Source organism: Erinaceus europaeus, chromosome 16, assembly GCF_950295315.1.
Source record: "Erinaceus europaeus chromosome 16, mEriEur2.1, whole genome shotgun sequence".
In the NCBI taxonomy this organism is placed as follows: domain Eukaryota; kingdom Metazoa; phylum Chordata; class Mammalia; order Eulipotyphla; family Erinaceidae; genus Erinaceus; species Erinaceus europaeus.
The window spans coordinates 13,802,804-13,874,892 of NC_080177.1; the positions used below are offsets into that span (position 1 = coordinate 13,802,804).

The 72,089-nt window shown below is 42.3% G+C and overlaps 1 protein-coding gene and 1 long non-coding RNA gene across 3 annotated transcripts; both read right to left on the reverse strand.

Annotated features, from left to right (window-relative positions):
• Positions 1-20,841: 20,841 nt before the first annotated feature.
• LOC132533412 (uncharacterized) lies at positions 20,842-24,202 on the reverse strand. The gene is made up of 2 exons (XR_009545278.1): positions 23,442-24,202; positions 20,842-23,401 (listed from the first exon to the last, which is right to left on the reverse strand). It is a non-coding gene; the product is annotated as an uncharacterized LOC132533412 (long non-coding RNA).
• A 48-nt stretch (positions 24,203-24,250) lies between these two features.
• SLC30A4 (solute carrier family 30 member 4) lies at positions 24,251-44,450 on the reverse strand. Of its 2 annotated transcripts, XM_060174588.1 has the most exons (8): positions 44,237-44,450; positions 43,545-44,025; positions 37,074-37,220; positions 29,832-29,985; positions 28,098-28,299; positions 26,862-26,967; positions 25,299-25,433; positions 24,251-24,787 (listed from the first exon to the last, which is right to left on the reverse strand). In XM_060174588.1, the coding sequence occupies exons 2-8, from the start codon at positions 43,936-43,938 to the stop codon at positions 24,633-24,635; spliced, it is 1,293 nt and encodes a 430-aa protein (XP_060030571.1). In that variant the 5' UTR covers positions 43,939-44,025; positions 44,237-44,450; the 3' UTR covers positions 24,251-24,632. The 2 variants fall into 2 exon arrangements, with proteins under 2 accessions (XP_060030571.1, XP_060030572.1); XM_060174589.1 differs by lacking the exon at positions 44,237-44,450 and having other exon boundaries at positions 28,098-28,236; positions 43,545-44,230.
• Between the last annotated feature and the right edge of the window lie 27,639 nt (positions 44,451-72,089).

Here is a 72,089-nt window from a genome sequence, read left to right on the forward strand (position 1 = left end):
CCTCCCTCCCTCCCTTCCTTCCTTCATCTCCTCTTCCTCCTCCTCTTCCTTCTTCTTCTCACCAGGATTATTAGTGAGGCTTGATGCAAGCATTATGAATCCATCATTCTAGGTGGCCATTTTTTTCTTTTTTCTTTTCTTTTTCAATATCTTATTTATTTATTATTGAGTAATAATAAATTGAGAGAAATTGAGAGGGGAGGGAGATATATGGCAGGAAAGACACCTGCAGCCCTGCGTCACTCATGAAGCTTTCCCCCTACAAGTGGGGACCAGGGGCTTGAACCTGGGTCCTTGAGCACTGTAATATGAGCACTTAACAAGGTGTGTCACTGCCTGACCCGAAACTGAGAGGGAGAGAGAAAAAGAGATGCCTGCAGAAGCTTCACTGCTCTTGAAGTGCTCCTCCTGCAGGTGGGGAGTGGGGCCTTGAATGCAGGTCCTCGTGCATGGTAATGCAGGAGCTCACCCGGGTGCGGCACTGCCTCGTCCCCGAGATTTCTTGTTTTAATGTTGCATTGGGCCTTGCGCATGGACAGAACCATTGGTCCTTGGCGTCATTCTTTGTTAGATATAGAAAGAGGTGGACAACAAGAGAGGAGAGAAAGGAAGAGATCCAGCGCCAACCTTGCTCCACCCTCAGGGAACTCCCCTCAGACACAAGCCCCTGCCTCCCATGGTGCTGGCTCTTGAGTCTGGTGCTTCACCAGCTGAGCTATCTCCTAGGCCCCCACACTTGGTTTCTAAAACGCACTTTTCGGAGCCTGTTGTTTTAGTATTTGTAACACGGTACAGAAGTGAACTAACTTGCATTTCTTTAGTCATCAGTGAGAGCATTCTTAAAACTACAGATTTATTTTTAAAATGCTCAATAATTATTTTTTAAAAATTCTTTTAATATTTATTCTTTTTTGTTGCCCTTGTTTTATTGTTGTAGTCATTGTTGGATAGGACAGAGAGAAATGGAGAGAAGAGGGGAAGACAGAGAGGGGGAGAGAAAGACAGACACCTGCGACCTACTTCACCGCTTGTGAAGTGACTCCCCTGCAGGTGGGGAGCCAGAGGCTCGAACTGGGATTCTTGCGCTAGTCTTCGTGCTTTGCACTATGTGCTCTTAACCCGCTGTGCTACCACCCAACCCCCTGATTTTTTTTTTTTAATTTCCTTACATAAGTTACCTGGTCGACATGCTCTTTGTGTCCAGAGAGATGATTCTTTTAATAGTGTGTACTTGACCTTGATCTGACACAGTTGCCACAATTTCTCCCACTGTAATGTTTACCTTTTTAAATGTTTCCATGTTTTTTTAAATAATTTATTTCTTTATTGGGGGATTAATGTTTTACATTCAACAGTAAATGCAATAGTTTGTACATGCATAACATTCCCCAGATTCCCATTTAACAATACAACCCCCACTATTTCATTCATCATCTTTCATGGACCTGTATTCTCCTCACCCACCCACCCACCCCAGAGTCTTTTACTTTGGTGTAATACTCCAATTCCATTTCAGGTTCAACTTCTGTTTTCTTTTCTAATCTTGTTTTTCAACTTCGGCCTGAGAGTGAGATCATCCCATATTCATCCTTCTGTTTCTGACTTAGTTCACTCAACATGATTTTTTCAAGGTCCATCCAAGATCGGCTGAAAACGGTGAAGTCACCATTTTTTACAGCTGAGTAGTATTCCATTGTGTATATAGACCACAACTTGCTCAGCCACTCATCTGTTGTTGGACACCTGGGTTGCTTCCAGGTTTTGGCTATTACAAATTGTGCTGCCAAGAACATATGTGTACACAGATCTTTTTGGATGGATGTGTTGGGTTCCTTAGGATATATCCCCAGGAGGGAAATTGCAGGGTCATAGGGTAGGTCCATTTCTAGCCTTCTGAGAGTTCTCCAGACTGTTCTCCACAGAGGTTGGACCAATTGACATTCCCACCAGCAGTGCAGGAGGGTTCCTTTGACCCCACACCCTCTCCAGCATTTGCTGCTGTTACCTTTTCTGATGTATGACATTCTCACAGGAGTGAAGTGATATCTCATTGTTGTCTTGATTTGCATTTCTCTGACAATCAGAGACTTGGAGCATTTTTTCATGTATTTCTCGGCCTTTTGGATCTCTTCTGTGGTGAATATTCTGTCCAAGTCCTCCCCCCATTTTTGGATGGGGTTATTTGTTGTCTTGTTGTTCAGTCTGGCAAGCTCTTTATATATGTTGGTTATTAAACTCTTATCTGATGTATGGCATGTAAAGATCTTCTCCCATTCTGTGAGGGGTCTCTTGGTTTGGGTAATGGTTTCTTTTGCTGTGAAGAAGCTTTTTAATTTGATGTAGTCCCATAGGTTTATACTTGCCTTAGTCTTCCTTGTAATTGGATTCGTTTCATTGAAAATGTCTTTAAAATTTATGCGGAAAAGAGTTCTGCCAATATTTTCCTCTAAGTATCTGATAGTTTGTGGTCTAACATCCAAGTCCTTGATCCACTTGGAATTTACTTTTGTATTTGGTGAAATACAGTGATTCAATTTCATTCTTCTGGATGTTTCAACCCATTGTTTCCAACACCATTTGTTGAAGAGACTCTGCTTTCCCCATGTAATAGTCTGGGCCCCTTTGTCAAAGATTAGATGTCCATACGTGTGGGGCCTCATTTCTGGGCTCTCAATTGTATTCCACTGGTCAGTGTGTCTGTTCATGTTCCAGTACCAAGCAGTTTTGATGACAATGGCCCTATAATACAGTTTGAGATCTGGGAGTGTGATGCCTCTGGTTCTGTTCTTTTTTCTCAAGATTGTTTTGGCAATTCTAGGTCTCTTCTGGTTCCAGATAAACATTTGTAGCATTTTTTCTATTCTCCTAAAAAATGTGCTTGGGATCTTGATGGGGATAGCATTAAATTTGTAGATGGCTCTCGGTAATATATTCATTTTGATGATGTTTATTCTTCCAACCCATGAACATGGAATATCTTTCCACTTCTTTGTGTGTTTTTCAATTTCTTTGAGTAGTGACTCATAATTTTCAGTATACAAGTCTTTCACTTCTTTGGTTAGGTTTACTCCTAGATATTTTATTGTTTTTGTTGCTATAGAAAAAGGAACTGATTTCTGGATTTCAATTTCTTCTAACTTAGTGTTTGCATAGAGGAATGCCACTGACTTTTGAATGTTAATTTTATAGCCTGAGACCTTACTGTATTGCCTGATGATTTCCAAAAGCTTCTTGCTGGATTCCTTAGGTTTTTCCATGTATACTATCATGTCATCTGCAAATAAGGAGAGTTTGACTTCTTCTCTTCCAATCTGTATCCCTTTATTTCCTTGCTCCTGCCTGATTGCTATGGCAAGAACTTCCAACACTATGTTGAATAGTAATGGTGATAGTGGGCAGCCCTGTCTAGTACCTGATCTGAGGGGAAATGCTTCCAGTTTTTCACTATTGAGTATGATGTTGGCTGTAGGTTTTCTCTATATAGACTCCACTATCTTCAGGAATTTTCCATCTATTCCCATTTTTTGTAGTGTTTTGATCATAAAGGGATGTTGTATTTTGTCAAAGGCTTTCTCTGCATCTATTGATATGACCATGTGGTTTTTGGTCTTGCTTTTGTTGATGTGGTGGATCACATTGATTGATTTACGTATATTAAACCAACCTTGCATGCCTGGGATAAACCCCACTTGGTCATGATGAACAATATTTTTGATATACTGCTGTATCCGGTTGGCTAGAATTTTGTTCAATATTTTCGCATCTATGTTCATCAGAGATATTGGTCTGTAGTTTTCTTTTTTGGTTGTGTCCCTGTCTGCTTTTGGTATCAGGGTGATGTTGGCTTCATAGAAGCTGGCAGGGAGTATTCCAGTGTCTTCAATCTTCTGGAAGACTTTTAAAAGTAGAGGTATTAGTTCTTCTTTGAAGGTTTTGTAGAATTCATTTGTAAAACCATCTGGTCCAGGACTTTTATTTTTGGGAAGATTTTTGATAACTGTTTCAATTTAATTAGCTGTGATGGGCCTGTTCATGTTATCCACTTCTTCTTTACTTAGTTTTGGAAGTTAGTAGGTATCTAGGAAATCATTCATTTCTTCCAGGTTCTCTAGCTTGGTGGCATATAGTTGTTCATAGAAGCCTCGCATGATATGTTGAATTTCTGCAGTGTCTGTTGTGATTTCTCCTCTTTCATTTACTATCCGATTTATTTGGGTCTTCTCCCTTTTTTGTTTTGTGAGTCTGGCTAAAGGCTTGTCGATTTTGTTTACTCGTTCGAAGAACCAACATTTACTTTCATTGATCTTTTGTATGGTTTTCCTATTCCCAATGTTATTTATTTCTGCCCTAACTTTAGTGATTTCTGTCCTTCTGGTTGCTTTAGGATTCCTTTGTTGTTCTTCTTCTAGGTCTTTAAGATGTGCAATCAGGCTGTTTATTTGTGCCTTTTCTTGTTTCCTAATGTGTGCTTGTATAGCTATGAACTTCCCTCTTAGGACTGCTTTAGCTGTGTCCCAAATATTTTGATAGCTTGTATCTTCATTTTCATTGAAGTCTCGAAACATTTTGATTTCTTCCTTGATTTCCTCTTTGACCCAGAAGTTGTTAAGAAGTGTACTGTTGAGCTTCCACATTTTGGGACTGTTACTAATCTTTTGTTGATTGTTAAGTGTTAGTTTAATTCCACTGTGGTCTGAGAAGATGCTTGGGATGATTTCAGTGCTCTTGAATAGGCTGATGCTGTCTTTGTGGCCTAACATATGGTCTACCCTTGAGAATGATCCATGTGGATTTGAGTAAAATGTGTATTCCAGTTTCTTGGGATGAATGACTCTGAAAATGTCCAATAGTTCTAGTTTATCTATCTCTTCATTTAGCTCCATTATGTCTTTACTGATTTTCTTCCTGGATGATCTGTCAAGTTGAGAGAGTGGGGTGTTGAAGTCCCCTACTATGATTGTGTTACTGTTAATATATTGCTGTATCTCTTTCAGTAGAAGTTTGATGTATTTAGATGGCTTCTCATTGGGTACATAGATATTAATAATTGTTAAGTCCTCTTGATTGACTGATACTCTGAGCATTAAGTAGTGTCCATTCCTATCTTTTTTAATCTTATCTATTTTAAAGTCTATCATGTCAGATATGAGAATAGCTGTTCCTGCCCTTTTTTGTGGGCCATTGGCTTGTATGATAGTTTTCCATCCTTTCACTTTAAGTCTGTGTTTGTCTTGTTGAGTTAGGTGAGTTTCCTGTAGACAGCATATTGTTGGGTTGTGTTTTCTAATCCATCTTCCTACTCTGTGTCTTTTAATAGGTGAATTCAGGCCATTGACATTTATTGACATCAAAGATTGAAGATATTTTAATGCCATTCTTGTAGAGTTTTAGAGTGTTTTGATATATGTCCTATTTGTGATGGTCTGGTTGTTATAGGAGACCTTTCAGAACTTCTTTCAGGGCAGGCTTGGTGATGGTTGCTTCCTTCAACTGTTGCTTGTCTGAGAAGTTTTTGATGCTTCCATCTAGTCTGAATGACAGTCTAGCAGGATATAGTATTCTTGGCTGAAAGCCTTTCTCATTGAGCACTTGATAGATATCTTGCCATTCTCTTCTGGCCTGTAGTGTTTGTATGGAGAAGTCTGCTGCTAATCTTATGGGTTTTCCTTTGTAGGTGACTCTGTTTTTCTCTTGCAGCCTTGAGGATCCTTTCTTTATCCTTATTCCTTTCCATTCTAAGTATGACATGTCTTGGTGTCTTTAGGTCTGGGTTAATTCTGTTTGGGACCCTCTGGGCTTCTTGAATCTTTATGTCTTTGGTGTTGTCTAGACTAGAGAAATTTTCAGCTATTATGGCCTGGAGAATGCTTTCTTCCTCTCCTTCTCTTTCTTCCTCTGGTAAGCCAATAATGCGTATATTGTTTCTTTTGAAGTCATCCCATAGGACTCTGTTGTTGTTTTCAGCATCTCTTAATCTCTTTTTGAGATCTCTTATTTCTTTTTTAGTTGTCTCTAATTCATCCTCGATCTTGCTAATTCTGTCTTCAGCCTCATAGATTCTATTCTCTCTGCCCTCTACTGCTTTCTGGAGTTCATCTATTTTGTTGCCCTGCTCTGATACTGTTTTAGCTTGTTCAGCTAGTTGCCTTCTTAGTTCAGCGATTTCAGCTTTCAGCTCTCTAATAACCATGAGATTATTAGAATTTTCTTCCATATTCTCATTTGTTGTTCCTGCATTTCTGATTACAATTTTTTCAAATTCTTTACTCACTCCTGTTATTATTTCCTTAGCTAATGTTTGGATGTTGAACTCGTTGTTTTGTGCTTCACCCTCTGGAGGACTTTTAGCTGGACTCTTGTCCTGGTTCGAGTCTCCAATATTTTTTCTTGTTGTTTTAACCATTTTATATATTATGTTATGAGTTCCCTTTATCAGTACTTTTCAAATTATTGATCACTATTGCCTGGATTGACTTGTGTCTAAGTCATTTAATTAAAGGTTTTACCGTGGTGGAAGTTAACAGTTTTTTCAATCCCTGAGTTGGAGCTCAGTGGTGTAAAAGCCTCTTTTTTTTTCTTCCCTCTAGGCTATGGGAGCCTGAGGGCTTTTAAACTATCAATAGGCTTCTTAGCTTAATCACTGACTCCTGACCAAGAGATAAAGCAGGGTGTGGCAGAGATAATCCAGTGGTTATGCAAAGAGACTTTCACAGCCCCTCAGCTATGCCACCGAGGTATAGGTCTTCTCCTGAGTTTCCCGGTTAGCTCTCTGTCCCCTGGTGTCCCTCCCTGTTGCTGCTCCAGATTCTGAGGGTAGTAGCAATGGAGACTCAGAGTTGCACTTGGTGAGTCTCTGGGGAGTCCTTTCCTCCCTTCAGCTGTCCCCTTGTTGGTGGAGCAGACTGGAGGTGGTGTCTCCACTGATAAACTGTTGAACTGTTAGCAGTCACTTAATCTCTCCTTAGGCCCCTCTCTCCTGTCTGTCACCAGCCACGCGTGTTTGTACTCATGGGTGATTTACTGGGTTCCTGTGGTCATTCTAGTCCGGTCTTGTTGCGGCCCGGGTGGTCTCCTTTGGTATTCCTAGTTGATCCCTGTTTCCATATTTTTACCTTAAATTCTATAGTATTCTTTGAAATCTAGTCAAATCTTCCTGTGATTATACTTTCCTATTCTTTGTCTTTTTTCTAATACTCTAGTAAGTATATATACTAGTCCATACTTTATAACAGATACATTTCTTTTTTAATTCATTTATTTATTACTGAGCAAGAGGGAGGACCAGAGCATTACTCTGACATATGCCACACTAGGGACTGAACTCATGACCTCATGCTTGGAAGTTGAGCACTTTACCTACTGTGCCATATCCTGAGCCACTAAATATGTTTCTTTCTTAAATTTTAAATTGTAGGGGGTCAGGCAGTAGCACAGCAGGTTAAGCACATGTGGCGTGAAGCTCCAGGACCTGCGTAAGGATATGGGTTTGAGCCTCCGGCTCCCCACCTGCAGGGGAGTCACTTCACAGGCGGTGAAGCAGGTCTGCAGGTGTCTGTCTTTCTTTCCCCCTCTCTGTCTTTCCCTCCTCTCTCCATTTCTCTCTGTCCTATCCAACAACAAACAACAACAACAATAATAACCACAACAAGGGCAACAAAAAGGGAAAAAAATAGCCTCCAGGAGCAGTGGATTTGTGGTGCAGGCACTGAGTCCCAGCAATAACCCTGGAGGCAAAAAAAAAATTAAATTGTTTTATTTTAATGAGAAATATACAGAGTGAAAGAAACAGGCCAGAGCATTGCTCAGCTCTAGCTTATGATGGAGTGGGGAATTGAACATGGGACCTTGAAGTCTCATGTGTGAAGGTCTTTTTTCAGAACCATTATTCTATTTTCCCACCCCTAAATATCAGCTTTATTTATTTATTTGTTTGTTTGTTTATTTCCAGAGCACTGTTCAGCTTTGGTTTATGATGGTGTATGTGTGTGTGTGGGTGGCGGGGCGGGAATTGAATCCGGGACCTTGGCGCCTCAGGCATGAGAGTCTGTTTCACTATGCTACTCCCCCATCAATTTATTTCTTATAAGCACTGTTTCTTAAAACAGCTTTTAAAATATTTCTTTGGATATTCATATATATATTTCTCCTCCAGGTTATTGCTGGGGTTTGGTGCCAGCACTATGAATCCACTGTTCCTGGTGGCCATTTTTTCCCATCTTATTGGATAGGACAGAGAGAAATTGAGAGGGGAGGGAAGATAGTGAGAGAGAGGGACAGGGGTAGCTAGCACAATGATTATGCAAACAGACTCTCATGCCTGAGGCCCCAAAGTCCCAGGTTCAATGCCCTGCACCACTATAAATCAGAGCTGAGCAGTGCTCTGGCAAAACAAACAAACAAAAAAAAACAGCTGTGAGAGAGACAGAGAGATACCTGCAGACCTGCTTCACTACTGGTGAAGTTTTTACCCTGCAGGTGGGGATTCAGAAATTGAATCCAGATCCTTGCACTTCATACTATGTACGTTTAACCCCATGTGCCACCACCTGGCCCCCTATTCATACATTTTCTGGAGGGATTCCATGGCCAGCCAAATCTGGAAATCAATATTAGACAAAAACAAACAGCATTACAGCTTTAGCAGACTGTAGCCACGGGCATTTGTTCATGGGACACAGTATTTATTGAGTGGCAAAAGAGACAAGTGTATGGTGCCTACTTTTCAGGAGGTGGACTTAACTTTTCTCAGTGTGTTTGAGAACAGGCTGCAGGCTCTGTGACTGCAATTATATGAAAGTCTGGAAAAACAAAACTATTGAGAAGGTTGCTTTTTTTTTTTTTTAAGTTGGTGTTTACCCAGGGTGCTGGCAGAGGGAGAGGGAGGGACAAACAAGAGGGACACAGGATTCTAGGGCAGTGAAAATGCCCTGATGTGTTTGCCCTGGGAGAAATCGCTCTATCTCCCTTGAAATTTTGCTGTGACCCTAAAACTGAGAGAGAGAGAGAGAGAAACTGAGTCTTAAAACAACTTGCAGATCCAGTGAGAACTCAGCTAAACAAAAGACCAAGGAAGTGTGCCAAGTACTGGCAGGAAAGATTGAACAGGTCCCCTGTGTGGGCTTTCTGGGGGTGGGGTAGGCTGGGCAGATGCCCAGTGCGGGGTGAAAGGTCATCTTCAGGATGGTGCTCTACCAGCAGCTATTTTACTAAAACCAAATTTGTAAACAAAAGGGCAGCTCTGGGAATCTCATGTGTCTGGTGCCTTTGTTCTTGGGTGGGGATGGTAGTCCACCGGATTAAGAGCAGATGGTATGAAGCAAAGGATGGGTGCAAGGATTCGGGGTTCGAGTCCCAGGCTCCCCACCTGCAGGGGTGACGCTTCACAAATGGTGAAGCAGGTCTGCAGGTGTCTGTCTTTCTCTCCCCCCCAGCTCTGTCTTCCCCTCCTCTCTAGATTTCCCTCTGTCCTATCCAACAACAATGGAAAAAAGATGGCGGACAGGAGCAGTGGATTTGTATTGCAAGCACCGAGCCCCAGTGAGAACCCTGGAGGCAAAAAATAAAAATAAAAATAAAAAAGAAGAAGAAGAACACTGAGGAGCCTGGGAGACTCACGTGGTCAAGTGGAGGCTGTGAAATTGCCATTTGCTGTTGTTTGAGCCTGGGAGAGACGGGCGGTATTTGGAGGGCAGAAAGGGAGGAGGAGGAAAGGTGAAGATGGAGGAGGCTGGTGGGTGCAGCACAGGGGACAGCGCCCAGGAGGCCTGGTCAGCCCTGTGGGTGTGGCTTGAGGTCATGGCAACCTCCAGGACATCAGAGGCAGTTCGTTCTGGTGAGGGGACAGATAGTGGGGGGAAAGCAGCCTTGCCTTTTCTTCTCCATTCCAAAGGGGGGCGTTGTGACAAGAGCAGCTCTGAGAAACTTGGGGTGAGCTGTTTTCAGCACCTTCAGGGGCTTGGTGTGTAGGGAGTTTGGCGACCTGGGGACGGGGTGGGTGGGGCACATTCATTTTGAAAGGGAGGTGACAGGTGGGGACCTGTCTCATGTCCTGGTCTGGGCCTGGCAGGGTCTTCAGTTGGTCTGTTCGCTGGTCAATAAATAAAAACTCATAACCTCCTCCATGCTAGGGAGGAATGGTTTATTAAAATAAGCTTTGTAAGGGGCCGGGTGGTGACACACCTGGTTGAGCACACATGTTACAATGCTCAAGGACCCAGGTTCGAGTCCCCGGTCCCCACCTGTAGGAGGAGAGCTTCACGAGTGGTGAAGCAGTGCTGCAGGTGTCTGTCTGTCTCTCTTCCTCTCTATCTAATCCTTCCCTCTCGATTTCTGGCTGTCTCTATCTAATAAATAAATAAATAAAAAGGGGGCTGGGTGGTAGCGCACCTGATTGAGTGCACATGTCACAATGCGCAAGGACCAGGGTTCAAGCCCCCGGACCCCCACCTGCAGGGGGAAAGCTTTGCAAGTGGTGAAGCGGGGCTGCAGGTGTCTCTCTATCTCTCTCCCTTCCTTCTCAAATTCTGACTGTCTCTAATTAAAAAAATAATAATAAACAAGAGCAATAAAAGGGAATAAATAAATATTTAAAAAATAAAATAAAATAAAATAAAAATAAGCTTTGTGGGGCCGGGCAATGGTGCAGTTGGCTAAATGCACATATCACCACGCACAAGGGCTTGGATTCGAGACCCCTTCTCTACCTGTGGGGGACAGGGGCACTTCACAAGTTGTGAAGCAAGTCTGTGGTGTCTCTTTCCCTCTCTATCTCCCTTCCCCTCTCGATTTCTCTCTGTCTTGTCAAATAAAATAGTAAATTAATTAATTAATTAAAAAATGGCTGCTGGGAGCAGTGGATCCATAGTGCACCACTGCCTGGCCCCACAAAGCTGAACTCTCCCCCATCCCCACCCTGAAGTCTTTTACTTTGGTGCAATACACCAATTAGATTTTCTTAAATTTTCTTTTTTTAATTTGATAGGAGCAAGAGAAATTGAGTGTGTGTGGGGGGGGGGCAGAGACCTGAAGTCCTGTATTACCACTTGTGATGCTTCCCCTACAGGTGAGGACTGGGGATTGAACCCAGGTGCTCGTGCATGGGGGGTATGTGCACTTAACCAGGTGTGCCATCACCTGGCCCCCTCATCTATTCTGTTGACTAGTCTTCACAAGTTGGGGAGGGTGAGGCCAGCAGGGGCGAAGCTGGGCTTATGAACTCCGGGTGCCACCGTTTCGTTTCCAGGTTGGCTCCCTTCACAAAAGACTTCCTATGTGCAGCTCAAGACCTTCCCACACCCCAGGGCCTCATCAGACAACCTGTCCTTCTGGGGTGCACTTTCTGTGGATAGCGCAGGTGTGTTTCGTGAGCAACTAGCATAAGCCAGGTACCCTGCTGCGTTAGTGTACTTAATTCTCATTCCACAGTGGGTCCGCTGTCTTACTCCTCAAGTACAAGTTGAGAAGGAGGCAGGCACAGGCAAGATTTGGCTCAAAGGCGTTCTTATTCTTCATGCTTGAGTATAAAGGAGTTTGGGAGATTTGAGAAGATGCTGAGTGGCTTCCCCTACCCTTAAAGTTGGAGTTTTAGGGATTTAGGGGATAGAGGCAGGAGGAGTCTGGGAAAAGGGGTCCTGTGGTGGTGAGAGTGAAGGGGTTCAGTGGCCACGTCATTTCTCTGGGGCCAGTGATAACTGCCTCCAGGCCGCTGGGCTGTCAACCATAAACTGCCACTGTGTAGGATTTGCATCTGGGGGTCTTCACGCTGGGCACCAGGTCCTTCCCTGAGGCCACCCCCCACCTGCATCTTCCCTGGCTTAGCAGCACTGGGGAAAATATTCCTCTGCTAGTCGAAGAAGCAAAGGGAAATATTTCTTTGCTACTTGGGAAGACTACTGAGAGGGCTGCCAGAGCAAAGTAAAGATAGCAGAGAGGGTGGTTGGGGAGATGGCTCAACAGGCACAACAATGGATTTATATGCTTGGGGTTTCTGGTTCAGTCCCCAGCATCGGACGTGATAGAGTGGTACCATGGCTCCTTGCTCCCACCCCATCCCATGCAAAACACTCACATGTAGAATTTATTATTATTATTATTATTACTATTAAAGTAAGGGAAGCCCAAAGTGAAGGCTCAGCACATGGTGGTGAGGTTAAAACATTTTCTCCAGCCTGCTAATCTTTAGAACCTTGCTTTGTCCACAGAAGATCACTTACTGACTCATGGTCACACTGACCAGACCTGGAGGTGAACTTGAACTTGAACTCAGTCCTGCTCATTGGGAGATGCTGCCATGAGCAAAATGACCCGACACCCACAGCCCATACCAGTTAACTTCTTCCAGCCCCAGGGTTCGTGCCTCTTGAGGAAATCAACCTGAGGGAGATTGGGTTTATCAGACTCAGGAGTTTATCAGGAGGGACACTGGTGGGGGTGGGGTGGAGAAAGAGATGACTGTGTATTGAGCATCAAGCACCTTACAGGTGGTGCTATTCACACTGGCTTAGTTCTTTCCTGCTCAAGCCTTTGAGGTGCAGAGAAGAGGGGCTTTAGAGAGCTCCCTTTCAGCAAGGTCACCCAGCTGCTCAGTTCACAGAGCTGAATCTGAACGAAAGGCTGGGCCCAAACCTTCCCTTCTCCAGTGTGCCATGCTGTCCACCTCGTCAACAAAATGTTTATGAGAAGAGTTGGTAAGAGCACAGCCCCAGGTCTGGGAGACAGCTCACCTAGTAAAGTGCACACTTTGCCATGCGTGAAGCCCTGGGTTGGAGCCCCTGACACCACATGGACTATCTTGAATAGCACCAGGGGAAGCTTCATGATGTCAAGGTGTCTCTTCTCTCTGTCTCTCTCTACCTGTTTTTTTTTTTTTTTTGCCTCCAGGGTTATTGCTGGGACTTGGTACCTGCATCACAAATCCACTGCTCCTGGAGGCTATTTTTTCCCCTTTTTGTTACCCTTGTTGTTATTGCTGTCGTTGTTGGATAGGACAGAGAGAAATCGAGAGAGGAGGGGAGACAGAGAGGAGGAGAGAAAGATAGACACCTGCAGACCTGCTTTACCACTTGCAAAGTGACCCCTCTGTAGGTGGGGAGCTGGGGGCTTGCATCTGGATCCTTACGCTTGGTCCTTGTGCTTTGTGCCACCTACGCTTAACTCGCTTCGCTACCATCTGGCCCCCTCTACCTCTCTTCTGAAGTAAAGGAGGGGGAAAAAAAGAGTGACCCAGGAGGTGGTGCAGTGGAGGTGTTGAATTCTCAAGAGTGAGGTCTCCAGTTTGATTCCTTGCATCACAAGTGGTTCTCTCTCACTATTAAATCAATAAGTCTTAGGGGGAAAAATCTGTAGGAAGTGGTGTTCTCCATATGAGGAAAAAAAGGAGACACACACACACACACAGAAAGAAAGAAAGAAAAGAAAAGAAAAAAAGAAAGAAAGAGAGAGAGAGAGAAAAAAAAATAAAAGAGAAGAAAAAGACATAACCCCTCAGGGTTTTCATTTCCGGAACACATCAGAAAACCTTTGGCAGTTCTATGAGAGATGGGGACAGAGTTAAGGGGATCTGTTTGTCTGTTCATCTTAGTGATTCTTGATGAAGCAGGCACATTCTCTCTCTCTCTCTCTCTCTCTCTCTCTCTCTCTCTCTCGCATGCAGGTTCTTGCTTGGCCTGGACCACACCCAGAGTTCCCAGCCCCCTGAGAAGTACAGCAGCCCCCCCCCCCAACACACACCTCTCTCACACAGCTGCTGGAGCTGTAAGCACTGGACTTGAGTTCTGGTTCTGCCTCTTGGACACCTGCATTAAGCTCTGCCTGCCACAGTCTCTTCATCTGTACAAACTCATAAGCCTGTTTGGTAGGATTCCTGAAGACCTAGAACCCCCTTTTTAAAAAAAAGAATTAATTTTACTTATTTGGATGGTGACACAGAGAAATTAAGAGTGAAGGGGGACAGAAAGAGAGGCACCTGCAGCACTGCTTTATAGCTAGTGAAGCTTCTCCCCCACACAGGTGCAGACTGGGTGCTCTGAGTCCTCGCACACTGTAATGTGTGCGCTCAACCACCCGGCCCCAGACTTGCTTCTTTTTTAGAACAGTTAATACCCCAAATTGAAAATGTGTGTGTGTGTGTGTGTGTGTGTGTGTGAAATGGGATGAGGATAAAGAAAGGCAACCCTTCTAGCAGTGTGCTAGCACTTCTTGCTCCTGCTAGTGTCATCACACTGCAGACAGATACTCCCCTGCTACAGGGCTAAACTTGATTTTTCTACTTGGAGATGGTGCAAAAGCAAAATTTGCTCTGTGGAAACCTTCAAGCTTTGGTATTTGTGGCTCCTGGGCTGGACACGGGATGTATAAGACTCCTTTTCCTGCTGGGACCATGTAGTTTGAAGTCACCAACCTAGACGGTTTCACTTCCTTGTAAGTACAGTGTTCAATACCCACCTAAGTTCTATACAATGATTTGTTAGATGCGGGGCTTTGTGTTTCAGTGATTTGTGCCCAATTATAGGCTAATCGAAGTATCCCAAACTCGGTTATGGTAGACTAGGCCGAGTTAGGGTAATCTGTAGGATAAATATGTCAAATGCATTTCCATCTCATGATGGATTCACTGTGTTGTCTGTAAGCCCATTTCAAGTTAAGGAGGATCTCCGGGAGGCAGATAGGCAGCCTGAGACTTAGCACAAGTGAAGAACTAGTCCAGGGAGGCACACCCAGAGAAGCTGGACTAGAACTAGCTCTGCCTCTTACTCTGCTGCACTTGGCCTGGCCTAGTTCGTTGTTTGTTTTTTCCATTCTGTGCTAGGGATTGAACCCAGGACCTCATAAGTTCGAAGCTACACCCCAGGTTTCGCAGTGACAGGGTTCAAGTGAGATTATTGATTTAACCTCTAGCAATACTTTCAAAGTGTTGTGGGCTCTTCCCACATTTCAAGCTGAAAGTCACATTATTAATTCATCCGTTAAAAAGAGCCTTTTTTTCCTTATCAGTATGGTCACAATTTTCTTTTTTTAATCAGTGTTAGGGAAGTAATGGTTTCCAAAACAGCTGTTGTCACATGGTACAAGTTCTCATCTTTCTGTGATAGGTATCTGCACACCACTCCCACCACCAACTTGGGCCTTTCTCCACCGTAGTGCACTGGGTCCCAAGGCCCACTCACATCCCACCCCACTTAAAAGACTTTGAGAAAGCCAGGCAGTTATCAGCAAGAGGAGAACTGACAGAACGCAGCCTAGTGCTACTACTGGGCTGTAGGAGGGACTCACACTTTGTGACAGTAACAGCTTGTTGACAGCAGCATTACTGCGTGATTGTCTGGGGTATCTGAGAAAAGTATCCAGTGTTTGTTTTAATCTTAAAGCAACCATAAATACATGCACAGTTGCAATATAACTACAGATCCCCTACGTAGAAAAAAAAAAAGACTCATTCTTTGTAATTGGGAGCTAGGTAGTCTGGACTCTTTCCAGAAGAGCAGTTTTTAATGTTATTTGTTTGTTTATTTATTTATTTTGCCACCAGACTTGTTGCTGGTGCTTGGTGTCTACACCACAAATCCATGACTCCCGGTGGCCTTTAAAAAAAAATTGCCTGGTTTTTTTTTTTTTTTTTTTTTTGATAGAGGCAGAAATGGAGGAGGTAGGGGCAGGGAGGGGGGAGAAAGAGACAACTAACTACAGCACTGCAGTACTGCTCCACCTATTGTGAACACCCTCACCTCCACAAGCCCCAGGTCCGTATATGTGGTAACATGTGCATTATACCTTGTGAACCTCTACCTCAAACCCCCCCCCCACACACACACACACGAGCACTGGAGACAGTCAGGATTTCAGTTCCATTGTAGGAACCCCATTAAAGCATTGGGAGTGGGGTTCTTCTCCCACCTTGGTGCTGCAGACCCAGGTCATGGCCAGGAGAGGCTGTGGGTGCAGACAGTAGCTGACATGGGGGGGGGGGAGGGGTAGCTGGGACTTCACGGAAGTAAAGAATAAGTTGGGTGTTTTGGTGTCTACAGAACTTTGTGGTTTCACAGGGCAGATTGAAGCTTCCCCCAGTGCAGTAGTGCTTTCCTGTGGTGTGCTGGGGGCTCGAACCTGGGTCAGGCATGTGGCAAAGCAGGTGCCCTCCTTGGTGAGATAGCTCACTCTTTCCCTCCTTCTCATATATCAGCTTTTGAAGATTTTTTAAAAAATTTCTCATTTTTATGAGAGAGACATAGAACGAAGTTAGAAGACCACTTAGCTCTGACAAGTGGTGGTGGTGGGGACTGAAGCTGGCACCTCTGTGGCCTCAGGCAGGCTGGTTCCACGTGTTAACAAGCCTTCCCACACATTCTGAGGTCTTAGGAGGGAGAGTTTCAACACATGAATGCTTGACCCATGCTCTGTACATCACAATATTGTCAGTGAATATTTTTTTAAATATCAAGTTTTTTTTTATTGGCAGGCTAATTGTTTATAGTATGTCAAGTTCTCATAAAGTTAAATAAAGTCAGGGGAAGATCTTCCAGGTAAAGAAGAGGACAAAGTCACAGAGGGTAAAGAAAATTTGCCTTATTCTGGGAGCAGCAAGATTAGTATACTAATTAGTCAAAGGAGAGACGGGAGAGGGGAAGTGTATGTGAGAGAGAGAGAGAGAGAGAGAGAGTAAAGGACAGTGCCTTTGTGAATCAGTTAATTTGTGGTGATTTGCAGCCATGGTTGCTGAGTTTGGAGTCTTGTCTCCTCAGCACTTTCATTCTGGAGTTTGCTGAATTCTCATGATTCCCATTAGGTAGATACCATCATGATCCCCACCCAGATGGAGAAACTGAGTCAGAGAAGTTCAGTAACTTGCCCTAAATCTTACTGTGTAGGAGAGAGAACCAGGATGGGAAGTTAGCATGCTGAGTTTTTGTCTCTGGGTGAGCTCACAAAATGTCTGTTTGGTTTGAAGCAACCTAGTAACCCCATTACCCACTAGATCTCACCATCTTCAGTTGAGATGAGATCAGCCTTAACGTATAACTTCATGACTTGTGGGAAATGTAATGCCTTCCTTGAAACTTCTCCAAACTGGAGGCTTGTGGTTCTGTTTCCTGTGGGTTCTCAAAGCATTTCTAAACTGCTGGTTGCCCTTCTGTCTTGTGGTGTGGTTCACCCTCTCTTCAATTCTCTATCCCTTCAAATCAGGAATGCACTCAGACTAGGCGGGCTGCTGTGAGCAGTAGCATACCATGGCACAATGACTGTAATATTTAGGGCCCTCTTGTGCTCATACCCAAGACCAGGTGTAGACAGAAAAGGGCACTGTCCTGGCCAGAATTGAAGTCCCTATAGATGGCCCCCGACCCTTCCCAGTTGTGGCTGTGAGGGCTGAGGAGTGAAGATGAAGGTACAGGAAAAAGAAAAAAGAAAAATCCAAACAACAGGGCCTAAAGGACACTTTGAATGTAGTTGATTTTTTCATTGCTTAATCTTGGACCTGGATGTGGTGCACCTCAGCCAACAATCTCCTAATTTGGTGCCAGATGTCCCTGAGCACTGATTTTTAGCCCCAGGAATCACTCCCTCACTCATTTTCCATCAATAAGCCATATGTGTCTGTACTCACCTGAAGCTTAGGTGATTTTTCTTTTTGAAAAAGTTTTTTAATTCAAACCTAGAAGTGGTGAGCCTCAGCTGCCAAACTCCCAGTTTGGTGCCAGCTGATCCTAAGCATGACCTTTTAGTCCTGGGAATCTCTCCCTCATCCCTTTTCTGCCAACGAGCCCCATGTGGCTGAAGAAATCCTGGTTATGTTTTGTTGAGTTTTCAGGTAATTTTCATTGCTTTTCCCAGTTGGCCAGGGAGAGCAAAAACGAGTCTACTGCTATTCCGTAGCCACCTCAGTTATTATTTTGGAGACAACTACCATACAGTTTTTCCTTATTACTGGTATGTTAAAGTGGGAAAAAAAAGTGTTAAGTCCTCCTCTTCCCCCATGCAAAAATGGTGGGAGACAGAGAGAAAAGGTATTTAGAAATCACACCAGAATAAAACTGTGAAAGTCCAGTACTTGACTTAGGAGGTGGCAGAGTGAATGAGGCATTGCACTTAGAAGCCTGAGGTCCTGAGTTCAACACCCAGCATCGCATGTGTTAGAGTGATATTCTGATTCTCTGTTCTTCTTTCTCTGGTGTTAATAAATCTTGAAAGCAAGCCTGCTCATTCAGAACAGGTGACAAGGAAGCTATTTGGTAACTTCTGAAGTTATCATTTTATACTTACTGGGTTATTCCTCTAAGCCAGACTTCAGTTTTTGTTGTATACGTCACAGGAGAGCCCTAAAACAGGATAGGGTGCTGCTTAAAAATGATGAAATGGGACAGAGAAGCAATTACAGAAGCCAGACCTCCGACCTTCTGCACTCCTTAGAGATCTTTGGTCCACACTCCCAGAGGGGTAAAGAATAGGGAAGCTTCCAATGGAGGGGATGGGATACGGCACGCTGGTGCTGGGAATCGTATGAATTGTACCCCTCTTATCCTACAATCCTGTTGGTCATTATTAAATGACCACTAATAAATGATAAGTTAAAAAATAAGAAAACACAAAGCAGAACTTGGCTGGGTTTGGTGTATTGCAAAGTAAAGGACTCTGGGGTATGTGTGTGTGCGGGGGAGGGTTCAGGTCCTGGAACATGATGTCAGAGGACCTAGAAGGGATTAAAAAAAATGATGAAAAAAAAAAAAAAGATGGGGCTGGGTGGTGGCACACTTGGTTCAATGCACATATTACCATGCACAAGGAACTAAGTGCAAGCCCCCAGTCCCCACCTGCAGCAGTGAAACAGCTGTCTCCCTTTCTCCCTCTCTCTCAATTTCTCTGTCCTGTCAAACATTAGAAAAATAAAATAAAGCAAAAAAAAAAAAAGTTAAAAACTAAATGATGAGATCTTTGTTGGTATTTTTCTGAGGCCAGATTTCTAGTCCTAATCTTAAAACACAGTTCCTGTAGTAATACATGTAACCATCAGGCTTCATATTTCCTATTTGTACTCACTTTGATTTTCCAAACATTTATTACGAGACGGGCTGAGTGGGAGAATAAGTGCTAGAATATCACTAGCTTATTCAGTGCACAAAATTAATCCCAGGATCCTATGCCTCCATGTAAGTCTACCCTTCATGCCACCTTCTGGGTCACTATGCTCAGAATACTTTTTAAGCAGAACACTGTTCAGCTCTGGCTTATGGTGGTACTGGGGATTGAACCTGGGACCTCTAAGTCTCAGGCATGAGAGTCTGTTTGCATAACCATTATGCTCTCTTCGCAGCCCTCAAGAGTTCACAACAATTACAAAAGATCATAGTTACAACTGAGTTACAGCCAAAAGTTATTCTTTTAAAATGGACAGCGTAACATAAATAAGAGCTTGCAGACTGCTACTAGAAATTCGAATTTATTTTCACGTCTGACATGGACAAGACGACACATCAAAGTAAAAATATAGATGAAAATAGATAATCAAACAGGTCAGAGCTCAACATTTAGTGTTAATTTATCTAAAACTATGTTTTATTACTCTTCCCCAAAATAGTTGTCTTTTCCTAGTTAACTAGAATTCTGAAAGAATATAAAAATACCTGACAGTTTTCCACTTATTTAGTTCTTAAGAATGTTTTTTTATTTGTGAACTCCCAAATGGCAAAAAGAAAACCCAAATAACCATATAAACAACATGTCTACACTGTTTTAACTTTTTTTTTTTTTTGTCATAACTGAAATATTCAAGTCAGGTGATTGAGTTTTTGTGTCGAAACGTATTCTGAAAAGTATCTGGGTGATCATATTCTGGGTTAAAAAAAACTGCTCTGTTAACGATAAAGCATATATGGTACTTAGATAACATTCTGAATTCTTGACACGTCTATACAGGGAAAAAATAAATAAAAAAAAAGGGAGGGAGAGCAATTTTGACTGAGCCCTTTGAATAGTCATAGAAACTTCCAAAGAGCCCTTGCTGCATCCACATATGCTGTTAGTCTTAAGAGGATGGCAGGACACAGTACACCAGAGGTTGGCAAACTTTTCCTACTTGTGGACAATCAGTAAATGCTTTATATTTGTCAAAACGATTCGAAACAGCCACATAATTGTGGCTGTGGTCTAGAAACACACAATTTTAGGGATGGCATTTAAATAAATTTCACATAATTCTTGTATTATATAATATTTTGATTTTAAAATGCAAGAGCCATATAAAACAGGCCAGATCTGGCCTGTGAAGCATTTGCTGACCCCTGATCTACATGTGTTATTAAGGTTGATAAGTTATCTCACATAAGGCTTCTCACCAATCCTGCAGGGGGCACTTTCCTTTCTGCCATTATTTCTGGGACAATCAGGTCAATAAAGGGACTGACATAAAAGGATAAAGACTTGTACAATATCTTTTAACCTACCTGGAAGATGTTTTTAAGTATTATTAAAGATGTAAGAAGGCATCATAATCTGAGATTATAAAATAAAGGTTATCTATTTTCTAGTGTTTTTCTTAAGATGTCTTAAGGCCTACTACCATTAATTAAAAAAAAAAAATTTAAGAAACTCTACATTTTCATTTTTTAACAAACCACATGACAAAACATTTTATTTAATAATTGTATAAGAAATTACATTTTGAAAATTGCAAATACAGTGTGTGCGCGCGCGCGCACTCACACACACACACACACACACACGCGCTATACTTTGTTATTAAATTACAAGGGCAGACCATAGCTTCAAATCTTTCTAAATTCAGTGATATGCAAAATACCTGGTTTCTGAAGGGGCGTATGGAAAAGTATATGCAACTTTTTTTAAAAAAAAAAATGTGATATGGCTTAGTAACATTTACTTAGAGAAGCATACACTTTTCTGATATACAGTATCTTCCAGGTACACAGCTGACATACTGACACATCTAAGTTTTATGTTGGCAGTTCTTTCAGAATAAATTTAATGGCACTATTTAAGTTCACACTGTCATAAATTTAATTGGGAAAAGTCTTCATGTTTTTTTAAACCTTAACAAACAAACAAACACACAAAAATATCAGGAAATGTTTGTCCTTACAATCTGATTGAAAAAAACAGGTTAAAAGTAAAAAACCTTTTGTAAGAGAGAGCTCAGTGATTGGCTGGCTTAGTAGGTGAGTTCACGGGCTTTCACTGTCTCACTCTCTCTCTCCCCAATACTGAGGAACACAATTTCCTCTCTAATCTGCATGCTCCTATCAGTATCACAAACAGTATCTCTAACTGGTGATCCGTACAACTCTGATACTCTGATGTCCCATCTCTTGTGATTCACATGGCAGACCTGTAGTAAAGGATTGAAAATGGCATTTCCGGTAGAGAGGATATTTTGGAGGTCAAACTTGCTTCTCCTCAACACAGTATATAGTGGGGAGTCACTTTTCATTTGTGACTAATATCAACTGATTCATGAGCAAAGTGTCAGATCAAAGACAAAAGCTGAACCAGGTGAACGAGTCATATATCTAGGAACACACTGTGTACCTTTTTAAGCTTATAATATGTAAGGAAGCAAAACTGTCTAACCTTTACTAAAACAGGAGTCAAATTCTATAAGAGCATCTATTCACAATGGTGAATAATACAAGTACACAAAGCAAATTAATTAATTGTGGTTGTTTCAGAAGTGAATGATAATCTGTTCTCAAGTGGCAGGAGTGGTCTGATGAGAAATACAGCCCAGTGTCTTATTAGCAACGGACTCCAACTGTGATTACATGGGGTCACACTCTAACTTCAATACACACAGAAATCTGCATTGGGAACAATCAGCTGTTCTGGGACTTCAAAGAGTGAGAAACTTGGTTTTAGAAAATGGAAATAAAGTACCTTAAACTGAAAAGAAAGCAGAAAAATAAGAAACCCAATGATTTGGCAAACAATACTGATGAGAACTGTAAGTTGGAAAAATTTATGCTCACAAAATCCTAACTCACGGAAAATGCTTATAGGAATTTCACTCACTGCTAGTTCTGCATTGCAAAGTCCTCTGAAATATACCTTATCCAACTACATTCCTCATTACATTTCTAAGGCATTATGGCAGTTAATGAAAGTATAGTTGCTTTTCTAAAATAAATCCAAGGCTGCAACTGGTCACTAGTGAAACAGAGGTTTATGTACATAATTAACTGACTCTGCAAATAAGACGTTGCAGAAGTGTCCAGTTTTTATGTTGTGATCTCTATTCCATTGTAATTAGCTTTCCCAGTGCTAAATGAATGATGCTGTGTTTATCCAAACCAAGCTATTTTTCACAGGACCATGGAGAATTAGCTTCTAGATAGCAGGTGAAGGAGTCAATACTGACTAAACTTTCAGTGTAAGAAGCTGTTCAGTCCTGGGTCATATATGCTAAATTCACAGCTTTCTCTGTGGATTCTTTCAAGTTACAAAAAGTTAATTCAATTCTGAAATCTTAGAAACCAGCCAAGTAAAGCACAAATACAAAATCTGCAGTTATTGATACAAAAAAAAAAAAAAACAAAGCACAGGAATCTTGATGTGTATGCCACTTTAAGCAGAACATGATAATTAAGATCCACAAAAAATTTCAGTGTTGCTGCATATTACAAAAGGATCCTTTCCAATCCTCAAGTGGATTTTAGAGTGACTCTTGTATCAAATAACTTTTCAAGAAACAGGTTAATATGAAAATTCAGATATATCTAAATAATATTGAAACATTTATAAGAAATAAGTTCAGTATCTATGGGAAAATTCATGAGCATTCCCCCCCCCCCTTTCTCTTGCTAGGTAGAGTCTATGAGTACACGTTCAGATATCCACTGAGATGCCTTTCCTTTTTTATGTTTCAGAATATTTTGATCTAAGCACCTCACATGCAAGTCTTTAAATGGATTCACAATAGTCACAGTCGCATAAAGTGCGCACTCAACTTAGTCTAACAAACACTTCATGGGTTTCACTGAGTACCATTAATCATCATCAATCATCTTATTGGGTACATAAACTTTTAACCATCTTTTAGGTAACTCCAGGCTTTATCTTAAGTTTAGTTGTACTGAGATACCTGCTGGAAAGATGGAATCTGTTCCCCGTTCTTCATTTATATGAAAATCATCTTCATGTCTTTCTAGCATTCCAATTCATGACTTGCATGGTAGGTTGTTACTCAACTGATTTCTCTGAAACAGAACATCCATTCTTGATACAAGCAACTGCCTTTTGTTGAATATGGACTTCTCATATGCATAAAGATAATCCCAAGACCAATAGCTACAACATAAAACATTCACAGCTGTTTCTTTAGCAGATTTGTTACCAGTCAGACTGCCTTTGGTTTGGAAATTTTATAGTCTCCCAATTACAGACTTAATGTCCATCCTTACTCCAGTAAAAAAAAAACAAAAACACACACACATACACACACACACACACACACACACACACACACGCACTCAAAAACTTTTGAAACTTGTTTTCTTAGAGTATTATCTTCCCCTGACCCCTCTGGGTATTTCAACTATATTATTTAGAAAACCTCATAATCACATCTTAGGATCTGTGGGATCTGAGAGCCCCTAACCCATATCATCAAATAAAACCTCTCTGGAACAATGTGAGAAATGGGTATTACAGTGGAATATTTACTTTCTAAGAGTTTTATCTGGAAAGAGCACAGAAGTGAAGGCAGGAAGCAAGGTACCAGACTTTCTGTATAAACTGTAAGGCAGCTCTTGAAAGGACAGATCATTCTTTACATTTTTCAGTCTCTTGCTATTCTTAAGAAAATTCTATGAACAATGAAAATGATTTTAGAAGACTTAAATCTGAAACTCCAAACCCTATTCTCATGCCTGTATTTTGTTTTAAATCATCAAATAATTTGATTTTGATTAACTTCTGCCACTCAGAATACTGAAAATACTTTCTAAATAACTGAATTATAGTGATAAAAATATGTAGAAATTTGATTCTAGTAAGATTACAAATCAAAATTATTCAAAAGGCTATAGGGAACTAGAAAAAGTTGTTTATGAAGTGTAACTATAAGACCAGCATTAAGACTTATTTTGTGGACTAAAACATTTCTGGAGCACTTAGGAATGCATGCTTATTCCACACTCTGGATTGATTCTCATATTTCCTGAAATCTGTTAAGAAATAATTTCTGCAGAAAGGAAATGGGGTGTCAGACTCCAGAAAGCAAGGTGTCAAGATCACATAATAAAAAATGTCATTTTCCAGCACTGGTTTAATACAAAATGGTCTTCAAAAACTACTTTTAAATGCGAGTACTGAATTCTTGATGCTTCCTTTAAGACATGTACTCTGTCATAGTAATGAAATATGGTTTTGGATTGTCTTCTATGAGGTATCTAGTTACATCTCATTCTGTAAACAGTGTTTGGGAAACATCTTCATTTGAAAAGCATGGTGAATTATTGTTTTACCATTAAAGAGAAACTGGCACTGTCAAGGCTGGAGTGACTGTTTTGAGACTGGTGCGTACTTATATGGAGACAGCTGTCAGGGAGTTGCATTTGCTCTCTTACATTTGTATTTATTGCTCTCAAGTCTGATTGCAGGATAATGACGACAGTCTGCAAAATGTAAAATTAGGGACTGGGACTCTGACAGTTTGCACAAGCTCTGGCCACTTCTTGCCTGTAACTCTGAAGCTGGATCGTACATTTATACATGCCAAATGTGTTCAATAGTAAATGCTTTGCTCTGGACTGTACTTCCTCCCATTTAGACGAGCTTCCAGGAACTGCAATGCCAAGAAAAGGTCATTACTATTTCGTGAATAAGAACAAAGGGAAAACAGTCTTAATATAATGTGAACATATTTTTATTAGTCTGATACTAGCCCTCTTAAAGTTATTGTTAGTCTGACAGCTTACAAAGCCAGGATGGCTTGTCGTTAATCCTGTTTTTCTAGTTCACTCAAGCAGAGAAAGAATACTAGACATTACAAGATCTTAATCTTTTGCAAAATAAACCACACACATGTACTATGTAGAAGAAAAAAAGAGCAGCATGGCAAGGAAAACTTAGTTCCTTAATCCAGAGGTAAAAGTGGATTTGTAACATCTCATCTCAAAAAGATTAAAAATTGTTGCTCTGCTCTCAGTATTGACCTGCAGCTCACCCTTTGAAGAGCCTTATCTTTCCTTTAAAAAAAAAATCTTTCCAGCAGTGAAGCCTTCTTAATTATAAACAGGTGTCTGATCTCAACGACAGAAGCCTCCCAAACCCAGTGTCTAGCAGCAGCGCCTTACTTAGCTGTAGGTGTACTATGGCTGTAGGCTTCCCTGAAGTCAGAGACCAGACGTTTAAATCTTCCACTGAATACACATCTTCAATTTTCATCAAGGTTTCTTTAATATAATCTATGTTCAAATGTCCTGGCACACCTATGTTCAGAATATATAATTTAGAAATAAAGTATATCTGGGAAGAAAGTTACATATTATTGATAGAAGTTTCATTAATTTTTTTATTTATCTATTTATTTTTTGCCTCCAGGGTTATTGCTGGGGCTCGGTGCCTGCACCATGAATGCACTGCTCCTGGAGGCTATTTTTCCCATTTTGTTGCCCTTGTTGTAGTTGTTACTGTTGTTATAGCCGTTGTTGTTGGATAGGACAGAGAAACCGAAGAGTGGAAGACAGGAGAGAAAGACAGACAATTGCAGACCTGCTTCACTGCTTGCGAAGCGCCCCCCCCCCCCCGTGGGCAGCCAGGGATTCGAACCAGGATCCTTATATCGGTCCTTGTGCTTTGCACCATGTGCGCTTAGCCTGCCGCACTACTGCCCAGCCCCCTTTTATTTTTATTTGTTTATTATTGGAGACAGCCCTAAATTGAGAGGGGAGTGGGAGATAGGGAGAGAGACAGAGAGACACCTACAGCCCTGCTTCACCACTCATGAAGCTTTCCCCCTGAAGGTGGGGCCCAGGGGATTGAACCTGCGTCCTTGGTGCACTGTAGTGTGTGCGCTTAACCAAGGCACCACTGCCTGGCCCCCAGAAGTTTCTTTTTTAAAGTTAACCAAATAGCTTTACAAAATTATACTTAGACTAACACTTTAGGATAAAGCACGCACATACACAGTAGGACATATATGAGGCTAGTAAAAAAGAAAAAAATGTTCATTCTAAAAAGAAAATATTTCATTTAATAAGATAAGCAAGACAAAAAAAAAATCCACTATGGTAAACCTCCTATTAAGAACTTCTTACATGATATGTACAATACAGGGATTAAAATACAGTTAAAAATAACCCCGTACTTGGAAAAACAACAAAGGAGCAACTTAAATGGGAATCAGTGTCACTAAACTCAGTTTAATTAAGAACCAAGGGTTGGGGGCTAGGTGGTGGCGCATCTGGTTGAGTGTACACATTACAGTGCACAAGGATACAGGTTCAAACCCCCAGCCCCCAACTGCAAGGGGGAAGCTTCACAAGTGTTGAAACAGTACTGGAGGCCTCAGGGTTTCTCTTGCTCTCTCTCTCTCCTCAATTTCTCTGTCTCTATCCAACATAAGTAACAAAAACAAAACAACAACAACAACAAAAACCAGCGTTATATTCTTATTCCAGCTTCACAGTTTATTAGCAGCCTTCAGTCAAGTTATGTGGCCCCTCCTAACCTCACTTTTGTTAGTAAATAGAAACAAGTTTGCCTGACAGTGTTGGTCCTCGTATGTTATACGCACAGGAGGCAGTACTATCAGTAAAAAGGGAAAGACAGGGCTCCTACCTAGTGTCCCCCTGCTGCCACTGCCACTCTGATTTAGGGAAGCAATGAACACAATGGGGAAATTCATCACATTTTACCTTCCATTATGATAACTACTGTGTCCCATATGATGCGAAATGTTGTAAAAGCCACAAGCAATGAAAATACATATGTACAGATGGGATCAGCAATCTTGTATTCTGGCTAGAAGGCAAGAGATCAAAATTGTGTCAATATTAAATAGACATAAATCAGACTGTAAAAGAAAAAGATATATTGTCCCCCCCTTACTTTTTAAAAAAGATTTATTTATTTATTTTATGAAAGAAAGACTAGAGCATTGATCAGCTAAAGCTCATGTGGTGACAGGAATCAAACTCAGCACCCCGTGAACACAAGTCCTGTACTCTACTGCTGAGGTGCTTCCCAGTTCTCTGTTCCTTCTTTAGTAGAGTTGAAGAAGACCTTTAAAATTTGGATATTACAACTGGGAAATATCTTCATTCTTTCCCAGACTGTTTAAACGTTCTCCCTTGTGAGAAACATTTCCAGAGGCTTAATCTACTGTCTTCCTCTGTGCCTTCTCTAAGTCTTCCGCCCAGTTTTTATTAATAACGTGTCAGAGCTGGCAGGTATTTAAGCAGTCTATCTGGCCTGTGTCCCTCATTAAAGAGTGGAGAACTCAAGTTTGGAGTTAAAAAGTCTAGCTTGAAGTCACAGAATTAATGGAAGAGCCAAGGTAGGAGTCCAGATCTCTAGATTTCTAGTCCAGTGTACATTCCAACACCTACCAGTTCAGTGACTTAAAACTGAGTTTTCCAGTGAAAGCACTACCAACACCCACTATAGATGAGTTGCCCCATGAGGTGATACTCTTGTGCTTAGTGCTAACTGAAGAGCTACACTGGTGGTGAAACACAGCTTTAAACTAAAACAAACAGAACCGGAATTGGTTGGTGTCTGGAATATTGATAACAAGGCAATCACCTTTACTTAATGTAGTATATACACATGCTGATTTTTAATAATGCCCACTTGAAACTTGTACGTTAATAATGCAATATTACATCAGCAAGAAAGACAACCAGGCAGGTGTGGTGCATGCCTTGCCCAGGTTCAAGCTTTGGCACCACAGAGAAGAGACCATAACGGCCAGGGGAGCTCTGGTGTTGTGATGTCTGTCTCTCTGAATGAAAAAAAGAGACCTGGGAGTGGTGAAAGTGAACACAGAGGAAGACCTGGCTCCTCTAAAAATAGGCAGCTGCCTTCCACTTTGACTAAGAGCCTGTGAAATTAAGTGTATTTTAAAACAGAAAAGTTAGCAATCATATTACCTTGAATCGTATGATGTATGCGGCTATTAGTACACCAACACTCTGCACCAAATCCCCTAAGGCATGTACAAATGCAGCTCTCACTGCCAGGCTATCCTGCCCATGCTTGTGTTCACATCCAGAACCTATGGTAGGAGAACTTGAAGGCAGGGAATGGGAATGGGCATGATGGTGACCAGACTGGTTCAACAAAAACCCCATTCTGTTAAAAATAAAATTTGTTTTCTTAATGTTATTTATAAAATTATGTTACTAATCAGATACAAACAAGAACTCATTAGTTTGATACATGTTTTAATTCATTCATTTAATACATGTTTAGGCACCTACTATGCACTGGGTACTATTATAGGTGCTGGGGTCAAATTATTGAATAAGAAAGACATGTCCCAAATACTATCGACCTTATGTTCTAGCAAGGAAGGCAAAGAGGTCAACAAACACTACCAGTCGATGTGCAGGGGTACTGTGTGTAGAGACCTAAGTGAAGCCTGGCAGCACTTAGTGCTGAGAAAGTGTTGTAGGCAGAGCAGCAGAGCAAAAATCCTGACGTGAAGTATGCTCTATGTGCTTAATTAAAGGGAGCAAGCCAGTAGCTGTGGCCAGAATGCAGTGAGTGAGAGTGCTAGAATATGAGTTGGAGAGTTGCAAAGGATTTGACTAACAAGGTATACTGCAAATTTTCAATTTCATTCTCAAGTACAAATGAAAGTCACTAGGGGAGGAACCAGCAAGCCACAGTCCGTATACAGGCCGTATCTGGCCACTGCCAGGCTTTACAAATACATTTTTATTAGAACTCAGGCATGCTCTATTGTTTACATACTGAATGTCTCTGCTTTTCTGCAATAGCAAAGTTGACAAGCTGCAAACGAGGCTGTGTGTTTCTCAAACATTTAAAATGTTTATTGTCAGCCCTTTACAGCAAGTTTGTTGATGTCTGCTCCAAATATTACAGTATTTTAGTATATGTGAGCACTCTAACAGCATTTTGTTTACATTCATAAGAAAAAATTAATGTAAAAGACAAATTGTAAAATGCCATGGCACATTAATGAACACATGTAGGTCTCTAAGTTCACAGAACTTGAAAATACTATTGTGAAAATACAGTGTATGTGATAGAGGACCTAGTGGGGGTTGTATTGTTATGTGGAAAACTGAGAAATGTTATGCATGTACAAACTATTATATTTACTGTCGGATTAAAACATTAATCCCCCATAAATAAATTAAAAAATAATAAAATAAAAAGGGACAGATTATTGATATATACAGCTGAAATCTAGTTGACAGTAATGCACTGATATTACATTTTAGGTTTTAGGAAATTGTTTCTAAGACTTTGTGAGAACTGTGGTAGTTACCTTTGGGGAGTAGGAGAGTAGAGACACAGAACTCTGGTAGTGTAGAACTATACCCTCAAATGTAAAATACTGTAAACAGTCATTAATCACAAATAAAAAAAGAAAGAAAATACAGTGTGCGGTATGACCAACATTGGGTGCATGTCAGTATAAACCTGTCCAGAGCCACAGAGTGAACTAGAACATCATCTCCAGGCTCTGCATACGAAGAGCAGAGAATGTCCCCTCTGGTGTGCAGTGCTGAGAACAGGGGAAGCTCTGCATGTGTGAGGGCAGGGATAGATGGGTAATCTCTTCCCCCTGCTCAACTCTGCCATGAACCCGAAACTTCTCTAAGAAAAGGTTATTAAAAATTACTAGAACTTACATTATGTTAACTGCAACTCCAACAGCTGCAGTAATGAGCATTATATCTCCATTTATTTCATATTTCATATGAATAGTTCTTTGGACAGCTTCATACAGGAGGAATCCCATAAGTATATACACCAACAGTACACTGACCATAGCCGACAGAACCTCTGAAGGAAAAAAACGCAACAAACATTTGTGACATTATTATACTTCATGCAAACTAAATAGTAAATAATCATTTATGTGTATCTTCTTCCCTCTGAGAAAATAAAATACATGATCATTTATTTTAGATTTATTTACTTAGAGAAAGAATCGGAGCACCACTCTGGCATGAATCATGCTGGGGATTGAACTCAGGATCTCATGCTTGTGAGTGCCAGGCTTTATCTACTGCACTTCCTCCTGGGTTGTGACACATGAGTAATTTTGTCAATTGACAAGTGTTTAAGAGCTTGACTGATGTGTGTTCTCTGCTTATTTATGGTCACCACTTTCCCTTACCCCTCATGTCTTGAGAGTTCTATATTTATTCTTCCCCTTTGGCAGTGGGAGTGATGTAGAATTATACTCCTATTATCTTAGAATCTTGTAAATCACTAGTGAAATATTATAATAAAAGTTAATGTCTGGGAAGTGGACCTAGGATCTGGGTTATCTTTTTATTTGTTTTGGCATATTTTATGTGTTCATTTGTGATTAATAGTGGTTTATAAGACTACAGCATTCCAGGGCATAGTTCCACAATGCACCCATCACTAAGTTCCTTGAGATATGACTTCTAAAGGATTTGTTTCAAGGTTGTTTTGTACTTGAGGTTTCATCAAATGCCATCGTATTAGTACAAGTGTCAGAATTAGAGCGGGGCTAGTCCTCAGTGGTCATCTAGGTTTGCAATTCTCAAATTTTAATGTACATTGGAATCATCTGGAGGGTTGACTTTTTATTTATTAAGATTTGTTATTTATTAGGGAGAGAAAGGTAGAGTTTAGAGACTGAACTTCAAGCCTCATGTTTGACAGTCCAATGCTTTATCCACTGTACTGCCTACCACATGGGCCACTGAAGGTCTTATTGAAGCAGGGTTTCAGTGGGATAAGAGTAAGTCCTGAGAATTTGCAGTCTTTTTTTAAGTGATTTAGTACTGTTGTAAAAAAAAAAAAAAGATAACGGGTGTAATTCTACACCATTCCCACCAACAGAATTCTGTGTCCCCATTCCCTCCATTAGAAACTGCAGTAGTTCTTCCAAAGTCACAGATAGGGGTTGACTATTATTTCTATAACTATCTCTATTTAATTGCTTCTCTGCTGTGGGTAACCATTTTAAAGGTATGCAAGCATTCGTAAACACACTTTGAACTAGGAATTCTTCTAGAGATGTCAGGGAAGCTGGGAAACGGCACACCTGGTTGAGAATATGCACTGCCATGTGTAAGGACCAAATGGTCCCATTTGCAGGGGAAATAGTGAAACAGTGCTGCAAGTGTCTCTCTAGACTCTCCCTATCTCCCCTCCCCTCTCAGTTTCTGTCCTACCAAAATAAAATATGTGTATACATACACACACATATATGAAGTATTGTACACATTAACACTAAGACGTGTAAGATGAACTATGTTATAAAGTTATTTGTCAAGCATTATATAAATAGTAGGAAACAACTATTTATTATCATTATTGTTTGTTTTTTAAATTAGATACAAAAAGAGAAAGAACACCAATCAACTCTGGCTTTTGGTGGTACTGAGGATTAAAACTGAGATCTCAGAACCTCAGGCATCAATGTCTTTGGCCTAACCATTATGTTGTCTCCCCAGCTCACAATAGCAAACAATTATAAACAACAACAAAAAGTGATAAGTAGACGTTATGTGAAAAAAAGCAAAGTACATAGTAGTGTATGACATTATTACCATTTTTATATAAAGAAAAAACAAAACAAAATTATGTGTATAAGCAATCTCTGGAAGGATATACAACAATGATAAAAAGAGGATATAAGGAGAATGGGTGATTAATCAGGGATTGAGTTGTATAATATATATTCTTATATAGTTTTATGTAAGTGGATTTTATGAGTAAAGAGTAGATATATTGTTCAAATTAATAAAAGTAGGGTAATGCATATTTTTAAATAATTAACATTTTCATATAAAATGTTGACACTCAAAACAATAAAATATATTTTTTTTCCTTTACCAGAGCACTACTCAGCTCTGGCTTATGGTGGTGTAGGGGACTGAACCTGGGACTTTGAAGCCTCAGGCATGACAGTCTCTCCACACACCCACTATGCTATCTACTCCAGCTTGAGAAAATACTTATAAATAAAAATCTTCCTTCAAGGAAGTAATACTTTAATCTCATTAAATGTTAAAAATTATTTTCTGGGACAACTCTCATTGCTCAAAGGTTCCAGGAAGTATACTAAACTTTGAGAGATGATCATTCTACCTTACAAATTATGTAGCAGTTATAAGCCATTTTTTTTTAATCTTAATATAGCCAGGCTCTAGTGATGTTGTGTTCATTAGTAGATGCTGGAATAAAACCACGTAATTCCTATTCACAACCTATTCTTGGCATATTAGTCATCACCATGTAGGCATTCATTCTCCTTGCTCATCAGTCCTTTGCTTTGGTGCAATACACCTGTCTGCTATTCTTATCACAGCTCTTTGTCATTTATCTTCACAGCACTTATAATTTATGTCTGTGCCGTATATTTTCTGACTATCTCCCCACCCTACACCGTTACTTGTTCAGCCAACAGGTAATTCTGAGCTAGCTCAGTGAATAAGTAGTAAGTTTCTCCAACTATACAAACCACACATGACCCCAGCAAATTTGCTTTTATGGGTGCTGTCCAGATTACTGACCTATTAAAAGTGTTAACTGTATAAAGCCACAACGTCAACAATGAGTATATTTCATTTAAATTATCAACACTTGTCTTTCTACAACCCCTATTGCCTCAAAGGCCTATGCATGAGAACCTAAAGGCAGGTTTCAAAGGTCTATAAAAATGAATAGGGAAAATGAAAATAATTCTCTCTTCCACTTGCTTTTTACTACATACACATAGACATATGTTTCTACCTTTCTCAAATTAGGACTTCCAACTGGAAGGTAGCAGACAAATAGAAGGGCAATCAGTGGGGCTTGTTTGGATTTGCCCAAAACTTACAAATCAGTATTTGTATTCCAACTCACCCTGCTACACTCAGGCCAAACAGTTTCTAATGGATTATCAGTGACCACTGCTGCCATGAGAAATCTAAGTGAAACTGTTCAATACGAAGTCTGTCTTTGGACCCTTTCATTGTCCAGTTTAATCTCCTATTACCTTTCTCTGACCACTTCCTTTACCCGTAGCCAAGGTACCAATTATATTCAACCTCAACTCTGGCATTCGATCAACATTGATGACACCTCATTCCTGTCTTCCTTCTGCCTCAGTGAAAACTCCATGAAAACTGCCATTGCAAAGAAGTGCTTCTTCTCTCTCCTATGGATGTTTATATGATGTGAATTAAATCTCACCAGAATGCAAATAATTAATCTTTTTTGCCTCCAAGGTTATTACCAGGGCTCAGTGCCAGTACTATGAATCCACTGCTCCTGGCAGCCATTTTCCCCCCTTTTATTAGATAGGACACAAAGAAATTGAGAGGACAGGGAAATAGAGAGGGAGAGAAAGATAAGCCTGCAGACCTGCTTCCAGGCTCATGAAGTAGACTCCCTGCAGGTGGGGAGTGAGGGCTTGAACCTGGATCCTTGCACTTCATACTATGTGAGCTTAACTGGGTGTGCCACTGCCTACCTCCCACCCCCACCAACTCTTGTCAAGGGTGAAAGGGAGTTGTTAAAATGAATGAGAAGAGATTTTTTTTTGGGGGGGAGCTGCATATTCAGCAGAGTACTTTCTGTACCTTACTATTAGAGAACACTAATAAGCTAGGTAGCACTAGTACTCTGACCATACATCTAGCTCAAGATAACGGTCCTCTAACCAGATCTGCTCAGTAAAATGATAGTTACAAGACTGCTGCACTGTTGTTGCTGTTAACCTAGACTGACAATTTGCATTATCAAAGTATAAATCTTGATTTTTAACTTTAGTAAGAAAAGTTTATAGTTGTTTAATTAAATGAGCTTTTCCAATGAACACATAAATAACTGAGAAAGTACAACAGCAATCAGGCTGATACACAGAACACTTAGCAGTGTAGGTGGCTCAAACCAGCCACAACATTCTTGTGAGTCAAAGCCTAATCCAGAGTAAGGCCTCAACTCCCATCAATGTTTTTTAATATTTTATTTATTAGACAGAGACCTAAAGAAACTGAGATTGGGGGGGGGGTAGGGAGAAAGAGAGATACCTGAGAGAAACTGAGATGGGAGGGGGAGATAGGGAGAGAGGGAGAGACTTGACCCTCATCCTTGTCTGTGGTAACATGAGCGCTCAACTGGGTGAGTCACTACCCAGCCCCCTCCCATCAATTTTAATGAAGGCCGAAGGAGGTGAAAAAGCTGCAGAAAAAAGTCTGAATCTAGCGGATGGTGAGTTATGAAATTTAAGGAAAGATGGCACTGTCGTAACATAAAGGGTAGGGAGAAACAGCAAGTACTGACAGCAAATCAACCAGAAGACCTAGCTGAGATCACTGATGAAAGCAGCTATGCTAAACAATTTTCAGTGTAGACAAAACAACTGTTAGAAGATGTCGTCTAGAACAGGATTCTCCTGCTATGGGCTAGCACAGGTGGTGACTTTTAGTCGAAACCAGTGTTCATTTACCATTCTACAAATTCCAGGCCCCTTAAGGATTGTGCTTAACTTGACTGTGCTCTAAAAAATGGAGCTACAAAGCCTGCATGACTAAGATCTGCTTATAACACAGTATATTCAACTTTTTATGTCCACTGCTAAGGCCTTCCTGCTTAAAAAAAAAAAAATCAAGACCTTTTCAAAATATTACTACATGGGCTGGGGAGACAGCATAATGATTATGCAAAAGACTTTCATGCCTGAGGCTCCAAGGTCTTCGGTTCAGTCCTCAGCATGGCCACAAGCCAGAGCTGAGCAGTGCTCGTCTTTCTCTCGGTGTCTTTCTCTGTATCTTTCTCATTAAAATGTTTTTTAAAAGAAAATCTTCATTCATAGTCTTAGTACTAATAGCACTATGGTTTAAAAATATTACTAGTAGTTCTGCTCACTGACAATGCACCCAGCTAGTTACCCAGTAGTTCTGGTGGAGATGTTTAAGGAGACCGATGCTGCTTTCATGCCTGTGAACACGACATATTCTGCAGCTCAAGTGTCAAGGGGTGATTCTAACTTTCAAGCCTTGTTAGTTAAGAAATCCATTTTGTAAAATTATAGCTGCCAGGTAGTAATTCCTCTGATGGACCTTGTGCCAATTAAAAACCTCCTGGAAAGGATTTACCAACCTAGGTGCCACTAAGAACAATGGTGATTTATGGGATAAGGTCAAAATATCAACCTTAAGAGGAGTTTGACAGAAGTTGATTTCAGATCTCACGGATGACTTCAAAGGATTCAACACTTCAGTGGAGGAAGTAATTACAGATGTGGTGGAAATAACAAAAGAACTAGAATTAAAAGGGGAGTCTGGTGGCCCAGGAGGTGGCAAGTGGATAAAGCATCAGACTCTCAGCCATGAGGTCTGGAGTTTGATCCCCAGCCTGCAGCACAGGCTTATGTCTGGCTTTCATTAATTCTCTCCCCTTGGGTCTCTCATCAGTAAATAAAATCTTTAACAACAAAAAGAGCTTAAAGGAGCCCGTATAACGTGATGTTTTATATAATAATTAAAGGGACTGTTTTAAAATGGTAGAAAATAGTTAATGCAGCTAACAGGAAGCACAGTTTTGTGGCTAACTGTATGGTTTTTAGTCTCTTTAAAAAAAGCATTGACATTTGTTTAAAATAGGGAAATAAAGTGGCCTGGAAGGTGGTACAGTGGACAAGGCACTGGACTCTCAAGCCTGAGGTCCCAAATTCAATCCCCAGGAGAAGGTTAGAGTTGGGAGAGAGGGGACCTTCGGGTCTTAGCAGATGATGGAAAAGGACCTAAGGTGGAGGGAAGAGCATTTTGCAGACACCTATCATGGCGAGATGGGAAATTGTACCCATGTGCCAACAAATGTACTGTAAACCACTAACCTCCCAATTTAAAAATAAAAACAAGTGTTATTGTAGCTTTGCTTGGAATACCTGAGTGATAGAAAGAAGCTGATACTAAGCAAATCAAACAGGGCTTTGCTTGATTCAATAAATGGAAGTTAAATCTTTCTCCTACAGCCCTTTCCTTCTCCTCCTCCTCCCCTAACCCCCCCATTTTTATTTTATTATTTTTTTTAGCCACCAGGGTTATTCCTGGTGCTCAATGCTTGCATGACATATTTACTGTTGCTAGAAGCCATTTTTTCCTCTTTCTTTTTTTGGGGAGTATCTTTATCACAGTACTGCTTAGCTCTGGTTTGTGGTGGTGTGGGGGATTGAACCTGGGACTTTGGAGCTTCAGGCATGAGAGTCTCTCTCTGCATAACCATTATGCTATCTGCCCCATGTGCGGCTTATTTTTCCTCTTTGGTTTGCTAATAGAGAAATTGAGAGGGGAGGAAGACAAAAACATACAGCTGCAGCACCGCTCTACTAGTGAAGCTTCTTCCCCCATCCACGTGGGGACCAGGGGTTTGAACAAGGGTCCTTGTGCACTGTAAGTAGCAACTGTACTGGCCATCCCCAGGGAGGTAAATCTTTTTCTGATAACAACTTTAGGGCATTTGAAAGTTAATGATAATCGCAGTTTTATATGCGTAAACTGTTAGGCCATCTGGGTTGAAGGTGACCCTGGAAGGTAGATATCTGAATCCAACTTGTTCATCTAACATGATTAACTTTCTAAACATATAGTTATTGTCTTTATTTATTGGATAGAGACCGTCAGTAATCGATAGAGGGAGAGAGACAGAGAGACACCTGCAACACTACTTCATCACTCGCAAAGCTTTCCCCCTGCAGATGGGGAACGGGGGCTTGAACCTGGTCCTTTCTCATTGTAACATGTGTGCTCAACCAGATGTGCCACCACCCGGCCTGTACATCATTAACTTTGTTCAAACAGGCATCTTGAGAAAGATTTCAATTAGTTATAAATAGCTAACATTGTGGCTGTACTATAAAGATTTGTAAGCAAAAAAAAAAAAAAATTCCAATTACCTACCTAAGCGATGAAATCCAAAGGTGAATCTTTTGGTTGGTGATTTTGAAGACAGCCACAGAGCAAGCAAGGTGAGTATGATGGCGCTTAGATCAGTTAACATGTGAAGTGCATCTGTCATGATTGCTAAGCTATTTGCTATGTAGCCACCTTAGAATAAGGGTGAGAGGGGAGGGGAGAACTTTAATTAAAACAATAAATGTAAGCAAATCAAAAATACCTAACATCTTATAAGACATGAACAGATGTTTATGCTTTATTGTCCCGGTTTCTATTCAACCTGCCAATTCTATTATTAGAAAATGGCCACAATAACTAAGTATTATAATAACGCTGAAGCGTTATTATAATATTCACTTGCCTGGGATTCAAACAGTCATGCTAAATGTACTTTAAATATGGGTGAAAGCCCCTCTCTCATATTTAACAGATAGAAACAATCATATACGTCACTTCATTTTGAACAGATGGTTTCCCTAACACTAGCTGTTGAATAAGCATTTAATAATATACACCACTTGTACTCTGACTTGCTGGTATCACCGAGAGGGCTTGTTCAACTTCAACTCCAGGTGGTCTAATCCTGTTTCTAGAATTTCTACTTCAGTGGGCCTGAAATTTTACATTTCAGCTGGTGCTTCTGGTCTCAGAACCACACTTTGAGAAACACTGTTACCATGTGGAGCATATCTTCATGATGGGGTTGGTGACATTTCAGTGTGCTAAGCTACTTACTGCTCCCCTATCTCACTGCAGTTCAATTAACCTACATTTCAGGAGCTTTATGTTGGTATTATCGCAAAAAATAAGGGATCTCTAACATCTCCACCATAAAAGCAATGAGAATGTGGACAAAAATTGTTCAAGTTAGGACTCTGGAAACTGACCAATGGCTGCTGCAGCTTATATCTAGTCAAAGAAACCTTGGTAAAAATGGTGAGGTCTCTGGCATTTCAGGTTGCTTTATAGCCATCTGTCCCTCTCCAGCTCTATGGTAGTCCTGAAAACCCAGCAGCAGCAGGTACTGTGTGAAGGCTTCAGTCTAGCAGTCACCCTAGAGGCAGAACGGGACTAGAGCTCCTTAATAAACCCATTCCCATAAGACTGTCATTATTTGACCTGTCTGGGGATTCCTTGGATGGCTATACTTGTAAGGCAATTTTTTTTTGACTTGACTCGGAGTTAAGAGCCTCTGGTAGTGTCTACCAAAAACAACAAGAAGCAGTTTTCACCACCACAGCTGTCTGAGGCAGCAGGTTGAACACAGTGTACTCTTGAGGTTGTATTGTGATGCTTCTGGGTGTGGGGGTATTTTCACCCAATTTGCTGCCTTTTGTTAACTCAACCTGGAAATGCACATCCTTCACTTCTGGGGGAACAGTGTCTTAAAATGTATTGCTGATTCCCTCTCTTTTGTTTTTCTTTTTTTTTTTGTTTTCAAAGTCCTATGATGTGGAGTTGCCTACAGTTCCTGGTTCAATCCAAGGCGCCACAGGTCCAGGAGTGGCGCTCTGGCTGCTCTCTTCCTCCTTCCCTCTGCCTCACATGAAACCCTTTCTCTCATATTTAATAGATATAAAAAGAAAAGAGCTGGTTAGTGTTACCAGGTTTAAACTATTCTTGATTAGAATCATTTGGCTAAAAGCCTATAATCACCAGTTCTCAAACAACTATTTGCTTGATGGTTACTTAAAACAATTGTTCTTAATTGTTCTTGACCGGGCCCAACAGTCTTTGGCCCAATTCAAACAAAACAGGCAATGAAAGTGTTTCTTTCCAGTCCTTTCAAAAGTGGTCAGATGTTAACTTTTCGCTTCTAACGTTGAAGTTGCTCAACACAGGCTCTCTAGGTAATTTTTACCTATCCCTATGAGTCTTTTCTCTTCTGAACTACCCACTTCTATGTAATAGCTCACTAGACATCTTTACTTGGCTATTACAGTCAGCAGCTTAGGTGAGAAACTTCACAATCATTCCTGACACACTACTCTCCCAATAACTCCCCTACCCCAACCATTACATAGCTTTGTCCATGATCCTTAATCTGCATGTTTTTATATGATCCTTATCTAGAATGATCCTTAATCTGCCTATTTTATGATCCTTAATCTGCGTATTTTTCTCCTCCCACCCGTATCTCTTCCACTCTCTCTTGCTTCATCCCAGCCAAATTGGTCTTTTTAGATCATTTAAAGAATTGAAGGGTTTAGAACAGACACTTGTAGACCTGCTTCTCGGCTTGTGAAGTGATCCCCCCTGCAGGTGGGGAGCTAGGGGCTTGAACTTGGATCCTTGGGCCAGTCCTTGTGCTGGGTACTATGTGCGCTTAACAGGGTGTGCCAGGGCCCAGCCTCGATAGCAATAGTTGTTTATGAAATGGATATTTGGGGGCCGGGTGGTGGCGTACCTGGTTGAGTGTATGTATTACAATGTGCAAGGACCCAGGTTCGAGCCCCCAGTCCTCACCTGCAGGGGGGAAGCTTTACGAGTGGTGAAGCAGGGCTGCAGGTGTCTCTCTGTCTCTCTCCTTCTCTATCACCCCCCTCCCTCTTGATTTCTGGCTGTCTCTATCTATGTAAAACAGAAATGGATATTCATGGGGTGGGGGAGATTAGCATAATGGCTATGCAAACAGACTTTCAAGCCTGAAACTCCAAAAGTTCCAAGTTCAATCCCCCACACCACCATAAACCAGAGCTGAGCAGTGCTCTGGTGTTTCTCTCCCTCTCTTTCTGCATCTCTCTCAAAAATAAAATAAAATATTAAAGAAAAAATAAAAAAAAAAAAAGAAATGGATATTCATGTCTGAGACTCAGAAACCAAGTTCACCCAGGTTCAATACTCAGCACCACCTTAGGCCAGTTCTGAGCACTGCTCTGTTTAAAAACAAACAACAACAACAAAAACCCTAAACTTTCTGAACAGAAGGAAAAAAAAAGAATGACCATAGTCTGAGTTCTCAGGGCAGGTAGTGGCCAAGCAAAAATTCAAGTTTCTTTTTTCAGATCTTTAAACTACTTTACTTTTAGAAAAATCATTCTATATTTCCTACATATTTTATTTTACCAGAATGTACTGCTGAGCTCTGGCTTATGGTGGTTTTGGGAAATGAACTGGGACCTAGAAGCCTCAGACTATTGCTGGTCTGTCTGCAATCTCTCTGGGCCAAGATGCTTCAGACATTTTTTTCTTGGGGGGATTAATGGTTTACAGTTCATAGTAAATACAGTAGTTGGTACAGTGTAAAATTTCTCAGTTTTCTGCATAACTCTGACTTCCCACCTAGGCCCTCCATCATCATACTCCAGGACCTGAGCCCCCACCCCGCCTTGTCCTTTTCTAGGGTGCAATCCACCAAATAGACACATTTTAATAAATGCTCTTTAATAAATTCAAGAGAACATTCTAAGTAATATAAAAATCTATGTTAAGTACCAGTATCTACATTATTTAACAAATATTTGAAAATATAGTACTTGAGAATATTTATTGGGACTTTCACAAAACAACTTTTAGTAAAGAACTAGATAACTCAATATTATTCAGGGCTCAAACATTAAAACATTAATTTTAGGAATCACTATGTGTGAATGATTTAATATTGTAATTGTGTGAATTTGGACAAGTCACTGATTTTTAAAAAAATAAATTTTATTTTATTACTTATTAATGAGAGAAACAAGAGTACCACTGTAGCACATGTGATGCTGGGGATTAAATTCAGGACTTCATGTTTGTGAGTCCAGTGCTTTAACCAATTCACCACCTCCTGGGATTCAAGTCAGTTAGTCTTGATTCTGCTAAGACCATACTTCCTGGGCCATAGCTTCACCCCTGTCTTTGACTATCTTTAGAGCTTAAGCACTAAATAATAAAAATCAGCTAATAAAAAAAAAAAAAAAACCTATTGCGTATCACTCTGTGCCAGTTACTATTGTAGGTGTTGGAGTTCTTATCTTTCCGTGCAGAAAGACAGATAGTCAACAAGTAGACAATCTCAGATTCAAGGGCATCTGTTGGGTAGGGAACTGGACAGAAAGAAGTTTATTTTGACCAGAAAGAAAAAGCCTATTGATTTCTGAAATTTGTTATGAATGACAAGAAATCTTTAAGCGACAAGAAACCTTGTCATTTCTGTCAACAGAAAATTTGGGAAAAGGTATATCGCATGTGAAGCAATGGTTTTCAACCTGCAGGTCCTGGCCTATCAACCATGCGCATGGGCTGGGACCATAATAAAGCATGAGAGCATATTGCATGAAATAAAACTTGTTTCAGTCAAACATATTTATGCACAAGTGCATGGGTGAACACAAGTGTGCAGGTGCTCACATCCAATAGTGAGATCAAAATAGTTTGAAAGTTGCTAAGGCAGAGAGACCATCCAGAACTGGCAGTGATGACGCTTAATAAAATAAGTGAAGAAAGTGAAGAATGACTATGGGATGATTCCACTCATATGTGGAACACAGAGAATTGAAACACAGGAATTTGCTATCTCATACGTATGACCTTGGGAGAACTAAGGTGGTTACTTTTGGAGGAGAGTGAGGCACAGAACTCTGGTGGTGGGAGTCGTATGGAATTATACCCCTACTGTCTGATCTTGTCAATCATTATTAAATTGCTAATAAAATATTTATTTATTTAAAAAAAAAAAACAGTCTGAAGGCTTCATGGGTACCAAACAGCTGCGTGAATTTGTGTGAGAGAGAAGGCAGGAGTGATATGAAATGAGTTAAGAAAAATTTATTTGGGCAGGAGTAGATAGCATAATGCTTATGCAAAGAGAGACTCATGCTCGAGGCTCCAAGGTCCCAGGTTCAATCCCCTGCACCACCATAGCCAGAGCTGGTTAAAAAAAAAAAAAAAAAGGAAAAATGTATTTCATTTTCCTATATACAACCTCTCGCCAACATTTTAAATCTGGACTGCTGCTTCTGCTAATGCCACAGTTCATTTTCAAGGGACAACACCGGTGGGGGCATGGGGTGGCACACCTGGTTGAGTACAGGTTACCGTGCTCAAGGACCTGGGTTCAAGCCACCAGCCTCCACCTGCAGGAGGAAGATTCTCAAGCCATGAAGCAGGTATCTCTTTCTCTCTCCCTATCTCCCATTTCCCTCTCAATTTGTGTCTTTACCCAATACATAAGTAAAACATTAAAAAAAAAACCCACCCAACTATACATAACAATAAACGCTAAAAATTAGACGGGGGAGGGGGAGAGACAACACAGAAGCTCCCTGCCAGTTTGCAAACTGCCACCAAGAGTTACTTACTGTACAATTTCGACACTAAGACTATGATAGTAAGACTGTAATACTTGAATAATTGAGAACGCAAGATAAAACCAAGTCCACAGACCCCGTTTTCTTTCAGATCCTCCTCATAATGAAAAACTTTTTGGGTTAGTTGGTAGTATGCAAATCTCCTGAATATAAATAACAAAAGGAAAAAGATACCACGCTAGTCAAACAGATTAAAAAAAGAGAGAGAGTGAAGAGATTGCAACAGATGCAGCTCTTCCACTTACTAAAAACCTCATCTCTCCAGGCCCAGAGATTCCTGATAAGAAGATGGAGCAGGCCCCATTACTGTATGAGTTAATGATTTTATTTATTTTTAAATTATCTTTACTTATTTATTGGATAGAGACAGACAGAAGTCAAGCAGGAAGGGGGGTGACAGAGAGGAGAGACAGACTGCAACACTGCTTCACCACTTGCAAAGCTTTCCCCCTGCAGCTGGGGACGGGGTCGAACCCGGGTCCCTGGGCATTGTAACATGCGCTCAGCCAGGTGCACCACCACACCCCTTCCCTATGGTTTTATTATTTTTTTAAAATTATTTTTATTGGGTAGAGCTCTATAGAGCTAGAGATCGTGAGGGAAGAAAGAGACAGAGAGACACCTGCAACAACTGCCTCACCACTCGCAAAGCTTTTTCCCCCCCTGCAGGTGGAGACCAGGGGCTCGAACCCCGGTCCTTGACCACAAATTGTAACAGATAGTGTGCTACCTAGCATCCGGCCCCTTGAGTCTGTGATTCAAAGTCTCAGAGCCGTGAACTATTTTGAGTGTTTGAAAAAAAAGAAAAAAAATCCTAACCTGGCATTTAACAGACTTCAAACAAAAAAAAAAAAAGAGGAAGTTTCATGACATGCAAAGATTTTTTTTTTTTTTTTTTTACACTTGACAGTCCACGGCAGCGTTTGGAGAACTCTTCTGGAAAGCAAAAGTCAGTGCTCTCTGGACCTGCCCTTTGCAACCAGGTGTCTTTTTTTTTTTTTTTTCCCCCGCATGGCGAGTTCGTTCACCTTGACAAATCACAAGCTCCTGGAAAAGCAGCCGCTTTGGCCCTGACACCTGCACGCGCCGCGGCGGGGACGGCGGGGACGGCGGGGACTGCGGGGGCGGCGGGGGCGGCGGCGGCGGCGGGGGCGGCGCGGGGCGGCGGCCCCGACCGACTCACCTACGAGCTCCCCGACCATGAACAGCGCGTAGAGCAGCGCGGCGAGGGCCAGGCGGCCGCGGACCTTGCGCTGCCTCCGCCGCTCGCGCCGCCGGCCGCAGCCGTCGCACGGGTCGGCCTTGAGGCTCAGCTGGCTGGGCGGCAGCGCCAGGTCCTGGTCCAGCAGCGAGTCGTCGTCGGCCTGCGGCGCCGCCCGCGCCCCGTTCGCCGGCCTCCCCGGGGCTTCCGCGCCGCCGTCGTCCGCCACCACGATGCGGAGTTTGTTGAAGCGCGAGAGCCCGTCCTCGCCCGGCTCGTCGGAGAAGCCGTAGGCGCTGGTGTCACTGAGGAAGAGCGGCGCGTCGTCCTTCCTCAGCAGCGACCGGAGGCGCTTCCACGCGCCCGACCCGGCCATGGCAGAGGGAGGCGGGAGGAAGAGAGGCTCCGAGCTCAGCCGCGGAGCGCCGGGGTCGGCGGGCAGCGCCGCGCGTCCCTCCCCATCCTGCGGGAGAAGACACACGCTGGAGCGGCGCCCCGACACCGCCCACGAGCGGAGGAGCCGCGGGGCGCTGCGCGGCGCCGCCAATCTACCTGGGGCGCTGCCGCGGGGCTGGCGCTCTCCCCTTCCCCGCCCCCTGGCGGCTCGGCTCGGCTCGGCTCGGCTCGGCCCGCTGCTCTGCTCCAGGTCCCCCCCCCACCGCCGCCCGACGCACCCGCAGCGGCAGACCGGCTCCCCGGCTCTGACAGGCCCCGGGCGGAGCGGGCCGAGGGCGCCTCTCCCCGCCCTGGGCCAGGCCGCGCGCGTGCGCCGGAGCGGCCGCGGGCCGGGCGCGTGAGGGAGGGGTCGGCGCGAGGACACGCGGGCTCGCGTGCGCGCGCTCCCGCGGGGTCCCCTTCCCGTCGGGGACGCGCCCGCCTCCCCTCCTCCCCTCCTCCCCTCCTCCCCTCCTCCCCTCCTCCCCTCCTCCCCTCCTCCCCTCCTCCCCTCCTCCCCTCCTCCCCTCCCAGATGCCGCGGGGTGTCCGCGCGGTCCTTCCACTCCCCCAGGGGCTGAGTGTGGAAGTTTGCAAGCTGCTCCCCCCCAGGGGACGGGGGAAGGTGGCGATCACTCTGGCATCTGGGGGTGCGGATCTCTACTGATGGAGCCAGGCAGGCTTACTGCTCTCCTTTGCCTCTCTGGCTGGTGGACAACGTTTGCCTCCCAGGCACAGGCCTTTTTTATTTGTGGTCAGGTGCTCATTGTTTTTGTATTTACAGTTCTTTGACATCTAAACATGCTCTTCTGGGCTGGGCAGACAGCATAATGGTGATGCAAAAAAGACCTTCATGCCCGAGACAGCAAAGGTTTCAGGTTCAATCCCCCGCACCACTATAAACTGGAGCTGATTAGTGCTCTGGTTAAAAATAAACAAATTAATAATAATAACAGTAACATCCTCCTCTGTGTGCTCATCGCTGTTTTCCTCTTGCTTCTTAAGTATGGACCATGTGGACTCCACCCAGTCTGCTCAGGCCTTGGGTTCCACTTAACAACACGGACGACATTTCACAAGAGTTATGTTCTGAGTAGTAGTTTCTGATTTTTATATAAAACGTAATGGCAAAATGGGGTAACAATAAAAGCAGGAGAAGCAGGAGGGGTAGATGGTGGATTTTAGAGATTCTGAGTCCAGATTCCTTGCATGGGCCTTAGGGAATTCAGGATGGTGAAAATGATATGCAAAATTCTGTGAATGAATACATTTTCTTAAGTCTCTTATCCATCACTATATTCTCAAATGAGGTTACACCCCAGAAGAAGTTCCAGATCAGGTCCCTCTCTATTTTGTACTTGGAGTGCCAGTTCCTATCTATCTAGTGTCTATGAAAGTTGCATTTCTTTTTTTCTGCCAGTTTTCATTTTCTTTTTTAATACTCTATTTATATATTTATCGGACAGAGACAGAACTAGGAGGGAAGGGAGAGAGACAGAGGGAACCTGCAGCACCCATTCAACACTACTGAAGCTTCCTTCCTGCAGGCGGGGAGTGGGGAGTGGAACCCTGGTCCTTGTACATGATAATGTAACTACCCAACCAGCTTCACCACCACCCAGCCTCCTGAAAGTTGTATGTTCACAACAATTCACATGGGATTAGCAGATTTCAAGTTACAAACAATAAGAAAGAAAAAATCATAAGACGCATCTTTTTCCTCTGAAGATTTAAATAACTCTTCGGAGTTTCTGACTCTGGAACATCACTGCCGGCTTTGGAGCTCCAGGGCAATTCCTCACCTTTGGTTTGTTTGTTTTAAATTTACTTAGGATAAAAACTCTTTCCTTTTAAATAAATTATTGATTTTATTAATGAAAAAATAACCTGAACATCACTCTGGCACAAGCACGCCAGAACTTGGGATCTCAACACTTTATCCATTGTGCCACTTCCTACAGGACAATCAATGGCATAGGGTTTGGAGAAGTGGATCATGAACTCCAAGACCCAGAGTTGTCAATACCCAGGACTCAACTTTAGTTGATTATCAGCTAAAGGAACAGTTCACTTTCCTAACGAACTCCCACTCCCCCACCCCCCATATACTAATCTGTCTCACTTAAGAGTGGGTTAGTTGAATATATATATATTTAACCAGAGCACTCCTCAGCTTTGGCATATGGTGGTGTGGGGAATTGAACCTGGGACTTTACAGCCTCAGGCATGAGAGTCTCTTTGCATAACCATTATGCTATACCCCCACCCAGTTGATAATTTTTCTTTCAGTTTGTCATACTGCATGAAACTCTACTGAGAAATGTGAAACTTGCCAGGAGTGTGAACATTCTCTAGTATAATTTTTTTTTTTAAACATGGGGTAGATGTGTTCAAGGAAAAGTAAGGTGAGTGTGTGACAATTGTTTTCATATTTACAGTACACTTTGTTGAGAGGAGCCGCAGCTCTGTATACCAATTTATTCTTAGTATTTAGTATCACTGGCTACCTAGAGAGAGTGATTGCAGGACAGTAAAAAATATTACTTGGTTATTTTACGATACACTCACACATTCTATCTAGAGGAGGGACCAAATTCCCTCTGCTGTTGAGTGCACAGCTCTTAATGACTGGCATGTGGCAGAAATGACCATATGTGGCAGTAAGGCCACATATTTATATGACAAGTGTATGGCTAGAAGGCCAGGTCATTAAAGGCACTGCAACTGCCTACTTCTCACTCTTGGATCTCTTGTGTTAGGGGAAGCCTGAGCCGCTATGTCATGAGGCACTCAGACAGTCCCATGGAAAGGCCCACGTGCTGAGGAACAGATACCTCTAGCCAGCAGCCATGTGAGGAGGCCATTTTGGGAGTGGCCTCTCTAGTCGAGTTCAGGTTCATTTGATTGCTGTATTGCTACCACCTGGACTAAATGTGGACTAAAACTTCCAGAGTTCTATGGCAGATCCACCCAGCCACTCCTAGATGACTCAGAGCCCGAGATAATAAATGTTTATTATTTTAATACGGTAAGTTTTATTATGGGGTAATTTGTCACACAGTACTATGTAATTAATACATTCCATCTCAACTCATCCATACCAGGAAAAACACTTTTCTTTTTCACCATGGGCTTTTGTTCCTAGGTCAACCCCTGGGCAAGGTACAAGATCTATCATTGTGCTTTAAAATGGGCTGTGTAGGGGTCAGGTGGTGATGTGCCAGGTAGAGGACACACATTGCCATTTGCAAGGACTCAGGTTCAAATCCACAGTCCCCACCTGTAGTGGGGAAGCTTTGTGAGTGGTGAAGCAGCGTTGCGGGTGTTGCTCTCCCTCTCTCCCTCTCCATCTCACCTTCTCTGTCTCTATAAGAAAAAAAAAGTGGGGGCAGAGGAGTAGCCACTAGGAGGGAGCAATGGATTAGTGGTGCCAGCACAAAGCCCCAGCAATAACCCTGGTGGCAAAATTAATTAAATAAAAAAACTCTTGCAAGAGTTGTAGACTGTAACCCCCTTTTTTTATTTTTATGGCTTTAAAAAATTTTTATTCCCTTTTGTTGCCCTTGTTGTTTTATTGTTGTAGTTATTGTTGTTATTGTTGTTGTCATTGTTAGATAGGACAGAGAGAAATGGAGAGAGGAGGGGAAGACAGAGAGGGGGAGAGAAAGATAGACACCTGCAGACCTGCTTCACCGTCTGTGAAGCGACTCCCCTGCAGATGGGGAGCCAGGGGCTCAAACCGGGATCCTTATGCCGGTCCTTGTGCTTTGCACCTGTGCTTAACCTGCTGCACTACCGCCGGACTCCCATAACCCCCGTTTGTAATCTTATTTCTCTTCATTCAGAATTCCCCCCCCCCCCCCCCCCGTTTACTGCTGGGGCTTGATGTCTGCATAATGAATCCACTGCTGGTGGCCAATTTTTCCTTTTTTTTTCTACCCACCTTTCTTTTATTTGATAGGACAGACAGAAATTGGGAGGGAAAAGGGAGGGTGAGAGAGAGAGAGAGATCTGTAGCCCTGCTTCACAGTTCCTGACGCTTTCTCCTTTGCAGGTGGGGACTGAGGGCTTGGAACAAGAATTTTGCACATGGTAATAATGCACGTGCCTCACTGGGCGTGCCACTACCTGCCCACACCCCTCCCCAAAGAAAATTTGTAATAATAGACAAATGAACTTTTAAAATAGACAATGGAATTTATGATTTCGGCATCACCTGCCATTTTTTTTAGCTGTTGCTCAGTATGCCATGCTTTCCAGTATGAGGCTTCTCCCCCCACCCCCACCAAGGGCAAAATAAAAAAGTTGACAACCATTTAACTCATCACCTAACTAGTTAACCTGAAATAGTTAAAGGAAGGCCAGGCTAAATCAGGACAAAGGGACTACCGCTGCCTTATTAGGGGAGGTATGTGTAGACATGTGGAACCCTAAGAGCCAGCTGCTAGTAATCTCTTTCCATACTGCCTGTTGCTGTGTACCAGTGAAACTGCGCCAAATAACTTGAGACCCATCCTACAGGTACAAATGCCCTAGGGAACAGAGGCTGGCGAGATCCGACCGCAAGCCTCCTAGGGTATATAAAATTTCTCCTTTTCCAAACATGTGGTTCTCTGGTCTCATTTGCTACCTCAAATCGTCGATACATACACAGGTTATGTAAGTAATAGCATAAGTTTGTCATTTTGATCACAAAGTACATAAAGCTTTGTTAAATGGAGTAAAAACAAAATATCTTATGAGAAAAACCTGTTTTCTGACTCAGACATCTCTTAAGACTAATGAGAAAGATAATGCCATGGTAAACACTATCAAGACTTGCTTATTTACTGGGAAGTATGCTGGAGACCTGACTTACGTTTGCTTATTTAGTCCTTACAACATCACTTTGAAGAAGGTAGTGATTCAAAGCAGGCATTTAGATAAATGCTGACTACTTGTGTTTGAATCTTGGCTCCCCCCCCACACTTATAGTCATTTAATCTCTGGCAAACCAACTTCTCTGTGCTTTGATTGTCTTACTGGTAAAATGGGAGAAATATGGGGCTGGTGGTGGCGCACCCAGTTAAGTGCATATATGTGCAAGGATCTGGGTTGGAACCCCCTGCTCCCCAGCTTCAGGGAGGTGAAGCAGGTCTACAGGTGTCTTTCTCCCTCTCTATCTGTCCCTCCACCCCTCTCCTCTCTATCTCTTTCCTGTCAAATAAAATAGAAAAAAAAAAAAAAAAGGCTGCTGGGAGCAGTGGATTGGTAGTGCTGGCACCAAGCCCCAGTGATAACCCTGGTGGAAATGGAAAAAAACAAAAAGGCAGGGGGTGGGGAATATATAATAGTACCTGCTTCACAGGCCTCTGGTAAGGCTTAAATGAGATGATGGTTGGGAAGTATATACAATTTAGCATATATAGTTCCTAGCTCATAGTAGGAGCTCAGGGCCAACTGGGACTAACTTTTTTTTTTTAATAAGAGGAGATATTTATTTATTTATTTATTTATTTAGCCTCCAGGGTTATTGCTGGGGATCGGTGCCTGCACTATGAATCCACTGCTCCTCAAGGCCATTTTCCCCACTTTGCTGCCCTTGTTGTTACCCTTGTAGTTTGTCGTTATTATTGTTGTTGTCATTGCTGTCACCGTTGCTGGATAAGACAGAGAGAAATGGAGAGAGGAGGAGAGACAGGGAGGGGGAGAGAAAGACAGACACCTGCAGACCTGCTTTACCGCCTGTGAAGTGACACTCCTGCAGGTGGGAGGCAGGGGGCTCGAACCCGGATCCTTATTCTGGTCCTTGCGCTTTGCAGCCATGTGCGCTTAACCCGCTGCACTACCCCTTGAGACTAACTTTAAGTAGACGAAGACATGGAGTCTGAGAGAAGTTAAAAAATTTGCCTAATGCCTGGCCATGTATGCTGCTTAGGTTCTAGCCCGAACATGGGAGTGCCGTGACACCAAAGGAAGGTTTGGTGTTGTGGTGTCTCTCCTCTCCGTGTGTCTATCTGAATGAAAAAGCGACCCAGGAGGCATGAAATCATGCATGTATGAGGCCCCAACTCTGTAAAATTAAATAAACAAGTAAGAATAACTTTCAGGGGGCTGGGTAGTGGCGCACCCAATTAAGTGTACATGTTACCGTGCTCAAGGACCCAGGTTCTAGCCTCTGTTCTTCACTTGTAGGGAGGACACTTCATGAGTGGTGAAGTAGGCCTGTATGTCCCCCCCACCCCCATTTCTCTCTGTCTTATTCAATAATAAATAAATAAATAAATAAATGGCCACCTGGAGCAGAGTGGATTCATAGTGCTGGCACTGAGCCCTAGGGGTAATCCTGGTGGCGGGATGGGGGGTGGGGAGAACCTTTGAGAAATCTTTAATCCAGTATGTCTGTCTGTGCTGATTGTGTAAATTGTATACAATGAAAAATAAAAAAATGCCTAGGCTCATACACTGAGTAAATAGAGTAGAAACTCCATTCCAGATCAGTCTGGCATCAGAGATGAGACTCTTAACCATTACTCTACACCCCTGAGGTTCCAGCCCGCAAATGGAATGATCTGTAGAAAAGCAAACCGATCTGAGTTGTACTGGGAGAGACTTCTATTTCACACATCAAAGTTTTGCCAGTGCTTCAACATCTTGTGAAACTCCCCTTAGAAAGGAGGAAGAAAGTGAGGGTTAAAAAAAAAAATTTTTTTTTTTCATCAAGATGTGAGACAGGTTCAAATGTTGTATGTTTCTTACAATGAGAATTCCTGTTTCCATTTAGAGTATGTGACTGTAGTATGGGCCCCGTAGGATGTTTAGAAAAGTATTCCTGAGATCATTCAGAGATGCAGGCATGGGTGGCTATGGACTAGAAATGTATCCCCTTATCACTTCCAGGAAGAGAGAAAAAAAAAAAAAGCAGCTGGAAGAGTGAGTCATGTGATGCTTGGTGGAAGCCATACTTTGTTCTTTCTGTGGATTTCTATGGTGACAGAGTGGTTGGAGATTCATTTTAACTCCTCCCCTGGGGTGAGAGAGAGGGAGAAGGATCCAAACAGATTAAGAGAAAAATGCCAGTTGTCCTCTTAGACAGGGAGGAGATAAGGAATCCATGCACCCCATCAAGCACAGTGAAGCATGAGTGTTGGTTTCAGACCTTTGTTTTTGTTTCCTCAGTTTTTTCACAGTGCGCATTTCTCTTATTTCTCTAACCACATCTGGGTAAACTGAGAGCGAACAGGAGGACCCAAACGGGGTGGAACATTAAAAAGTAAGCACAGCAGTTTTGGCATCTAGAGGTGGTGGCTGGGCTGGGGAAACTTGAAGATGAGGCAGAGGGTTCACTGTGGAAGTGTTTGGGAATGCTTGCTGCATGCATCATAGACAAGAGCACCTGGGAGGAGGTGGAAAAGCGGGTTCAGCCTCTCACTTTGTCAGCCCTCCATTCACCCACAGCAGATGTAGAGCTGATTTTCTCATCTGTTAAAAGTGGAAAATACGGGCTAGGAGGGTGGTAGCATCAGCTAGCTGTAGAGGCAGTGCAACAAACTTTTACTCACATAGTACCAGTGCTCCCCAGTTTAACCTGTAAACCCGTGCTGAGCTGTCCTCTGGTTTTAAGACAAAAGAAAAAAAAATTTTTTGGCCTATCTAATAAAGTACTGGAAGAATTCAAGCAGGTTTTTCAAGTATTCACTTATGCACTTTACTAGAAAGAACTCTTAAAGACCATGCTGGGGTGTGTGGGGCGTGGTGGTGGTGCAGCAGGTTAAGCTCACATGGCACAAAGCACAAGGACCTGCTTAAAAATCCTTTCGAGTCCGACTCCCCACCTGCAGGGGGGGTCCTTTCACAAGTGGTGAAGCAGGTCTGCAGGTGTCTATCTTTCCTTCTGTCTCCCCTCCTCTCTCAATTTCTCTCTGTTCTACCCAACAGCAATAACAACAGCAGCAATAGTAACAGCAGCAATGACAACAAGGGCAACAAAATGGGAAAAATTCAAATGTAATACAGGCACCGAGGCCCAGCGATAACCCTGGAGGCAAAAAAAAAAAAAAAAAAAAGACCATGCTGTCAGGCCAGGCGGTAGCGCACCTGGTTAAGCAGCACACACATTACAGTGCGCAAGGACCCAAGTTCAAGTCCCTAGTCCCCACCTGCAGGGTGAAAGTTTCATGAGGGGGGAAACAGGGCTGCTTTCTTTCTCTCTTTCTCTTATTTCGACCTCCCCTCTCAATTTCTGTCTCTATCCAATAATAAATAAAGATTTAAAAAAAACTATTAAAAATAAAACAAAGATCATGCTGTCTGAACCAGACTTTAAAGCAAGTGTTTAAAAAAAAAAAAGTTGATCATCAAGAACTCCTCACTTATATCTGTTCCTTTTTAAGATAGCTGCATTCCTGTCCTATCCTTGTGTTATGGACGACATGTTCTACCTCACTGAGACCTCTCAATCACACACAATATTGTAAGTTTTACAGTGAGTGTGATAAACAGACCTCTATAAATTTCACAAAGCTGGTATTTTCCGGAAGTAGTTCTGTGATATTTAAAACTGAAAATGCAGGCCCTAGATTCTCCAGATCCCTAATCTCATCCCCATTCCTCCATTATCATAGTGAGCAGCATCTAAAAACAACAAAAAAAACTAATTGTTTTCTTTTCAGAGGGACTCAATCTGAATTCCACCCCCACATCCTCCTCATTCCTCACTCTCTGAAAGCATAGTTCTGAGTGCAAATGCCCTTATTTCTCCAGTATTGTGAGGAAACCTACATTTCAGTGTAACTCGCCAACTCATCCCACCATGTTGTTACAGTTAAAATTTGGACAACCCTGCCCTCCCCCCTTTATGGACCTGTCTAATGTTTAAATTATTCTTCCTGTTCCAGAAGGACCCAGAAAGACTCAAAGCAGAAGCCCTGTAGTTGAAATTTATCTCCCAAAGAAAGACCTCTGTTACTTTAAACTGGTGTCATTTCTTAGAAATTTCAAGTAGTGAGATGAATCTGCCTCCTAATGATTTTTCTCCCCAAACCCAAAAACAGTTGTGCATAGTGAAACCAAGTCCTGAAATAACATCTTTCATTTATTATCAGCAGGGATTCTTTTTTTTTTTCTCTTCAATATTATTAACCAGATAACTCTGAAACAAAATGGAGGTTATTGAGGCCAACTGTACTTAATTTCTCCTTCTTTTCTTCCTCCTTCCCTCCATCCCTCCCTCCCTTCCTTCCTCCCCTCCTTCCATTCCACTCCGCTCTGCTCCGCTCCGCTCCGCTCCGCTCCACTCCACTCCACTCCACTCCACTCCACTCCACTCCACTCCACTCCACTCCACTCCACTCCACTCCTCTCCACTCCACTCCACTCCACTCCACTCTCCTTTTTCTCCTTTTTCTCTTTCCTTTCCTTCCTTTCTTGAGATAAAGGCTGAGAAGAGAATGAAAGAGAACACAGCACCAAAATTTCCTCCAATGTAGTGAGGCTGGGGGCTGGACTCAAACCTAGGTTGAGTGAACCACAAAGTAGCACACTATCTAAGTGAACTATTTTGCTGGTCCCTGTAATTCATTTCCATCCCTAGAGTTTTTCATGTCTCTAGCGTGTAATATTGTACTCAAAGCAGAAGCCATGTTAAATGTAAAACATGTTACTCACAGGTTAACATATTTTAATCAGAGAGTTCATCCAAAAGTTGAAATGTATCTCTCAAAGAAACACCTCTATTACTTTAAACTGCTGTGTCATTTCTAAGAAATTCCAAGTCTAAGAAATTGAGATTAATCTGCCTCCTAATGACTAGGGATTAGTAATGCACTGATAGTTTATATTTATACTAGACTAGTTTCAAAGACACTCCAGCATTTATGAATTAAACCAGTCAGAGAAGCACTACAAAGTGACTCTTTTGTGGCCTCTGACAACTAATGGCTTTAAACAGTGAAGCCCATTGTATAAGAATTCCCCTCCTGGGAGTTATTGTGAGAATTAATTAGATTAAAATCTGCAAAGTGCTTTGAGTTCTTCCCAGAATTCCTTTATAAAGATGGCATTAACTTTTTTTTTTTTCCAAGTATCTTCATCTTGGTCCTCCCAGAATCCAATGTAGCAAGTCCACCTGCTATCTAACTCCCTTTATTCCCTAGAGTGAAAAAGCCAAGTCTAAGCGAATCTAACTACTTTTGATGGCCTTAAGCAGACTCCCAAGAACACAAATAACTGAGCAGAACTTAGTACAATGATCACAGAGATATGGTGTTTGATTGACGTGATCAAATAATGTCTCATAATCACTGTGCCACCGGGTAATTAGATATAAAATCACTGTAATTATTACAGCTGTTTTATACTGACCAACAGAGTTCTAATTTATTAGCTCACAAGACTCACTGACCAAAGTGAATTTAAAGTATCTTTCCCTTTAGTCATTCTCACAGGCAAATACTCTAAATATTGAAAGTTTGCCTTGACACTAGGCATTGTTTAATTCATATTCTGTGCACAGAACCACATGCAATCCAGAGAAATTAAAGAGTTTTAGGTCCAACTCACCAACAGTGGAGGTTCCTTGAGAAGCCTTTTCCACAGTCTCCTGTTCTCCGTTGATCTTTACTGTCTTCCACTCACCTACCCAGCTCCTACTATTCCCCTTTCCCTTGAAGAGGAAGGAGCTCTGGCCTTATTCTGAATATTCATGCCTTGAATACTCTGAGTGATGGGTGGTACACCTAGTGGCAGACCCAGGTGAGGTCTCAGAAACTGTAGGATAAGAGACCTATTGTATTGATAAATGAGGAATGCTTCTGGCTTCTGACCAACCATCCTGATTTGCTTGGGGGAGGGAATCCCCAGGACCTGGGCTGAAATCAACCTGACAGCGAGAAAAGATTCAGGAACCCTGTTATTAACCAAGTCTTTGTTGGGCTTGGAGAAAATCTTACCTGGGAGAGCTAGCTTGCTTCTTTTGGGGAGGACCCTGCAGGACACTGGACTGGTTGTTCTCAGGGACCTTTCTGGAAGTAATTCCTGCTGTACTGGAATGAAAGAGGTCAGAGGTGGGCCAGAAGGAGGGCGATCAACCACACACATCTACAGCCCCTAAGGCATCGCAGTCCTGCTAGAGCTGCCAAGGCACAGGATCAGTACTGGATTTTTGCAGATTTAGCAACTATACTTGAGAGTCAAGATGGGGAAACCAGTGAAAATGACTGCATGGTTGATGCCTTATCTCCTGTTGCCCTGGATCTCCCCCCCCCCCCGCCCCCTTAACAAGGCCAGTGAAATGAGAAGACAAGTATCCTAGAGTCAGAACAAAGGCGACTGGGAGTTTGAAATAACATTGTCTTAAGACTTCATGGCCTCTTCGATGCTGTTTCAGTCAAAAAGAATTTCAAGAGAACGTATGACAACTGTGCAGTTTCTAAATTTGTCCTTTATTACAGTCCGAGACGAGTTATGTGCAAAAGTGAAGTTAGAATTAAAGAATTAAAGTTGCGGTAGCGCAGCGGGTTAAGCGCACTTGGCGCAAATTGCAAAGACCAGCACAAGGATACCGGTTCAAACCCCGGCGGCTCCTCACCTGCAGGGGTGGTCGCTTCGCAAGTGGTGAAGCAGGTCTGCAGGTGTCTCTCTTTCTCTCCCCCTCTGTCTTCCCCTTCTCTCGATTTCTCTCTGTCCTATCCAACAAAAATAACAACAGCAGCAGCAACAACAATAAGCAACAAGGGCAACAAAATGGAAAAAATAGCCTCCAGGAGTAGTTGATTCGTAGTGCAGGCACTGAGCCCTGGAGGCAAAAAAAAAATAATAAAGTTAGGATTAAACCTTGGGGGACAGGTTCCTGAGGGTCTCTGGACCTGTTCTAAAATGAAAGACCAAGACTGTACAAGCCCCGTTCTCTTTATACCCCTCTTACATCACACTGGGGTCCATTTTCATTGGCCCATAAAGCCAACTCCTCCCCCTTCAAATATTACAGTGAAGAGACCCCCCCCCCCACCAGTGTGTATCTCAGTTAAACCAAAAACCTGCTAGTGTACATCCTAGTTCTATGTGTGCAGATCCAGTGAAAACAAAGTGTCTTGCATTCTCCCTCAATACAGGCACTTCTTTCCCTGCTGGGGGGACTCTTCTCCAACTCAGTAACTCCCCTTCAGTCTTTAGATCCTGCAGATTCTACCCAGTATCTCTCATTCCAGCTCTCCCTCCATTTCTCTTTCCTTCCTTCCTTCCTTCCTTCCTTTTTTTAAATTCTTTAATTTTTTTTCTTCTTTTTTTAATTTAAGAAAGGAGACATTAACAAAATCATAGAATGGGGGGGTACAACTCCACACAATTCCCGCCACCCAATCTCTATATCCTGTCCCCTCCCCACTAGCTTTCCCATTCTCTATCCCTCTGGGAGCATGGACCCAGGGTCGTTGTGGGTTGCAGAAGGTGGAAGGTCTGGCTTCTGTAATTGCTTCCCCACTGAACATGGGTGTTGACTGGTCGATCCATACTCCCAGTCTGCCTCTCTCTTTCCCTAGTAGGGTGGGTCTCTGGGGAAGCGGAGCTCCAGGACTCATTGGTGGGGTCTTCAGTCCAGGGAAGCCTGGCCGGCATCCTTATGGCATCTGGAACCTGGTGACTGAAAAGAGAGTTAACATACAAAGCCAGACAAATTGTTGAAGAATCATGGACCCAAAGGTTGGAATAGTGGAGATAAAGTGTTGGGGGGTGCTCACTGCAAACTCTAGTGTACTTCTGCTTTCAGGTATATATTTTGCAGTAGTTTATGGATACGTGTGAACATATGCTCTCTCTCACAGAACCTGGTCTATATCTAGGTTTTGGGACTTTGTTAGGAAGTGAACCACCTGGGATGGAGTTAGAGAATACTATGAAAGGAAAGGTCTCACCCGAGTGATGAAGCTGAAGGGTTGTCATTCCACACCTGAAGTCTCTGGACACAGTCTGAAGTGAAGCGTGCTGGGGTGGCACTCATTGTGTTGATTAGGTTGCGATCAGCAGATGCAATATTATTTGATAAGAATTGGGAGAAGCATACAGGAAAGTGGGCCGTACCCTAGGGTCCCAGGAGTGGGGGAAGTTTAGGCTCTATAGTGGAAATGTGAGGTTCCTGCTGTCTTAGGGTTCAAGAAGACAATGGATAGTTATTGTTAACATCACATTATTTGGTAATTGGGTTAACTTTGAAAAGTCCCTTTGTTAGACATACAATCAATTTTCCCCCTCATATTAATTAAATAGTGATTTATATGACTACAGTTTAATAGGTGTGTACATAAACACCATTCCCACCACCAAAAGATTGTGTCCCATCCCACCCGCCCACCAACCCCACCCTCCACCCCCCGCTGGCCCAGGAAGACGGATGTCCCTCCTTCATTCTTTAACAAATATTAGTTGAGTCTCTATCATAAAACTGTCACTGTGCTCTGTAGTAGGCGCTGTTGCTGTGTAGAATTAAACAAGATAAAATCTAGTTGGTATCTCACCCTCAGTTTTCCTACATACATATCTCAGATTCTATTTATTTATTTATTTATTTTTACCAGCACATTGCTCAGCTCTGGCTTATGGTGGTGTAGAGGATTGAACCAGGGGCCTTGGAGCCTCAGACATTAAAGTCTGCTTGCATAACTATTATGCTACCTCCCCTATCCAAATTCTAGATCTTTATCACTAATGTTCCCTAGATTATATGCAGATTGTTGCTTTATGTATATAATTTTAAGTGAAAATGCAAAAACAGCACAGCTCTTCTCCTTAGATGACTTTTTGTGTATGTATTTTTTTTCTGAAATCATTCTTCAGACCCCTGTGAGGCAAAGTCTGCCGATTGATCCCCAAGTCCATCCACTGTATGTTGTATGCTTTACATTGGGCAGTTCTCCTCCGCTAGTTTGTCTTAGTTTATGAATCGTTGTTCCTGAATAAAGAAATACAGCTTCCCTGCCCAGCCGTTGTCTCTGCGTCTCTGTTACCCGCCCGTGAAGCCAGCCCGGCCAGCAAGAGCTCCCGAATTTTAACAACCAATGGCACCCACGTGGACCTGACCTGCGCATCTCTCAGATAAGTAAACACAATTTGGCTACCTATGCACTATGGCCTTCTCTTCTTGCGCCGCCGCGAGAAAGAGACAGCAGAGTTCTGTTTGGTGATTAGTTTATGAATCGTTGTTCCTGAATAAAGAAATACAGCTTCCCTGCCCAGCCGTTGTCTCTGCGTCTCTGTTACCCGCCCATGAAGCCAGCCTGGCCAGCAAGAGCCTCCGAATTTTAACAACAACTGTATACTGATGGTTACAGTATAGGGCAGGAAATTCACTAAAGAAGGTTCTAGCTGCCTTTGGTCCTCTCTTTGTGCTGAGTCCTGAGTTGTGACCACACAGCCCAGAGCCCTGCCTTCATTTTATAAATAGTTTGGATATTTTTATCCCCAAGTGCATTACTTTGCACTTGTCTCCACCAAAGCTCATTTGTCAGTTGTCTGACCACACGGTGAGATTTATAGGCTCATCTGACTGTTCCAAGGATCATCAAACTCTTTTTTTTAATTTAATTTAATTTTTATGTGTTTATTTATTCCCTTTTATTTTTTAAATTTTTAAAAATATTTATTTATTTATTCCTTTTTGTTGTAGTTATTATCATTGTAGAATAGGACAGAGAGAAATGGAGAGAGGAGAGGAAGACAGAGAGGGGGAGAGAAGGACACTTGCAGACCTGCTTCACTGCCTGAGAAGTGACCCCCCTGCAGGTGGGGATCCGGGGGCTCCAATTGGGATCCTTAAGCTGGTCCCTGCGCTTCGCACCACCTGCACTTAACCCACTGCACTACCTCCCGACTCCCGATCAGCAAACTCTTTTAAAAATTATATTAATTAATTAACTAATATATTATGGCTAGAAACAGAGAGAAATTGAGAGAAGAGGGGAAGATACAGTGGGAGAAAGAGTCAGCTGCAGATCGACTTCACAGGTTCCCCCCTTGCATGTGGGGAGTGGGCTCAAACCCAGGTCCTTGAGCATCGTTATGTGTGTGCTTAACTGAGTGTGCCATGGCCTGGCCCCACTCACTTCAAACCTTTTCTATTAATGTTACCAATAGTTCAGTCCAGCCCTTAATGTGATAAGTAAATACACACATGAGAGAATTGCGGGGGGTAATTTCTTGCTACAAAAAGACAAAGGACAAAAGAAGAAAGAATTTTTAAATTTTGTAATATATATGTAGATATGGTGTCTCTGTGGTGCAATGGATAGTGCATTGGACTTCTAGTGATATATATATATATATATATATATGTATGTATATATATATATATATCTGGATAGAGACAGAGAAATTGATATGGGAAGGGGAGATAGAGAGGGAAAGAGACAGAGAGACACCTGCAGCCCTGTTTCACCACTTGTGAAGTTTTCCCCCTGCAGGTGGGGACCAGGCGCTTGACCCTGGGTCCTTGCGCCCTGTACTGTGTGTGCTTAACCAGGTGCGCCCCAACTGACCCCCAAAGAATCTAGTACAACCTGTCTAATATATACTGTAATAATTTATCATGAAATCACTAGAATAATATGACAATAACATCAGTGGTGAGCATTGTTGGGAAACACAGGCACCACCTTTATGTTCATGAATGTTTAACCTCAGAAGTGCAGTGCAGGTGGGTTGGGTATTTACCTTTTACTGTTTGCGTGAGGATTGTTTCTGCCGTTGTGTTCCAGTTTCTGGCCTCTTCCCCAAGGGGGGGGGGAACTGTTTCTCTGCTGCCCTTCACCAATTTTAAACTATAAGGAAAGTGTCTGTGTCATCCTTCACCAGTTTTATTTATTATGGTTAAACAAAAGCAAAATGTGATAGACGTGTCCATATGTGTGCAAGGCTCTTGTGTGCTCTTACTCAAGAGTAATTAAAAAATTTTAAAAAGACTTTTGCAAGTTGGGGCTCCTGGGCTGGGTGATGGCACATTTGGCTGAGAGCACACATTACAGTGTCTAAGGACCCAGGTTCAAAGACCCCAGGCTCCATCTGCAAGGGTAAGCTTCAGAAATGGTGAGGCAGGGCTGCAGGTGTCTGTCTCTCTCCTCTATCTTCCTGTTTCCTCTCAATTCCCCTCTATCCTATCAGATATTAGAAGGAAAAAGAGGGGTAGAGAGAGAGAAAGAGAAAGGTGGGACTTGAAACCTGGAGCAAAATAATAATTTCAGTTTTGTAGCAGTGCTGGTGTCAGTCTTAGTTACTCAGCCTGCTATTGTGATTGTGATGACGGAAAGACCTCTCTCTCCCTCTGCTGGGCCGCTCATGTCACATTCCTTACCTTTAACTAAGGCTCCCCTTGGAAACCATCCAGGAAAATATGCACTAGACATTTTCTATCTTGCATTCCTTTTAAAAATATTTATTTATGGGGGGCCAGGTGGTGGTGCACCATGTAGAGCACATATGTCACAGTGTTCCAGGACTTGGATTAAAGCCCCTAGCCCCACCTGCAGGGTGGGGAGTGTCACAAACAGGGAAGCAGTGCTGCCTATCTCTCTGCTCCCTTTCTCTCTCTCTCTCCTCAGTTTCTCTCTGATTCTATCCAAAAATGAGTAAATAAAATAAAATATTAGAGAAACAAAAATATTTATTTATGAGAGAGAGAGAATGAAAAAGGAGGGAGATAAGAGAGAAAACACTGTGGCTGACCCTGGTCAGCTGTGGCATGAGATGGGGCTGCTGATTGAACCTATGCCTTCTAGAGCTGCAGACATGCAGATTGGTGTTCTAAACAGGCTGACGTCAGGACCTTGACCCTCAACTCTATGCTAAGCCAATTCCTTCAGATAGAGACAGGCACAAAGAGAGAGAAAAAGAGGGAAAGAAGGGGCTGGGTGGTGGTGCACCTGGTTGAGTGCACATGTTACAATATGCAATTCGAGCCTCTGGTCCCCACCTGCAGGGAGGAAGCTTCACAAGTGGTGAAACTGAGCTGCGGGTGTTTCTCTGTCAGTCTCCCTCTCTATCTCCCTCTTACCTCTCAATTTCTGGCTGTTTCTATCCAATAATCAAATAAAGATTTAAAAAAATTTAAAAAAAATAAGAAAAGAAAAAGAGGGAAAGACACTGCAGGACTGAAGCATCTTTTAGTGTAGCAGGGGCTGGACTCAAACCTGGGAGGTACACATGACAGACAACACAGCACACTATCTAGGCAAGTTATTATTTATTATTAGGACTTATTTACTTGTTTTTACCAGAGACCTGCTCATCTTTGACTAATGATGATACTGGGGACCTGGAACTTTATAATTTAATGAATCTGAAAAAACTTATCACATTGCAGGAATGAAGTTTTTTTTTTTTACATAATTACTATGCCCTCTCCCAGGCCTCAGGTAGCTATTTTGCTTGTCCTCTGAATTCTGTAACACAAAGTATTGAATTGGCAGAAAAACGTCATGGTGTATTTTTCTTTTTCTAATATTTATTTATTCCCTTATGTTGCGCTTGTTTTATTGTTGTAGTTATTGATATAGTTGTTGGATAGGACAGAGAGAAATGGAGAGAGGAGAGGAAGACAGAGAGGGGGAGAGAAACATAGACACCTGCAGACCTGCTTCACTGCCTGTGAAGCGACTCCCCTGCAGGTGGGGAGCTGTGGGCTAGAACCGGGATCCTTAACGCCGGTCCTTGTGCTTTGCACCACGTGTGCTTAACCCGCTGCGCTCCAGCCCTCCTCCCCTATGGTGTATTTTTCTATGTAAAATTGCATCATGACTTTTCTAACAACCCAATATATACCAGTGAAGGTACTTTAAACAGGAAGTTTATTTGTTTTTCTGCGTGCATGCGTTTGTGATTAATAGTGTTTTATGGGAGTCGGGCGGTAGAGCAGCGGGTTAAGCGCACGTGTTGCAAAGCACAAGGACGGCAGAAGGATCCCGAGCCCCGGCTCCCCATCTGCAGAAGAGTCGCTTCACAGGCGGTGAAGCAGGTCTGCAGGTCTCTCCCCCTCTCTGTCTTTCCCTCCTCTTTCCATTTCTCTCTGTCCTATCCAACAACGATGACATCTAGAACAACAACAATAACTACAACACTAAAACAACAAGGGAAACAAAAGGGAATAAATAAATGAATCTAAAAAAAAATAGTGTTTTACAAGATTGTAAGATTACAGGGCATAGTTCCACACTGCACCTACCACCAACGTTCTGTGTCCCCACCCTCCCATCTCCCAAAGATAACCACCATAGTTCTCACAAAGTCTTGGAAACAGTTGGTTTCTGTGTTCATGCATATCAGTTCTCTAGATTCCACATTTAAGTGAAACCGTCTGGTAGTTGTCTTTCATCTCTTAACTTATCTCAGTAAGCACAATCATCTCCAGTTCCATCCATTTCATTCCAAAGGATAACAGTGTCATCTTTTTTTTACTGTGGAGTACTATGTCATAGAGTCTATGCCCCATAACAGCCAGTCATCTGATTATGGACATTTAGACAGCTTCCACTCTGGCTATTTTGAATAATGCAGTTATGGACATAGGGGTGCACATGTCCCTTCAGATTAGTGTTTGAGTGTCTTTTGGATCAATGCTCAAGAGAGGTATTACTGTATCGTAGGATCCATTTTTATTTGTTGAAAGACTCTTCATACAGTCTTCAAAAGGGACTGTACCAGTTTGCATTCCCACCGACAGTGGAGTAGGGTCCATTTTTCTCTACAACCTTGCCAACCCCTGTCATTTCCTGTTTTGTTGATTTCCAATTGGCCATTCTCACAGCTGTGAAATGAAATCTCATTGTAGTTTTAATTTGCATTTCTCTAATGTTAAGTGAAATCGAGTATTTCTTTCTTTTTAAAATGATTTTCTAATATTTGTATTGGAGGGATGAATGGTGTATAGTAAATACAGTAGTTGGTACATGTATACAGCTTCTCAGTTTTCTGAAAAACACTCTCACCACCAGCCTAGCTCCACTTCCACCATCATGCACCCGGACCTGAAAGCCTCCCCACCCCCCTTCCCCAACTGCAGAGACCTTTACTTTTATGCAATACAACAATCTTTCTTTCTTTTTTAAATATTTATTTATTTATTTGATAGAGACAGAAGTTGAGAGAGGAAAGAGAGATAGAGAGACATCTGCAGCCCTGCTCAACACTCGTGAACCTCTCCCCCTCCCCTGCAGGTGAGGACCAGGGACTTGAACCCGGGTCCTTGTGCACTGTAATGTGTGTGCTTTGTCAGGTGTGCCACTACCTGGCCCCTTGTCAAACTTTTTAATTGGACTTTTTAATTTTTTTTGTTTTGTTCTTGAGCTATATTAGTTCTGTACATAGGTTTGCTATCAGTCACTTGTCAATTGTGTGCTGTGCAAATGTCTTCTCTCATTTACTTGGTTGCCTGGTTACCCTTATGTGGTTTACTTTTGATATGGAGAAGCATTTTAGTTTGATATAATCCCATTTATTTACTTGTGTGTTCATTCCCAATGCCCATGGGAACTCTAAATACAACTTTGACGTGAAGATCCTAAACAGGAAGTTACTTAAGAAGTGGATACCCTAATAAGTCCCTTTCAGGTATGCTGATTATTTTTCTTTTCTTTTTTCTCTCTCTCTTTTTATGCTTCCAGGGTTATTGCTGTGGCTTGGTGCCTGCACTACGAATCCACTATTCCTGTGGCCATTTTTTTTTTCAAATTTTTTTTTTTGATAGGACAGAGAGAAATTGAGAGACAAGGGGGAGAGAGAGAGAGAGAGAGAGAGAGAGAGAGAGAAACACCTGCAGACCTGCTTCACCTTTTGTGAAGCTACCTCCCTGCAGGTAGGGAGGCTGGGGCTTGAACCCAGATCCTCATGCAGGTCCTTTGCACTTCATACTATGTGTGCTTAACCCAGTACATACCGCCTGGCCCCCTATGCTGATTATTTCAAACTGAGGACAATGAAACCCCAGAAGATTAAAGGAAAGCCATTGTCTATCAAAGTACGTACCCCTTCTCAAAGTCACATCACTGTCCTCCCCTAATGTAAAATAAGATGACTGTTACTCCCTAGATTCCTTCTTTATGATCCTCTTGGAGCCCCCAACCCTCTCCTCAACTCTCTGAAGGTGTCATTTAAAATTGTTGGGTTTTTTCCAACTATTTAAGTTTTATTGAGGTAACATTGGTTTATAAGACTAAGTTTTGGAGGTAAAGTTTCATTCCTCTTCCTGGTGTACCTTACCACACCACACCCACCAGGGAAGTGCTAATCCCGCAAAGCCTGCTGGGTATTCTCCCTCATCAGAGTCCTCTTCCCTCTTTGGTGACCTCAGCTCTGCAGTCAGAGTCCAAGGGCCAGTTTCCCTTTGACTTTACTCCCTTGTTCTGCTTCTCTGTATCCCATGTATAAGTGAGATCATCATGATTTGTCCTCCTACTGAATTATTTCCCTTAGCTTAACACCTTCCAGCTTTATTCATGCTGTTGCAAAGGGCATGGTTTTATCTCTTCTTGTAACTGATTACTATTTTGATTGACATTTAGGTTGATTCCATGTTCTGGCTGTTTAGACGGAGGTATGAACATATCTTTTTTGGTTAAGGGTTTTGGTATTCTTTAATACAAGATAATACTGGAATTGCATTACATGGTAGCACAATTTTAATTAATTAATTTTTTTTGAGAGAGACCATATTACCAAAACATCCTTCAACATGGTAGGGACAGGGCTTAAATCTGGGTTGTACACATGGCAAAGAAACACAGTATCCAAGTGAGCTATTTCGCTGGCCCAGTAGTACAGTTTTTATCTTTCTTTTTTAAAATGTTGTTTATTTATTTATTTTACTGGTAAAACAAAAACTTCATGTGTTTATTTACTTATTGACAAAAGAGAAAGAGAGATGGAGAGAGAAATAGAGAGGAGAGACACATTCAATATTGCTTTAGCACTTGTGAAGCTTCCCCCCTGGGGCTTTGAACCCTGGTCCATGGTCATGGGAATGTATTGCTCTACTCAGTGCATGACCAGCTGATCCCTAATTTTTAATTTTCTGAGAAACTTCCATACTGTTTTTCATGGGGGCTGAACCCGTTTACATTTCCACTTACAATGTACAAGGGTTTGTATTTTATCTACACTCCTTAGTCAGCACCTGTCGTTTCTGACCTTTTTGATATAGGCCATTTTTACATGTATAAGCCAAAGCAGCACTTGGAACGAATGAATGAATAAATGGATGGATGGATGGATGGGTGGGTGGAAAACCACTCAGTGCAAGCACTACACTAAAACAGACCCACATCACATTTGGCTCCTGGGCTCTAGTCTGCTGACATTCCTCTCTGGCTGTCAGTAGTTGGAGATGCTATGCATACTTCCTCCTCCAGGTTACCCTTAGTGAACCCTTCCCAAGCACAGAGCCCAGAACCTCTTTACATGGTTCCATGAATCCCTGCTTTAATTTGCTTTTAAAGCAAGCAACAATTAGAAAGCTCAACTATTCTCATATTTGAGGTGTAGCGTGGGTCCCAGAACCACCCGCATGTTCTGTGTGGGGCTTCCCTGGTCTCTATGTGGCCCCAGTTAGAATGCCCTGGATGTTTTAGAATGGAGATTTGATTGTATCTTCACCCTTTCCTGTACACTCAGCTCAATCACTCTGAGCTGGGAGCCACACTGAACATGTGTTTCTCTCATCACAGCCATTATTCATTCAGTTTCCATAGCGAAGCGTTCCCTCCTGCAGGTGGGGACCAGGGGCTTAACAGGTGCACCACCACCGGGCCCCCACAGTGGGGCTACTTACAATGAAGACAAAAGGAGGTGATTCTGGGAGTGCTGAAGTGTGGACTATGATTAACCCCTGTCTGTGATTTGAGTGCTTTTCTTTACCATTGCTTCACTTAGTTAATTCTAGGTCAACTCTTGAATCACTTTCCTCCATGACCTCATCACTCCCTGAGTTGAGCTGAGTCCGTTTGTTACACACACTCCTGTCTCATTTTGTCTTTGTTAGTGTGGCTCATGGCTGCCTCTGACCCTCTGGTTAAACTGTTTCAGAGCAGGCTCCTGCTCCAGGCCCTGAGTGTGGCATATAATAATAACTCATTCAACTGAGGAATCAGAGCCTCGGTAGACCTCTGTCTGTTTGCTGGGACCTGGTTGTCTAGGATAGCCTCCTCCCCATCCAAGGAGAGAGAACCTGAGTGATTACAAGATCTCTTTGTGCCTTGAAAAATGACTCCTGTCTCTGGGTCATGGTGACTTAAATGCAAATGTTCTGGACACAGGCCTTGCTCAGGCATGGTTATATTACTATTAGTTCCCTTCCCATTTTGCTCTCATTTATGTCAATCTCATAGTTATGTGATGCCTAAGTATCACTTGTTGGGACTCTCCAGAACTCCAGCTTCCTGGTGAGAACTGTAGTGTATCTTCTGATGAGTCTGGAACTGGAAGAGTCACCTACCACGCCCTTCACTCACCTGCTATCAGGACAGGCCCTGTCCTAAGCTGGCTCCTTACAGCCCCACACAACATTCTAATCTGTTGTATTTATTTTATTTTATTTATTTATTTTTATTTAAGAAAGGATTAATTAACAAATCCATAGGGTAGGAGGGGTACAACTCCACACAATTCCCACCACCCAATCTCCATATCCCACCCCCTCCCCTGATAGCTTTCCCATTCTCCATCCCTCTGGGGGCATGGACCCAGGGGTCATTGTGGGTTGCAGAAGGTAGAAGGTCTGGCTTCTGTAATTGCTTCCCCGCTGAACATGGGCATTGACTGGTTATAATTTTTATTTATAAAATGGAAATATTGACAAGACCATAGGGTAAGAGGGGTACAATTCCACACAACTCCCACCACCAGAACTCCCTATCCCATCCCCTCCCCTGATAGCTTTCCTATTCTTAATCCCTCTGGGAGCATGGAACCAGGATCATTATGGGATGCAGAAGGTGGAAGGCCTGGTTTCTGTAATCGCTTCCCCACTGAACATGGGCCTTGACAGGTCGATCCATGCTCCCAGCCTGTCACTCTCTTTCCCTAGTGGGGCGGGGCTCTGGGGAAGTGGAGCTCCAGGACACAATGGTGAGGTTGTCTGTCCAGGGAGGTCTGGTTGGCATCATGGTAGCATCTGGAACCTGGTGGCTGAAAAAGAGTTAAGATATAAAGCAGAGCAGATTGTTGACTGATCATGAAACTAAAGGCAGGAATATTGTAGATGAAGATTTGGGGTCTCCGTTTTGGAAAAAGATAGGTCTATTTTAGGTATATTCCAAGGGGCCCATGACTTTATTAGTTTTTGCCTGAGCCTGGCATCTGATATGCAGGTAGACCCAAGTTATTGTCTGGGGAGATGGTGTCATAGTTGGAAGAAGGACTAGAAAGCTGGATCAGGGAAGAGAGTAATTCCCAAATATGGGAAAAGTGTAAGAATATTGTTAACTGGGGCCGGGTGGTGGCGCACCTGGTTGAGCGACATGTTACAGTGCGAAAGGACCCAGGTTCGTGTCCCTGGCTCCCACCTGCAGGGGGGGAAAGCTTTGCAAGTGGTGAAGTAGGGCTGCAGGTGTCTCTCTGTCTATCTCCTCCCCTCTCAATTTCTGACTGTTTCTATCCAATAAATAAAGATAATAAAAAACTAAAAAATATATATATTGTTAACTGTACCCCACCCATTTGATCTGGGGCCCATATTCATTAAGCACAGGAGCCTTTGTAACCTCTGCATCCCTGTAAGTCTGAGCTCACATTCTGCGGTTTCTGCCATATTTCTTAAGGTCTCATGATGGATAACACAAAGCAGTTACTTTTTATTTGTATGCTTTTTACTCCCCCCCCAAAATAAAATTATTTTGTTTTGTTTAGCTTTCTCATTAAAGATAACATTTTGCTATCTTCTAATTTTATGTTCTTAGCCTATTTCACAAGTGAATCATAGATAATTTCCTAGATTTCTCTCAAAGATACCTTTTCCTTTAAAAAAAAAAATTATTTACTGTGGTCCGGAAGGTGGTGCAGTGGCTAGGGCACTGGACTCTCAAGCATGAGGTCCTGAGATCAATCCCTGGAAGCACATGTACCAGAGTGATGGCTGGTTCTTTTGCTTCTCCTATCTTTCTCATGAAATAATAAATAAATTCTTAAAAAAATTATTTATTGAGAGAGAGCACACATCATTCTGGCATATGTGATGCCACATATGGAAATCAAATTTGGGACTTCATACTTATAAGTCTGGCATTCTGCCTACTGCACAACCACCCATGCTGTATCTCTCTCTCTCTCTTTAAATTTCTTATTATCTTTATTTTTTTATTGGATGGAGACAGTCAGAAATCGAGAGGGAAGAGGGTGATAGAGAGGGAGAGAGAGACACACAGAGAGACACCTGTAGCACTGCTTCACCACTTATGAAGCTTTCCTCCTGTAGGTGGGGCCTGGGGACATGAACCTGAGCCCTTGTACACTGTAATATGTGTGATCAACCAGGCACACCACCACTCAACCTACCCAAGCTGTATCTACAAAGTTTGTTTGTTTCTTCCTCCTCCTTCTCCTCCTCCTCTTCCTCCTTCTTCTTTTGCCTCCAAGTTTATCACTGGGGCTGGGTGCCTGCATTATGCATCCACTGCTCTTGGTGGCCATTTTTTTAATCATTTTATTGGATAGGACAGAGAGAAATTGAAAGAAAAAGGGGAGATAGAGAGGGAGAGAGAGAGAAAGATAGACACCTGTAGACCTGCTTTGCTGCTTGTGAAGTGTCTTCCTTACAGGTGGGAAGCCAGAGAGCTCCAACTTGGATCCTTGCACTTAGTACTATATGTGTTTAACTGGGTGTACCTCTGCCTGTCCCACTTCTTTCTTTTCCTTCCTTTCTCTCTCTCTTTCTCTCTCATTACTTTCCTTCTAAGGCACTTTTTACCTCTTGCTTATAGTGGTGCTGAAATTGAATCTGGTATCTTCATGCCTTTGTCCCAAGAATTTCTGAGTGATAATAAATATGATCATGTAATAAAAATTATATTATATTGAGCCTAGTATGTGTCGAGCACTGTGCTAGGAAGCTTATATCTATTTTATTTTAAATTAATGTACTTAAAATTTCTTTATTGGGGGATTAATGGTTTACAACCAACTGTAAATATAATAGTTTGTACATGCATAACATTTTCCAGTTTCCCACATAACAATACAACCCCCACTAGGTCCTCCTCTGCCATCATGTTCCAGGACCTGAACCCTCCCCCAGCTCACCCCAGAGTCTTTACTTTGGTGTAACACACTGACTCCAGTTCAAGTTCTGTTTGGTGTTTTCTCTTCTGATCTTTTTTTCAACTTCTGTCTATGAGTGAGATCACCCCATATTCATCCTTCTGTTTTTTACTTATTTCACGTAATATGATTTCTTCAAGATCCATCCAAGATGGGCTGAAAACGGTGAAATCACCATTTTAAATAGCTGAGTAGTATTCCATTGTGTATATAGACCACAACTTGCTCAGCCACTCATCTGCTGTTGTACACCTGGGTTGCTTCCAGGTTTTGGCTATTACAAATTGTGTTGCTATGAAAATATGTGTACACAAATATTTTTGGATGGGTGTGTTGGGTTCCTTAGAATATATCCCCAGGAGAGGAATTGCAGGATCATAGGGTAGGTCCATTTCTAGCCTTCTGAGAGTTCTCCAGACTGTTCTCTACAGGGGTTATCTTATATCTATTTTCTTTCAATACTTAAAACAACCTTGCACAGTAGGCCTTGTTACCCCCATTTTTATACATGAGATACAGGAAACTGTATCAAAGACTAGATGTGCATAGGTGTGTGTGTGTATGTACACAAGTGTGTAGACTTATGTGTGTGGGAAATGAGGGCACCTAGACTGCTATTATTCAATTGTTAGTCATGTTCAGACAGCAGGATCCTGGTGACCAGAAGAGTCCTCACAGTGGCACTTGCCTTAGTCAACACCTGATTTTGCAGGCTCCCAGAGAACGTATTAAACACTGACTTGGACCATAGGAACTAATAAATGCCAAACAAAATCTTGCCAGTCTGTACAAAACTTAGTTGGCATCTGAAGACTTCGGTCTAGCCTTTGCTATAAAAATTTACCTTGTGAAAGTACAGCAAAGTATAGAAAGCACGGGGAAGTCTTAATAATGGTAGACTCTGATTAATATATTATTTATTTTATTTATTTATCTTTTGCCTCCAGAGTTATCGCTGGGGCTGGGTGCATGCACTATTAATCCACTGCTCCTGAAGGCTATTCCCCCCCATTTTTGTTGCCCTTGTTGTTGTTATGATTGTTATCATTGTTATTGGTGTTGTTGTTGTTGGATAGAACAGAGAGAAATTGAGATAGGAGGGGAACACAGAGAGGGAAGAGAAGGATAGACACCTGCAGACGTGCTTCACCGACAGTGAAGCGACCTCCCCTGCAGGTGTGGATCTGGGGGCTCAAACCAGATCCTTACATGTCCTTGTGCTTGGCACCATGTGTGCTTAACTAACTGCACTAGCCCCCTCCCCTCCCTGGCCCCCATATTTTATACTATTCTTATATGTTATCTGTTACATATATATATATTATATGTTACACATACATATATGCAATATATACTGTTACATATATAGACAAAATTTTCTTTGTTTTTGTGTTTGAAGTCTTTAAAATAAATTTAATATATATATATAACTTCCAAAGAGAAATAAAATAGGTGACCTGGATGTTCAGGTGACCTTAGTGAGGTAGTCAGGAGTATATCAGGAAAACTACTTTAAATTTGCTGGGTGCTTTGACTGGCAATATAGCTCACTTGGATAGTGAGCTGCTTTGCTGTGTATACAACCCAGGTTTGAGCATTAAAGGCAGCTTTTGTGCTGTGGTCTTTTTACCTCTGCCTCTCTGTGCCTAGCTAAACAACAGCAATGAAAAAGCTAAGCAAAACAAGCAAACAAGTAAGTAAAAGACTGCTAGATACCCTAGAATTCTAGCAAGAGAATTAGCTGCTGTTTGTTCCTTGCTCTGGGTTGATTTCCACTAAGGAGAGTTGTTCACTGAGGGCCTGACAATGCTCCTTCCCTTGAGATCTACATGGAAGAGCTGGCTTTCCCTAAACTGTCTTAGGCTGCTTAGTTCTGTTTTCTCACTGTCAGTTCAGTGTTCTTGTAGGACTCTCAAATTCCAGAGTATCACCTCTGTTGCTATTGGTATTATTGTATCATTCCAGTGTGTACCATAGAAGATGACTACCGCAGCCCAGGAGGTAGTGCAGTGCCCAGATGCTGGAATTAAAGCATGAGGCCCTGGGTTCAACCCCTAGCATTGCACATGCTGGAGTGATGTGCTGTTTCTCTCTCTCTCTCTCTCTCTCCATTTCTCCTTCTTTCTTGTATTAATAATTTTTTTTAGATTACTGCCCCATTAGTTATGTAAAATGAAATGACTGAGCCACCCATGTCTGTTACATTTGATCGTAGCCAAAGGGCCACTTCTGTTTACACATCTTTCTTCAGATACAATTGACTTGGTTTCTCCTTACTGAATTACAGTTTTAGTATAGTTCCATCTGCTAAGAATCCTCCCACAGCATCTCTGGGTGCTTCTGAGTGCTTTTGTTGACAGCTTTCTACTGCACTGCAACAAATAACGGATTCCTTCCTTTGCATTTAACTTTTCCTATGCTAACTCCTAGGATGGCTTATTCTCTCGTTTCACACCCCCAGAGGCACCTCACACTTGTTCCATTCCCACCCTATCCCCATCTCAGATGAAGCTGCCCATTAATTAGCAAACTTACTTACTGACTAGCCCAGGACCAGTAGGAAAAGCCTGCAGTCTGCCGAAATCAGGCATTCTGACTCACCTCAATAAGGGGGGTACTGCAAAACTGTGAAATGCTACCACTTTTGAAAGAAATAGTCTAGTAGATGGATTCTTATGGGAATTCCACTGGTGAATGAACTTTCCTCATGAGGCTATGGATGAGTGCAAAGTGAAAGCCTAGTTCAAAAGTGAGGGTTCCAGAGGTTTCTATCTGAGCTCTCAAATCTCCTGTATCTGAAAAGTGTGGTAGACATTGAGCAGTGGAATAT

Coding starts and splice junctions, on each gene's coding strand:
- SLC30A4 (XM_060174588.1), bottom strand. CDS start 43,938: ATGGCCGGGTCGGGCGCGTGGAAGCGCCTCCGGTCGCTGCTGAGGAAG. Junction 37,221..43,544: donor CATGGTCGGGGAGCTCGTAG/GTGAGTCGGTCG, acceptor CCTTATTCTAAG/GTGGCTACATAGCAAATAGC. Junction 28,300..29,831: donor GGAGTTGCAGTTAACATAAT/GTAAGTTCTAGT, acceptor TATTTTTAACAG/AATGGGGTTTTTGTTGAACC.